This window comes from Prunus dulcis, chromosome 1 (assembly GCF_902201215.1).
Source record: "Prunus dulcis chromosome 1, ALMONDv2, whole genome shotgun sequence".
In the NCBI taxonomy this organism is placed as follows: Eukaryota; Viridiplantae; Streptophyta; class Magnoliopsida; order Rosales; family Rosaceae; genus Prunus; species Prunus dulcis.
Window position 1 is genome coordinate 12,828,071 of NC_047650.1, and position 55,181 is coordinate 12,883,251.

Here is a 55,181-nt window from a genome sequence, read left to right on the forward strand (position 1 = left end):
CGTAGAATTATTGGCTCTATGTATCTACGTTAATTTACTTGGTAGGTAGGCAGGCAGGTTGGTAGGAAAAGAACTTGACGGAAGAATCTTATTAGCCTTTAATAAATAAGTAGGCTTTCTAATTTCTACGTTTTTCCATTTTTGTTCTTAATTTTCTGCTAATGATTAATTACTGTTGTTCTTCATGCTCTCAAATTATTCCTTACAACTCAAATTAATCCTTACCTGTAATTGAAGTTCAGATCTGTCATTGTGTACTTGTTTGTTTGCCGAGAATGTCGACGAAAATGAACATTTGAAATCTTAGACAGAGAGGGGCGGAGAGATTTCAGGGGAGGAGGGAAAGGGGCTGGGGTTGGGGTTGGGGCGAGGTTTGAGTGGAGAAGAGGGGTTGCGCTGAGCTGAGAGATTTCGGGAGATCAATAGGGGCGCTGGGCGATGAGGAGTCGCTAGGCGATTGGCCGGGGCTATTGGCTGTTCAAGTTTTTTTTTTTTTAATTTTAATTTTTTTTTTGTTTTAACTGGGTTTTGTGCCAAACCCAACAAAAACAACCCCAGATTCAGATCTAGGTTGTGTGTACAGAGACTGGGGAGAAAAAGAGACGGGGTTGGAGGGAAAGAGGAAGAGACGGGGGCGACTGAGGTGTTTCCATATCAAGTTCACTTAATTCCAGTTTCCACTATACAAAACTCTCTCAGATGACTTGAATGTTTTGCCAGAGAGAGTAGAGGCATTTACTCGTTGGACTGTGTCTCGGCAATCTCGAAGTCGAAGTCGAAGTCGAAGAGATTTAGAATAATCTCGGTTTGGACTAGGAGGAGCAAGGTGGGGCAGCGAGGATGGGGGTTGGGGGAAGATGGTGGCTGCGGGGTGGGCATATGCTGGAGAGGAGAGGAGAGTTCTGGGTTGGGGTGGGTCGGGAGGGAGAGAGAGAGAGAGAGAGAGAGAGAGTTGTTTAGGTTTTTATTTTTTTTAAAACAAATATTTATTATTATTTATTATTTAGGTTTCTATCACGTGGACGTGATAGGAAAAAAGGATCCTACTTTTGACACGTTAGCATTTAACAAACTAACAGTTTGGCTAACAAGAGCAAATTGTAGGATTTCCGTGACGTTGAGTATGTACTAATAAATGTCTCTAAAATCGAGTATGAACTCGTAAATGATCATATAGGTTAGAGGATTTTATGTAGTTCGTCCTAATTATTATGTTGGTGTAAGGGCATAGTTTCGGCCTTGGCTTCAAATTGCACTCCAAACAATTTAGACCTCAAACTAGTAGTATAATCAAAATAAAGTATTCCATTTGGTGACCAAGTTGGTTTAAATGTTGTCCTTCATAAGCAATTAAACAAATCTCTTACATGTGTCAAATATTTCTTGTTTCCATGGAATAAATGAAGATTTAGGGTCATTAAGCTTTATTAGAGTAAACTAAATCTCCATAAGTTTATCAACTAGCCCTTAATTTGATGGTAGTTGTGATGAGTTTTATACCTGACTTTGGCTAGTTGAAGGGGGAGTGTAGTGAGTAAATTTTCCAACAAAATTGCATTGGGCCTCGAGGTTTTTGGTCAAGCTCCAACCCAACCCAACCCAAAAAACCTCCCCCCTTTTTAACTCTGAAATTTTCCACTCTCTTAAACCCTCTCTCTGGCACAGAGACAACACTAAAAAATGGCGACCACGTCTCGCTCACTGTACCGTACACTGCGCCTGCGGTCCTTCTCCACAAGTACGAAGCCGTCGCACCACAACAGCCACCAGCAGAATCACCAGTACACAGATCCCAATTCCTTCATCGGGTGCTGGCAGGCCCCCAAGGACCCCAAGGAGGCCGAGGCCAAGCTTGCGCAGCTCCGCAGAGACTACGCCAAGCAGGTGAAGGAGGTCCGCAAGGAGTACATCCAGGAGGTCGAGCTCATGAGGCTCGAGAAGCTTCGCAAGGACGAGGCTCGTAAAGAAGCCCTTAGGCTCCAAAATGAGGAGCGTAAGAGACTCAAGGCTGAGGCTGCTAAGGTCCGTGCCCAACAGCGTGAGGTTGCTGAGCAGGAGTTCCGCCAGACCCTGGTATGTGCCTTGGGTTCTTTCTCTCTCTTTATGTGGTTTTGATTTTTGTTGCGGTGTTTGGTTGATGGGAAAGTGTGGGAAATGGAAGGGGAAGTTTGTTGGGTCTGGAATTGATTTGAAACCTAGATTGTGGGTTTTGCTGTTTAAGGGTTATTTGGTTCGGTAGCTCTAGAAATGAGAGAATTTGAGTTGGTGAATTTTAAAGTGTGTGCTTTTTATTACTAAGAAGATATGGGAAAGGGAACATGAGTTTTTCTTTTTCTAGTTTGACATTGGTTTGAAACTTTATTATGTAACTTCAGGTTTCCTTCAAATTTAGCCTTCTTTTTCGTTTTGATTCTCTGTTTTGTGATTGTAGAAATGTGGGGGAAGGAAAGAAGTTGAGTTATGGGATCTTTTCGGTTTAGATTTTTGGTATCTGAAATAATTGGGAAGATCAAAGAGAAGAAAACTCAGAAAGGAGGTTTGAGTCAGAAAAATTTCGGTTTGTTGAATTCGGATCTAAAAAGTGGTAATGCAAATCGACAGCACATATTTTTTTAACCAAGGTTAGGACTTAGCACATACTCATATGTTAGCGTCTTTGTTATTGAAATGGTTTAAGGGAAGCCAAAATGAGTTGGATAATTTCAGTATCTTGCATTTCGCCTATTTTGGGAGAAGCACAATGCATTTTGGTGGGGGGAGAAGGCAGAATTTTTTTGGAATTGTAGTGTGCTGGCTGTGTTTTTGTTGCTGTGGATGGAAAAATATAAAAGGATTTTCGGAGATTATAGTGGGAAGGAGGTATTGTGGGGTAAAGTCAGATTCCGGACATCGAATTCTTTAGAGTTTTGGGACGTACCATTTTATTCCTTTTGCGGAATGGAGGGCTGTTCTTTAAATTTCAGTTTTCAGTGTATTGATGCAACACACGTATACTGTATGATAGTTATCAATTGGTGATTGTTTGTGTTGTTTTGCTGTTAGCGGACAACTTATCCACTCATGGTACCGTAATTTGTTTCAATTAGAAATATTCCCTCAGTAAAACCAAGTAAAAATTCAAACCTTACCGTAGTTAAGTTGACAAACTTGACATAAGAAGGCTTAATGCATGCGGAGCTGATAGATAGTAGTGATCTTAGATCACTCATCTGGATCTCCTCAGTGTTGCAATCCTAAGGGGTAGGGTACCCCAATCTCCTTTGCCCTTACATGCATTCTTCTTGTTTAACCATGATTGAAATTCTGGTTTGGAATCTTTTTAGAATGTTGTCTGTGTTAGTTATCATTCCTTTATCAACTGAAACGTAAATGTTCATAATCATTGATTTCATGAACTAGAGCAATATAGTTGTTAGTGGTGTCTACATTATACCGTGCTAGCATGAATAATGAGGATTAACAAACTTTTAATGAACAATATCAATTGCCAGAGGTTCCATTGATCATCTAAAGAAAATACACCCATAGTGTTGTGGGGTGGAGTTGTAGTTTTTTTTTTTTGGGGGTACAAGGTGTCATAATTTTTAAGTTCTTAGGCGGGCTCTAGGATTAAAGTGCTCCTTTTAGAGTGCACTTGGGGTTCAAGCTTTTCTAACTAATTCTCTCCTCTTGTAGTCAAGATCTCACTGTCTATCTTAAAATAGAAAGTGTATCAGTTGTGGATGCAAGTTCCTTTCACCTGGTTTTTGTAATAACATCGGGGATTTGTGCTTACTTTAAGTGTGCAAATATTTGAATATCTGATGTAAACTATAATGAGAATTGAGTTGATGGTCATTCTCATATGTGACAATTCAATTCATCTATGTCCAGGAAAGAGATAATTTTTTTTTTTTAATTAATAATTTTTCTTTTCATACAGCTTATGTGTTTCTTTCACTTGCATGTCTTACATGTTTTGATTTGTCTAAATGCACAGTTAAAAGAAAGAGCAGAGAAACTTGAGAATTGGAAGATGAAGGAAAAAATGAGAGAAGAGAAGAAAAAAGAGAAGAATGAACTGTTGCGACGTCAGAGTTCCTTGTGGATCAATGAACCAGAACTGGAAAAGAAGATTTTAGAAGCCATCGTTGATACTACACCCCTTTGAGTCCATTTTATTTCCAAATTGTCTAGTGGTGGTATCTTACAGTTTCACTGTATAGACAAGATAATCAGGACTTAGTATGTTTTGTACCCAATCTTTATGTTTTCTATTTTCTTTTCATCATCCACTAATTTCCCAACCACATTCCTTTTCCTTCTTCATATTTTAATAAGATCTGTATACTTTCTAATCAGGGCATAGTATATTTTGTACCCAGTGCTGTATGTTTAAAATTTTGGAGGGCAACTGCCATGGTGATGTCATTGACAAATTTGCTAGCAAATATGGTAACGCAGTTATTTTGCCTTGCCTTACCTTCCATGGAATCCTCCTAAATCTAGTGAAAACTTTGATTAAGTCAAAGTTTAGAGACTCTTGATTCTAGGAACTTGGCATCGGCAGGATTTAGGTGCGAATGCAAATCGAAAAGTGCAATGAACTGGGTTGGAACTTGGAACACCATTTCGAGTTCAGATTTCAGAATGGATATTAAGCAAAAACAAATTGAATGAGGGCGCATCTTTAACATCGAGCCAATTTACCTGCTGATGAGGTTTGAAGCCTTAGCCCTTGAACGCCGTGTAAATGATCTTATGTACTGGTTTGCTCTAAAGTTGCTTCTCATTTCCATCTCTAATCCCTCTTTTACTTAAATTGAAAAATAAAAGTAAAAACAATACCCAATATTTGAAGAAAAAATGAACACAAAATATCAATATGTTTAAAGGTAAACTTCCTCCTCCGACCTTAAATTGTTTTAAACCTGCTCTGAATTGTGTAAGCACTAGCAGTTCACAATATATTCAAATTTAGGGTTAATCATTTTATTAGTTCCTGAACTTTGACCTGATTTGCATTTGAGTACCTCAATTTTCAAAATAGTTCTCGTAGTCCTTTAACTTTAGTTTTGTTTGGACAAATGGTCTTGCCGTCAATTTTGTTAACTTTTTCTGTTAAATACAAGGGCAAAATGGTATTTTTATATTAAAACAAAAAAATATGAATAAAAAATCGTATCTTTAAAATAACAATAAAATCAAATCAAATCAAAAACCAAATAAATTTTAAAAAAAAAGTTTTGGGGGAGTAAAAATCGGGATAGAGGGAGAGAGTTCAAAAAAAAAAAATTTAATTCATATTTTAATTAATTTTGATACAAAAATACCATTTTGCCCCTGCATTTAATAGAAAAATTAACAAAATTGACGGCATGACCATTTTTCCAACGAAACTAAAGTTAAAGGACCACGGGAATCATTTTAAAAATTGAGGTACTCAAATACAAATCGGGTCTAAATTTAGATACTACTAAAACGATTAACCCTGCAGATTTATTTCAAATCCTAATTTTTTTAAATACATTTCCTTTTTTACGCAAGAGACGAGAGGATCAAAAGTAGTTTCTATCCATGAGCAAAAATTCTTTGGCAGGTTTTTCAAATGACCATTTTACAGCCAAAAAAGGATGAAGAAAAATACTCTTAATCCACAAACAATGGAAGCCATGAGCAAAAAATCTAAAATTTATTGTTCTTTTCTTTTCCTATTCAACCTCTAGAAATAATTAATTATCTTCTAATCTATCTAATTGACCCGCCACGAATAGAGGATACAGTGCAAACACCAGCTGATGTTGTAAGCGGAATATCTCTATAGCAGGCCACTAGGTCAGTGTTAGTGTGCAGATCTACTTGCAAGGTCTCCCACACCTTCTTCTTGGGGTTCAACACCTCATCAGGCTCACCCACAAACCCTGGAAATGTAACTCTCTCGCCAACTTGAGCAGCTTTTGGCGGATCAACCAATTCAACCTGAGAGTGCACCCAACATTGAAGATCTCTTATCAGTAATTACATTAGTGTCTAATTGTCCATGTTTATTCATGACTAGCTGAACCACTGCACACAGATAAACTTAGCACATGCTTGAGAAAGGTTCTGAGAATGAAAGTGTTCGCAATAGCGTCCCCAAAAGCTAAGATTTCAAGAAACATGAATTACAAAGGCATAATTCTTCCTAACTGTGACAAATCACAAACAGCAATAATTGCCACTCAAGTTTGATATTGCTAAATTTTTTTCCAACTGTCAAAACCACTACAGGACTTACGCAGAAACATACTATCACAATATTATCACATGATCTTATGCAGAATAAGGCCAACACTGATAATTTTTGAAAAGAGAAACGTTTATTGCACGAAACAAAGCAGAATTAACTCTTTTTACAGCAGCAATTTTACATAAAGCTGTGGCAAAAATATCCTCACAATATCCTAAATTCCTAATATCCTCACCTAAACCCTAATATCCTCAAAATATTCTTAATAAACAATGTTAGAGACCACAAGTTAAAATTAGTTATCATCAAATTCACAATAGTAGACTTTGTTTCACTCAAAGGGTCTGATTAGCAAGAACACACAAGATGCAAACACTAATTAAAGGTACATGGGGCTGCTTACCGTGGTGTGGTCACTGTTCGAAGCAGCAAGAACCATTGCTTGTGATTTAATACCCCGCATGGTTGCTGGCTTCAGATTGCAAAGAACACAGACCTTCCGGTTCTGCCACAGAATAATTAATATGAAAAAACTAATGGATTAGAAGGTGGTCCCAAAAAGTTATGGAAATAATTCGAATTTTATTATTAAAAAAATCTGTAGATGCAAACACAAACCTGCATTTCTTCAATAGGTATATACTTGACAAGGCCACTCACGACTGTTCTAGTCTGTCCTTCACCAACATCAATCTCTTCTACATAAAGCGAATCAGCATCAGGATGCTTCTGAGCTTTAGTAATGAGGCCAACACGAATATCAAGTCTAGAAATGGAAATCTCTGCTTCAGCTGCAGATTTCGTGGCCTGTTGCTTTTTCTTTCCACTGTTGTCTGTTACAAAAATGGCTTATTAGAATAGATATACTTATGTAGTAACACTAACGACTAATAAATGGTATAGGATTCTTTTCAAGTATAAGTGCCCACAAAACATGAGCTTAGCTTATGAGGTAAACCCACATTTTAGGAGAACCTATGTATTTTTTTGGTTACCAGGAGAAGCTGTTTTTATGTAAAAATGAAGAAGTATGGGAAGTATTACTTATTAGTTAACTTTGCTAATGCTACGAGCTTGTGGGCCAAACTAACTAGATATAAGGACATTCTAACCTGAAACTTTCATTTTCTTGAGTTGTGCAGCCACCTTTACTGCTTCAGCTTCTTCCCTCTCCTTCCTATCCGCTTGACTTCCAGCAAACTTCTTCCTCAAGGATTCCACTTCTTCATCTTTCTGTATGCACGTGTAAACTTTCACTAAATGAGAATCTACAAACAGGAAAGTGATGCAGCAATGATATCATGGCAAACTAGAGAGGCCAGCATTGAAAACCAAAAACAAACCAAAAACAAATTTTAAGTGCAGCCTACAAACTTATCCCAGAGACTAGCTTAATTTTCTAGCCATTCACTTAGAGATGCTAATAAACAAAGTATATAGACAAGACTACTATTTTAGTGCTTTAGGATCTTCCACCTATGCAATAGATAAGTTGTACACAGTCAGATGTAAGTTGTATAGGAATTACTATTCACCACTGAGTCACTATGACAGATATATATATATATATATTTTTGGCTTCTAGCTGCAGCATCAGTGATGGTTGGTTGCTTCCGTTGATCCAGTTTTCTAGGCAACTTGAATTACATTATAGGACTTGCTTCATCATCAAGTATTACAAGGCAATATTTCCCTGTGAAGTTCTTGTAAAGCAAATGCACCATACAATCCTGGTGATATTGAATAATTGAGGTGCTGTTTGTTCAAGAGCTACTTGAAGTTCCCCATACCCCATGCCCTTCTCTTATATTTTCTCTCGATAACCTTTTGTTTGCTGATAACATCAGGACTTTTCTCCACTATTTTGCTGCAATTCTCACCCAGTGTTTCTTCTATTTCTTGTTTAGGGTTCCTCTCTCGTAAACACTATGCCATGACATACTGTGGCCACTTTGGCGATTCATATTCCCTTCATGCAGAATAATTGGAAATTACAAGTGTTCCATCACTTTAAATCCTATACGATCAGGTTGTTTCTTCCCACTCATCACTCATCAGTGTCAATACATCTATTCTGCGAATAATAACAAGAGTAACAAGAAACAAATAACGGTAAAAGACAGAGAAAGCAGAGACATACCAATTCCTTGAACAACGGCTCTGGTTTCCCGATCTTGTGACCAATAGGTACAATCTCCCAAGGCCGTCTTGCGCTAGCAATATCTCCTTTATCATCATAAAGCAATATGTGCGTCTCAGGAGGCAAATCAAGCTGCTTAAAAACCTTGAATGCAGTTAAAGGAAAAAAATCTCAGCATGGATGATTATAGTAATATCACGTTATCACAAAAATATTTCAGAGTAACACAATCATCTGTGAAGAGAATTTATTACTTCAAGAGAAAATGATGGCATAAAGGGTTCCAACAAACAAGCAAGAAGATGCACTAGTCCGACTGAAGTTCTCATAACAACAGCACAACGAGGTTGGTCCTCCTTGTAAAGCTTCCAGAACTGGCTTTCCTGCATGGTAATGTAGATGGTGCAACTTAGCAGAAGTTGAATAATTGGTTTTGCATCCATTTACAAGCAATACACTTAAGGAAAGAACATATCCATAAACAAGTGTCTCAAACAGAGATCATGCTTACTTGCAGATATGCGTTCCCTTCACTAGAAATGCTCATTGCTGTTTTGAGTCCTTGCTTTAGTTTAACCTACACAAAATGCAGATAGGAATGTTATGCCAATGCAAGAGAAATGTGAAAAAGGAGGTGAGGGGGAGAAGCTTCCAATCATTTGCAACAAACTGTCATCTAAATATTAATCACCTTCTCCATTGATTCTATATATTGCTCCACATATTTACCAACTTTTTCAGCTAGTTTCTCTGTCAAAGGATCTGATTCTGCACTTGGAGCATCTGGAATAATGGAGCCATACCCTTGACCTGTACATGAAATTTATGAGTTTATTTGCTGCAAAAGTATCACATATACCATGCTTATTTTCTAAACCAGAAAACATGCATAAAAAAAAGGTAAGGATACAATGAAAATAGAGCCACCTACTGATACAATTTAATTGTCATCCAACTACCTCTGTGATATTACATGTGTAATTGGTCTACATAGGAATGTATATACAACCTTGATATCGCAATGTTGCATTATCAAGAAATTGTGTCTACTGTATCAAGAATTTTTAACACAAGCTTTGTCTCAAGAAAAAATATGAAACCAAGAGCAGTTTTTTTTCTTTCTTTTGTATTCAGGGAAAGGAGAGGGCGAGAGTTGAACTCCAGACATGAGTATGCACGTAAGTGCTTTACCACTGGAGTTATCACCACCAACAAAAGCATAAACGAACAAAGAGACCAAGAATTAACAATATAATAGTTCCTTAAATAACTTCCTCATGCTATTTATTTGTAAAAGACAAATCAGCTGACTGGTCAATACTTTCAGAAACAAAAGGCTGACAGACCTGAAGGTTTGGCAACAAAACTCAAAACTCGATTTATGAAATTGCCCAGATTATTCAGCAATTCGCTGTTCAGTTTTGCTTGCAAGTCAGCCCATGTAAATAATGTGTCTGATACCTGTTTCACCAAAAATCAAGTCAAATCAAACGAGTAAACAAAGATACAGAGAGAGACGGATATGCATTACAAACTATCACAAACTCAAAAGGGAAGAAGGGAATCATCAAATTTACCTCAGGCCTGTTAGTTAGCAAGTAATATCTCCATACTTCCACAGGAATGTTTGTATCTTTTGCATTATTTCCAAAAACCCCTATGCCTTTGCTCTTAGAAAACTTTCCTGTAAAAACCATCAAAACTTAGATCACCTAGTACATAATGCACAAAGGTGAAAACCTTGAGCTTCTGTTAATTAATGGCCATAACATCCAAATTTAAATCATGCATAGTTAATGGTCATAACTTGATTGTGGCTAAATCATTTCTAGATAGTCAACCAACCTGCTTCGTAGTTTAAGTACTCAGTAACACTAATAGTCTTCATCAAAGTCCAATTTTCACCAGTTCCAAGAAGTGTGGACGGAAACATGACCTAAAAGATAAATAAGTACACAGTTAAAATGAATTCTTTTTTCTATTCTGAACTAAGATAGGGCTACTTAGTAAATGCAACCACTCTACTGTACTCATTTGTGAGATGTATTTAGAATAGGACACTTACTGTATGGAATGGCACATTATCCTTGCCCATAAACTGATACAACTCCACATTCTCAGGATTCTTCCACCATTGCTCCCAATCATCGGTGTAACATTTAGTAATTGAGACATATCCAATAGGAGCATCAAACCACACATAGAAAACCTACCAATGGCAGAGTTAAATTATTTTAGCAAACTTCGAAAATCATTAACAAATATTAGTAGAAATAGCATAATTTCAATTACATGCACTAACCTTGTCCTTGAAGTTATCATGTGGGACCGGAACCCCCCACTTTAGATCCCTGGTAATACATCGTTGTTTAAGCCCTTCTTTGAGCCATGCATTTGTTGCTTGAATGGCATTCTGGCTCCAGGACCCAGCCACTGATGTTCTATTTATGTAGTCCTCCAATTTATCCTTGAGCGAAGGGAGTTCCAAAAACAAGTGGTTTGTATCACGAATTCTTGGAGTTGTCTTACAAACCTGCTTGTAATTGACAAAAATGAGAAATATATTGCCATTAAATATTGCATGTTTCCATCCATTAAATGTTGCATGTTTCCATCCATCAAATAAGGAATTCGGGACTCATTTTCATTTTGGAAACCTTACACACAGAAATTTCATGCTTTTCTTTCAATTGAGTTTACATGTACATAACATTCATACACACATGGGAATTTATACTAAAAAAAGATATGAAAGAAAATCTGTACCTTGCATTTAGGATCTTTTAGTTCTGTCGGATTCAAAAGCTTTCCACAGTTCTCACATTGATCTCCTCGTGCAGAACCATAGTCACAGCCTTGAGTTGGGCATGTCCCCTCCACGAGCCTATCGGCTAAGAACCGCTTGCATGTGTCACAGTAAAGCTGAATTACAGTACTAAGTCAAGTTAAAATACATAACAGAAACACATTTTAGAAACACAATTCAATCGCAATGCATGAACATAAACACGCAAGCATAGAATCACTAACTAAACCAAGAAATTAGGAAGCAATGGGCACAATTACAAGGCAGTGAATGTACCTGCTGCATTGTGTTCTCTGAAAGCCAACCGTTCTCCAACAGCTTCTTGAAAATCTCTTGGCATACTTCCGTTTGCTGTGGTGTTGATGTGCGCCCAAATTTCTCAAAGCTTATATTAAACCACTCATAAACCTCCCTATGAATGGCATGATATCTACAACCACAACAATTTGAAATAAATTTCAACAAATCAAACACAACAAATAGAACTGAAATCTACCAAATTATATAAATTTTGTTGGAAATCTTACTTGTCACAGATCTCTTGGGGGCTACACTTCTCTTCCATAGCTTTGGTCTCTGTGGCTGTCCCATACTCATCAGTTCCGCATATGTACACGGTATTATACCCCCGAAGGCGGCAGTAGCGTGCAAAGACATCGGCACTCAACACACCTGGTGAACGAAACAGAAAAAGATAGAAATTTCAAGATTCTGTTTGGTTCCTGAGAAAATTAGAAGGAAAACAGAATTAAGGAAACGATAAATACAGCCGATAATGTTGCCGAGGTGGGGGACGTTATTGACATAAGGCAAGGCGCTGGTGATGAGGATGTTTCGCTTGCCAGGGATGGGTAGTTTGGGGGCCTTCTGGTCCTCCTTGAAGGTCATTGTGAGGTCTCCCATGTCCAGCTCTCTCGTACAGTGGCTGAGCTAGAAGAAACAGGAGCTTAAAAATCTACAACTCAGAAATATAACAAAAGTTCCTCTCTTTCTAATATTTTGTTATGTTTCCTTAGTCTTGAAAATAAAACAGAGCATATTACATTCATTATATATTCCCCTCACTGACCAAACATGTATCCCTATATTTTAAGGAATAATCAAACGGGAAACACATTGTTGACCAAAAACAAAAAGAGGAAACCACATTGACCAACAAAAAAAGTGAAACACGGGCTTTGGAGAGTGCTTGTATAAAAAACACTTATCTTCCTAGTCGCTTGTTGTAGGACATTGAATTTTTTTTTTCTTTTTTTGGGATAATTACATTTTTGGTCACTGAGTATAGGCCCGAATTTACATTTGGTCAGCGAAATTTTAATTTTCCGATTTTCATCATTGTAGTTGCAGTCGTTGACCAATCAAGTCAAATCCATTAATTCTATCAGTTAAGTCTAAAAAATAAATTAAAAATTAAAAAAAGTAATTTTTTTTGGACTACGTTTTTGTTCTGGTTCCTTAGACGGTGACGGCAAATCCAGCGCAGCATCACACCTTCCTCCCATCACCGACCTCTACCCAGCCACCTTATCCCAGCCAACCACCACCGCCACCACAGCAGCCCAGTCACAAAATTCAAAAGACTTCTCAACCCACCCAAATTCAAAGAGAAAAAACCCAATAATAATGTAATTGAATGTTTCTATCTACTGGACCAGACAAGTGGTTGAGGGGGGAGGATGAAGGTGGGTTGTGATGTGGAGGGGGAAGGTGGGCATCATCTAAGTTTGTATAAAATTCTAGGTTTTATCGAATTCCATTGGAATAGACATATTAGATGGAGATAGAGATGGGAATTTCAGATTGAGTCAAAGAACACGAACCAGGCGTTGGAGTCGTCGTCGAAGATCATCACGTGGCGACCGCCTCCCTCTACATCCATATATTTACGACCGTCGAATTGGAGCGGAATTGATACAGAACACAGAGAGGAGATGGGGGTGTAGGTGTTTCTGGGGTTTTTTTTTTTTTGGTTGGACGAATGCGGTTTTTTTTTTTTTTGTTGTTGTTGGACGAATGCTGGTTTTTTTTTCCTTTTCCTTTTCTCATTTTAATTTTTTTTTAAACTTAACTGACGGAATTAATGAATTTGACTTGATTTGCTAATGACTGTAACGAAATTCAGAAAATTGAAATTTCGGTGGCCAAATTTAAATAGCTTAATTGCTACAATACACCTTGAAATATTGATCAAATCTCACTTTATTTCCTTAAAGTTAAAGTGACCCACTTTGCTTCTTGACCAGAATTTGACGTTCTACAGTGCCATCTACCTTCAATTCCATTCAAAAGTCCATTAAGTTTACTGACGTGGCATGAGTGTTCTAATAATTTTGTGCATCTAGATTTTTTATTCACAAATTTGAGTGAATAAAGTGGCAAAGTGGAGCCCACCTCCATGTGATGGGGAAAATGGGCTAGAGGGGCACGGGTCGGGGAAAAGGGGAATGTGTATGGGGGCTGGGGTTTTGTGGGAGTGAGGTAGAAAAAACTAGAGGGAGGGAGTGATGGGTCTAGGCACGGAGGGGTGGGTTGCAGGTGGGGGGTTACAAGGACAGAGAAGGAAGGGATGGATTTGGTGCGACTGGGGAAGAAGGGATGGGTAGGATTTTTTTTTCTTCCTAAAAACTATTCTATTTTCCATTTTATGTTTGTACTTTAATTTTTTGAAGTAATTAAAAAACCTATGTGCACAAAATTACTAAAATACTCATGCCACGTTATCAAACTTAATGTAATTTTGGATTGAGTTAACGGTAGGGGCAATGTGCAACATCAAACCGTGGTCAATGAGGCAAAGTGGGTTATTTTAACTTGAAGAGGATAAAGTGAGAATTGACCAATGTTTCAGGGTGCACTGTAGCAATTAAACCAATTTAAATTCGGGCCTAACTCTAATGATCAAAAATGTAATTACCCCTTTTTTAATAATAAAAAATCAATTCTTTCATGACCCACTAGCCAATTGCTTTGTATTTTTTTTTAATTTTTTATATTAGTAATTCAATTTAAATTTAAGAAAGAATGCCTCTAATTGTGTCTCATGAAAATTAGATCATGTTCTTGTTTTGTTTTTTATTTTGATTGTTTAAAAAAAAGTGTTGTTAATTTACCCTCATTTAGTGAATATGTTCATTTCTTAATATTTTCTTTAACTAAGGGCATTTTCTTTTTAGTATTTTGAATGTTGGATCCCGAGCTTCTACATTTAGGTCACGTGCTTTACCCACATTTTGTTAAATTTAAGCCTTATAAGCTATCTAACCATTTAACGCATGACCCAAGCATCAATTTTTAAGTGATTTTTTTTTTTTTTTGGGGGGCAAAACTAACGGCGTTAATTTTTATGCATAAAATTTTAAAAAAATATAAATCCTCGTTGGGCCAGGTTTCCATTGAGTCCACTACCCTAAAGGGGGAAGATTTCAGGAAAAATCGAGAGCAAGTACAGAGATCCCGGAATTTTATAAATCTCCGATCATAAACAGGCCTGGGATGGTATTGTTATCCCCATCCCCAAACAGGCCCGATAAGTAGTTTTAAATATAATATAACAATGCATGATTATAATATAATATAATATATATTTAATTTTGTGAAATCGAATTGAGATTATTTTGAGTCAATGAGTTGAATTTTATAATTTAACTGAATGTAATTGAGTTTAATGATAATTTAAGGTGAAAGAAAGTATTATAATATAAGATTTTTTTAAAATAATAAAAAATTGAAAATTTGAGGCGGGTTTGGGAGGTAGCCTCTCGACAGAGATGGGAATGATATTGCCATATTCGGTCTATTACCACCCCTATTTACACATGGCATAATAAAAGACAATGCATCAATAGTAGCAAGAATTAATGGTGCAGCAGATTTATACAACACAAGTAAAAAAAAGTCAAAAAGAGGAATGGTGCTACTTATATTGAAAAGTGTAGGCTCCATTAATTAGTTCTATAACACTTTGGGAGTATGTGAGAAAATTCTCTCATTTTTTCTAATTTTGGGGAAAAAATTTGAGTTTGCCAATGAAGTTTAGGCCAGTGGAAAAAAAACCCTTGACTTATAGATTAATGGTCTCATGTTCGAGCCCTATGGCACCATGAAACCTTGACAGTGTGTGTGCGAAAACTGCCCTCCCCCATATCGCTTTTTATAATTTTTTTTTTTTAAAAAAAAGAAGTTTTGGACTACGTACACATAAAACTCAGCTTTCAAAGTGGGGCTCCAAATGCTTACAACTGCATGTAGGCTGTCTTGGTAGGTCTAGTCAAGTTTTCAGTCCGACTCGACCACTATCACCCAACTCTTTTCACAATCTAGAATTTTGGCCCGTTTCTATACATGCGTTGGGGCGGGATTTTGAATCCAAAACTCAAACTACCGGTTTGGGTAAGCAGCGTTGGACATGGTCCAAGAGGATAACAAACCAATCTAATTTATCTCAAAACAACCATTATTAGTCTATTTTAATTCAACCTAGTGCGTATTCTTTCTTTTTTGGTTGTTGTCAAAGTTAGAAAAGGAAAAGGGAGAAACTCACATACACACATGTACCAATGGGACTTGAACTCATGATCGCTTGTGAGTACACCAAAAGCCTGAGTCAATCCAATTAACACCTTATTAATAACCTCTTGCATACTCAAAATAGGAGAATATGCAAGGAAAATAAAGCCACAAGGATTACATATATAAAAAAAAGAAGATATTATTTCTATATGACAATATTCAAAGCTACATAGTAAACAAATGTGAGTGAGAGACTAGAATATGAGTGAATCCAAGCCAAACAGATTTAACAAACTGCAATTTTCAATTTTCAATTATGAAGGAAAGTGCATGGCAAGTATCAAGTCAGTTTATTTAACCTTTTTGTTTGTTTGGTTGTTTATTTATTTATTTATTATTTCTAGATTGTTTAAAACTAGTGCTCATAACACTTTGCTTAGGTCCTCAATTTACTAATCGTTCCTTGCGTAGGTCCTCAATCACCTACTCTGTCTTTAACTAATTAACAATTCTTAATCCATTTGAATTCGGACACAAAAAAGGATTAAACAACGACGGCATTACTTACCACGCACCCGTCCTGCCTAATCCAAATTGTTAAATGCAAATTGCAATATATAAGTCATGTACGTGTGAATGGGATTAATATTTCCTCAATTATTATTAGGGGCTCTATTATTATGTAGTGTGAGAGCAAGTCCAGCAGTGTGAGCTGGACTTGGGCTGGGGGGGGGGGTTGGGGTTTGGGAAAATAAATGGACTTCCAGCAGTGTGAGGCAGCCCGGGCAAGCGGTGGGGGCCATGAGACTGGACAGGCCCGAAGGCGATTTCAGTCCTAGCTTGGGCCCGAGGGCGGTGACGTCATGGCTGACGCCAGCCTGACGTCAGCCCTCCAGATTTCAAAATTTTTTTACCGTTGGCTCGTGCCACGTGGCAGCCTCTGGTCTCTAAGATTTTTTTTTTTCTTCAATCCAACGACAGTCAATTTTGCTGCAATAAAAAATTGAAAAAAAATCGAATTTTTTTTAAAAAAATACACAAAAATTACTGAATTTTTTTTGTATAAATACCAACCAATACTCTTCATTTTTAACACCAAATCCTCTTATATTTTCTTCTCCTTCTACTATTGGTCACTTTCTCCTCAATATTTATTCACTTTCTATTCAATATTTATTCACTTTCAAGTTGTATTTTTGTCTACCATATTATGGGTTCTTCTAATGAAAATGGAGGGGCATGGAGCATGATGGAAGATGTTAGCTTGTGTGAGGCTTGGGTCCAAGTTAGTCATTGTCCCGTAACGGGCAATGAGATTAACTTTTCTCATGTGTGGAAAAAAATTCATCAAGCATTTTGTGAAAGGGCAATTGGTTCTACACGTACAGAAATGACATTATCTAGTAGGTGAAAAGTTCTTAATAAAGAGTTGGCGAAATGGAGAAATGCCTTAGCAAAAGCGATGGACAACCATCGAAGCGAAGAAAACCTGAGCAGTGAGGTAAATTATTTGTTATTTTCCTTCTATTAATTTCTCTGTCATATTAATTTTTATTTAAATGTTTCTTGCAATTTATATATTTTGTTAATATGTCTCTAGTTTTTTTTCTTATACATGTTGCATTTTTTTTAAAATTTATTTAATTTGCATTAGTTTTTTTTTACATGTTGCATTGCCAATATTTTATAAAGTTTCTTGCATTTCCATTTTTTTATTTTATAGATTATGCAAGCACAAATGTGGTTTGGTGCTACTGGGCAAGGGAAAAAAAGTTTCAACCATACCCATTGTTGGGAGGTGGTGAAGACTTGTAAGAGATTCCAAATTATTCAAACCGGTCCGACGGTAGTCTTGAACGAGACTCCACTTCATGAGACGCAGGCATCGGATTCACCTATGGATTCCCCGATGAGTCAAGACTCACCCATTGAAAAGGAGCCAAGGCCTATTGGGAGGAAGGCGGCGAAGGAGAAGAGAGGGAGTAATTCTAGCAAGAATGCATCTAAATTTTTGGAGGAACTTTCAAAGCACCAAGCCATGAGAATTGAAATAGACTTGAAACAACAAGAGCACGATATGGCTATTCAAGTAGAATATGCAAAAGAAAGGGAGTATGTGACAGGACCCGACCCAATTTCCGCTTTGGAATCCGAGTCGAATCCTGTGCGTGTCCGACATCTGGCGAATGTCGAGCACAAAAGACCTTTTTACCCTTCTCGTCTTAAATTCTTTTCAGATTTTTCTTAGACTTCTGCCGAAATTTCGGCAGAATCTCCCCTGTATTTTGACCAATCCCAAAATTTTTCACCTGTTAAACAATCAATAAATTCATACCAACTGCCAGAATATCTCAAGCAACCAATTTCAACTCTAGTTTCTCAGTTTCATCTAGATATCAGAGCATTTTTCTAAATTTTTCAGGGTTTCAAGAGTTTTCTACGAAACTCTACGTTACGTGGTGACGCGGAAACTTTGAATGGCCCGGTGGTGGATCCCGTGCACTTCTACGGCCTGGGGGCATAAAACAAGTTGAAAAATGTGAGTGGACATAAATAAGGTTCTTTAGAAACAACTTTATAACCATAATAACCCCCATTGCAAAAATAGTTAAATAAAACTGAATACGTACTCTCCATTTAAAGCATACTAAACTCAAGGCATTCTATATAAATCATATTCAAGCTCGAAAAGTTTCACACAAAAGCACTGAAATCAAAGCTTGCATAAAACATTGAAATCAAACTTGTATAAAAGCTCTGTACTCAAACCTTGCATAACTGAACAAATATATAAAGGTATCAATGCTTGAAAAAATCAGAGAAGCTGATATAAAATAACTGAAAATCATAATTAAATAAAGAAAACTCAAAATCCTTTGAAAATACCACCTATTTGTACCCCTGTCATATCCGTCAATTCCCCTGGCAGGTCTCGGGTCCCACGCAGTCTACCCGAGCCGCAAACTGGCGAAATCAGGGGACTATAATCAGCCTGTCCCGCCGGCAGATTCCTCGATGACACCAAGTTAGCTCGAGTCGCTCTGGCAAGATGCAGGGGACCGTAATCAACCTGATCCGCAATCCTGGCAGGTCTCGGGAACACAGAGTCAGCCGAGCCGCAAATCCTGGCAGGTCTCGGGACACCAAGTCTGCCGAGCCGCAAATCCTGGCACTCACGGTCCGAGCGTCCCCGTAACTCGTGAGGCAAAGTCAAGTGCACTGACTAACTGAAATCGGACTGGATGTCCGTAGACATCGGTCCAACTCTGGGTAATCACCAAATTGTTCACCCGTTTTCGCGTTTAACTCCTGTGATGGAAGGGCGAAGTTCCCCACTGGCTTGGAGACCATGTGCTGGTCAACAAGTCAGCTTTCTTTGGTGTGCGAGCGTGCCACTGCTAGCAACGTGAATTCTAGCAGACTTCTTTTTAGAATAGATAACTTGCGCCCCAAGTTACTGACTTCTAAAACAAACGATTGTGAATTTGGGTGAGGAATATCTCCCAAGTAAGTTCTTTTCTTGCCTCAGACTGGTGAGGACTTTCACAATTTATCTTAGTATCAAATGGCTATTCTGGCCAAAGATGTTTAATAGAAGTGGGGCTGTTTCAGGCAGAACTGCCTTTTACAAACCAATAACTATACATATCGACTCTAGGGAGGTTAAAAGATGGCCGGAACTCCGTTTCTGCTTGGATGGAAGGTTCCAATTTGGGCTGGACTGGCCACGTCTGGGTCGGTACGTACTGCTTTGTGACTTCAAATGCCAGGTTGATCTACAAATCGATACCAAAGTTAGATTTTGGCAGAGCTTTATGTTTACTTCACGTTTCGTGAGGCCTTTTGAGTGGGCAGAACTGCAGCTTCCTCAGTTTGAAAGGGACAGAAGTGGCTATGCTTGATGGTCTGATGAGCTGGGGATTGCACTACGAGAGTTGTTCTGCTTGGGCAGGACTCTCCATGAATTTGCTGAGGTCTCCACGTCTGTGAAAACTCAAAACTCTGCTCGTCTTGGCTTTTGCTGAACCAAATTTGTAACGAGAGATCTCGTTTTAGAAGACTTGTTCTCTAAGTCTGAACTTTGGGATTATGATCTAAAGCTGGTTTTTCTCGGGATCCAAGTGAGCTTTTGGCTGTTTTCTTGTTGTTGTTTTCTTTGATTGATGAATTGAGTGTCATTTTCTCTCTTGCCTACTTCTGTTTTTATAAGAGGCCTTCTCTTGGAGGTGGTTTTAAATTTTAATAATGGGCGGCAAAAAGATCTCCAAAAATGTAAAACAGGAAAGATTTTATCAATTATGGCAGATAGGCTCCCAGTAGTCACCCCCTAGAGCAGTCCTTTCCCTGGTTTCCTGGGCGGCAGCTTTTTTTGTTTCAACCAACGCCACCGTTTGTGTGGGCTTTTTATGGCGGTTTGGTTTTCTTCTGTATTTCCTGAACAATTCCCTGTTTCCCGTTCTAACTGAGAAAGCGTGACCCGTGAATTCCTTGGAAGATGGTGTATTGCTTTGGAGCAAAATCTGTTGAATACAGATAGGGTTCTGATCTTCTGTTGGCAGTGTTTCAGAGACGTCTCTTCCCATATAAAAACTTTGGTTGAAAATGTTGACTTTTCAAAGCTGAGGTGGATGTGTTTTTAATCCCTTGGTTTTGAATCCAACAGGGATTTATGGGCTGAGCCCAAATGAAAATTTCCATGTTTGGTTTTACTTGGGCTGGGGACTTTGTTTTTGACATCCTGGCGTAAAACCCAACCTGTCTGGATCCTAATTTTGTTATCCCCAAGCTTTTGGGCTGAGCGGATAATTTCATCATGGGCCTGTCTTTTGATTTTTGGCGTGGCAAATTTAGGACCAAACAATGCCCCCTAAGTCTGAATCGTTTCAGGAACTGAAACGGTTTTCAGACTTAATGTTTTTGCCATCAATTTGCGCGCCAGTCGTCTGCCACGTCCATCTATCACGAACTAGAGTTCGTGGGAAAAACGGCTAGTTATTAGCTAGTTACTAGCTAATAATCATCAGGTGCCGTCCCATCTTCCTCTTCCCACGTTTTCGAACTTTTCTTTAAAACGAAGTTCAAATCCACCGCTTCTGAAAAAAACCTGACCCTTTTTGATTTTGTTCTTCCCTGAGCTTTTCTTCGGGCTTTCCATCGTTTCCTTCGAACCCTCTTTTTCTTTCATCCTCTCTCTGCTTCTTTCCTTGAATCAGAAATGTCTTCCCCAAGGTCCCGTGCTCAGTCTTCTTCAGCTTCAATTCCTCCCGATTATATTACTGGGAGCGGGATTGATGCTCATGCGATAGAAGTCAGGAGCAAGCTTCAGTCTTTCGCCCAAAAGAATCTGGACGAAAACGTTCTTCATTTGTTCGAGAATACCCTGGTGTTAGGCCCTCACTGGTTTGGCCCTGTTCCGGCTGAGGTGGAAGAATTGCTAAAAAAGGATGCTGAAGCTCCTTTGTGTTTTGAGAGTACTTCTGCCCTGGCTTCTTATTCTTGGGTTAGCAAGAATTTGAGCCGATCTTTTCCGTCCAGCGAGGTGAGGAACAGTCCAGTCAAATGGGCAGACTGGATTGACAGACTTCTCCCGAGATATGGGGGTTACTGGAGGAGAGCAGGAGTTTATGATGCCATTCTCCTGTCCAAGCAGTCGATCAACAGAGATGAAAACTTGCTTGCCGCTGCTTTGTGTTTCTGGAATTCTGCCAGCAATACATTTGACTTCCGTGTGGGTCCTATGGCGCCAACCCTGCTGGATATGGCTCAGATTTTTGGGTTCAGGCCCCATGGCAGGCCTGTTGATGCTGTTAGAGATTATCACAGGCGAAAAAACCAAGAGAAAGTGGCCATTCCCTTCACTATCTCTCCAGCTACGATCAACCAGAACTGCTCTTTCTCCAATTATCTGAAGAGATTCAGTGCTGAGAAGGACAAGGACCAGCAACACATGTTGTTCCTTTTGTATTGGCTGAATCGATTCGTCTTCCCCAATCGGTCTTCGGCAGTTCTGCTTGAGTACAGACATCTGGCAGAAGCGCTTCACAATCACACTGATGTGGGGCTTGGGCCAACAGTTCTGGCCCACCTTTTCAAGAATCTGCATACTGCCACTCTGGAGAATCAACTGAACCTGTCGGCCCCTGGCGCATTCTGGATGATCCAGATCTGGCTGCAGGTTTATTTCCCCGAGTTAAGGTTTCCAGACATAGTTCTGCCTGAAGACCAAGTTCTGGCCCTTCCCCTGATGTCGGCAGAAGTGCCTAAGCACTCTCTTGAGGAGTATTTGATGCTCTTCAAGCATTGTACCAAAAGGTCGGCTGCTCAGTGGCAAGTGGTGATCAGAAGGACCTATTCCTGGTTCCAGACTGGATTTCGGCTTTTCGAGAAGGAGCCAGAAGACGAGGCTGCCAGAATAGATTTCAGGAAGAAATTTTTGAGCATTACTCTGCCTAGAGATCTGCCCCATGGTGGGGGCAAACCTCCAAACTATCACATGGGGGCAGAAGTCTACCATCCTAATTTCTGTGCAAGACAGCTTGGCTGTCCTCAGCTTATTCCGCTGAAATCATATCGGAGTTGTAACCGGGCCTCTTCTTGGAGGGATGCAGACGATCTGGAGGTGCACAAGGATGCTCGGTGTGCAGTGAATAAGATCAACAATAGCACGGATGCCCTCTATCTCTCGTGGGAACCAAATTCCTGCAGTTCCGCCGATTTTGACGCCTGGTGGCAAGCCAGATTCCAAAGTCTGCCAGCTTCTGTCACTGCTCTCAAGGTGATTTTTGACGGTTGGGAGAACTGGCACACTTTTGCGGATGGGGATGCTAAAGCGCACATGATCCAGACCATCAAAGACATCAATGCACAGATCATAGAAGGTAGACATCTAATTCTGTCTGCGATTTGTTCTGTCTTGGTGGTCGATTTCTAACATATGTTCTGCCTGTTTTTAGATCCTTCCCTGACAACCAACGTGGGTGGACAGTCTATTCAGGCTGGAGAAGTGATTGGTAAGCCTTTCTTTTTAATTTTCTGCTGTCTTTTCCTGTTGGATTGGTTTCTAATCTGTAACTCCTTGGTGCAGTCTCTTCTGTTACTGCCGCTGGGGATTTGGAGCTTCCTTCTGCTGATGAAGAAGATGATGTTCAGGCAATACAAACCTCTGCCGAGGCTGTTCTCTCTGGTAGAAGAAAAAGAAAAGGGCTGCTCCCTCTCTGGACAACACCGCGCGGCCTGGTATTTCAGGTAAGTTTGGAATGTTCCAGCTGTTCTCTTTAGATTTGTTTTGTTTTGCCTTTTCCTAATCTTTTCCTTTTGTTCTGTCCAGCTGGGAGTCCTTCTCCTCCTCCTACTAAGTTGAAAAAACTTAAAAAGAGGAGTGAAGTGGAATACTTTGCCACAGAGGAAACCGCAGCAGTCCCGGCCACCACTTCTGCGAGAAGCTTTTGAGGAGGTGGAGCAGGAAAAAGAACTGCAAGAGCTGGAGGAGGTACCTCAAGAAAAAGTGGCAATGGTGGAAAAAGAGGTGAGTTTTATTTTGTCATTGGTACCTGTTCCCCTTTTGCTTCATTCCTTCTGTTCTGACCCTTGTTTCTGTAGGATGAAATCCCTGCTGAGGTGATTGCAGAGAGTATTGCCTTAGCGCAGAAGTAACAAAAGGGTCCGCGTGCTGAGCTGACTAGCTCAGGACTGGCTCTTTTTGAGGATGCTGAGGCAGAGCACTCTACTGCCGCTCCAGAGGCTGAGGATCAGGTGGAGCGGTCTGTATCAGACCCTGTGGATCAGGCAGAATTAACCGTTGTGGTTCCGGAGGCTGAGGTGGGAACAACTGCAGCTGCTCCCGTGGTTGTGGTAATTTTCCTCCTCAACTGTTCATGTTTTCCTGCTGTTCTGTCTGTTCTTGCTTTTTAACAGTTGCAGTCTTCCCAGGTGGAAGTGCCTAAAGCCGCTGGTGCCCTGGCCGCGATATCCAGCCCCCTGAAGCCTCCCATTGTCGCTGTAAGTTTTCATAACTTTTAAGCCCCTTATTTTCCACTTTCTGCCTGGTCTTGACTTGTGCTCTCTTCTGCAGATGCCTATTCATTCCTTTCCCGGATCATCTGCCACGGCTTCTTTTGCTGACCCAGAATTGGAAGAGTTTGAAGCCATGGATCTAGATGCTCAATTGGATAGGCTGGAGAAACTTAGCTCTCCTCCAAGCAAGGCAAAATCTAGAGCAGTGCAGGAGGCCATGAAGAGGTTGAAAATCTGGCAGTTCACTGAGCTGGAGTTTGATGAAGATAAAGGGGCTCTGGATCAGCTGATGAAGGACCTGGACCTGCTGCATAGACAGAACATGGCTCCGAAGCCTATTCTTGAGGTGGGCCTAAGCCTGGCCAGAGATGTGCTTAATTTGCATGATCGCTATGAAGATCTTAGGCCCACGTTCAAGACTTCTGAGTTCTGCAAGGCCACACATGAAGCCAATCTGGCTGATTTTGCTAGGCAGAAAGCAGAACTGGACCAGATGGTGGCTGGATACAAAGAAGACCGGGCTACTGCGGACAAGTTGGAGAAGCAGATTGAAGAGCTCCAAAAACAGCTGGCAGAGTGTAGGGAGGTGCAGAACAGACTTGGGGTTGGACGGAGTTCTAAGACCAAAGCCACCTTCCTTGTGCAGAGCATGGTTGCAGCTTCCAGGCCAGCTTTGGAAATTGCAGAAGCCTCGATTCACCAAGGAGTGCTGCTCCAGAAAGAACTCTCTGTCAAGAAGGCGAATCTGCAGGAAACCCTCAGAAAGTTAGGGTTTTAGTCTTTTCAAATTTTTGTTTCTTTGTTTGTTTGGACGACTTTGCCGCTATGGTGGCTATTTTTTTTTTTTATAAAGTTTATTCTGCTTGCCTTTTAAATAGCATCTTACTACTTTCATTTACCCTTGATGTAATAAACAAATCATAACATTGAAAGTAAAAACGAAACAACTTTAAAGCAAAAATGGATTTATAAAATAGAAAAAGTCAGCCTTGTTCTTTTTCTGTCCCGGGGTCTGTCTGTACAGCTTGTGAATCCCACATGGTTGGGTAGAATTTCTTTAACCATTTGCCATTGATTGGGGCATTGTGAATAACTCCATCTCTGTCCTGCAACCTATATGCCCCCATTCCAAGGATCTGGTTAATCACAAAAGGACCTTCCCACGTAGGTGACCATTTTCCATATCCAGCTATGTGTGCTCCAAGGGGCAGAATTGCCTTCCAGACTATTTCTCCCTCTTCAAAACTCTTGTCTCTGACTCTTTTGTTGTATGCCCTTGACACAGCCTGTTTTCCTGCTAAGAGTTTGTTGAGGGTGTCAATCCTACTTGCATCCAATTCTTCTAATTCAAGTAACATGGCTTGAGAGTAGTCTTCTCCTGTGAGACCGTGCTGGTGAGCAATTCTAAGAGACTGGACTGCTATCTCCATGGGAAGAATTGCATCATGGCCGTAGGTCAGAGCATAGGGGGTCATGCCAGTTGCTTCTCTTTTTGAAGTTCTGTATGCCCACAAAGTCTCTGATAACTTTTCATGCCACTGCTTTGGATTTTTCTCCAGCATCTTCCTGATGATATTGATAATCACCTTGTTACTTGATTCTGCCTGTCCATTAGCTTGAGCATAATAAGGGGTAGATTGAAGCAGTTTGAACTTGAATGTTTCTGCCATATCTAGCATATCCCTAGATATGAAAGAAGAACCCCTATCAGTTGTGATTGATTCTGGAATGCCGAATCTTTGTATGATCTGTTCTTCTATAAAGGTGATGATCTCTTGAGAAGTTGTGGTTTTGATTGGCTTGGCCTCTACCCATTTGGTGAAATAGTCTGTGGCAACAATAATAAAACAATGCTGCTGGCTGCTGGCTGGATAGATTTTGCCAATGAGATCCATTGCCCATCCCCTAAAAGGCCATGGTTTTACCACTGGATTCATGGGAACAGAAGGAGCTTGCTGGATTGGGCCGTGCCTTTGACAAGCTTCACATCCCTTGGAATAGTTGATGCAATCCTTCAACATGGTTGGCCAGAAGTAGCCATACCTTCTAATTAACCAGCACATCTTTCTTCCTCCTTGGTGAGCCCCGCAGATCCCCTCATGGGTTTCTCCCATGACTTTCATATATTCTGTCTTTCCGAGGCACCTTAATAGCACCTCATCCTTACTTTTTCGGACCAAATCTTCATTCCACATGAGGTAGTTTGTAGCCATGATTCTGACTCTTTTCTCAGAGGGCAGAGGGGGATATTGTAAGTAAGTCATGATAGGCTCCCTCCAATCGTCTTTAGTGATTAAGGCAGAATTGACTTCTATCTCCATTCCTCTAGTCAGAACTGATGGTAGACTTTTCCTTCCTATCTTGATGATCCTCTGGACGCAGTCTTCGGGCATTTGTATGCCTGATGCCACCTGAGCCAGTTCATTGGCTGCAAAGTTCTCTTCCCTTGGGATGTGTTCCCAAGTAGCTTCTCTAAATTCTGTCAACAGATTTCTAGCTGCTACTAGATATACAGCCAGGGAAGGATTCAGACACTTGTATTCTCCAGCAATTTGTTTTAAGACAAGCATTGAATCTCCCAAGATCTCCACGGACTGGATTCCTAATTCTACCAACATCTCAAGCCCTATAATCAAAGCTTCGTACTCAGCCCTGTTGTTGGTGCACTGGAAATCTAACTGGAAGGAATAGCAATGTCTGATCCCCAATGGTTCCTCTAGAACAACCCCAGCTCCTGAAGCCTTATCTGTCTTTGATCCATCAAAATATAGTTTCCAAGGTGTAAGATGAATCGAATAGATTGGATTGTTAAGGCAAACATGAGCCCTAGTTAGTAGATTTGCATTTGCTATGTCCAAAGAGTCCATGTTTTCAATTTCCTCTCCTGGGTGATCTGCTAGGAAGTCTGCCACAGCTTGCCCTTTGACAGCTTTCTGGGGGACATACCTGAGGGTGAATTCTGTCAAAGCCAAAGTCCATTTCCCAATTCTGCCCCTCAGCATTGGTCTTGTCAACATATATTTGATTAAGTCTGTCTTGGCGATGATGTAGATAGTGTGTGGCAGCATATAGTGTCTGAGTTTTACAGCAGTAAAATACAAGGCCAGACAAAGCCTTTCTATCGCGGAATACCTTCTTTCCACTTCTGTTAATGTTCTGCTTAGATAGTAGACTGCTTGCTCCTTTCCTTCTTTGTTATCTTGGACTAGCAGACTTCCAATGGACACTTCTGATGCAGATACATAGAGCTTGAGTGGTCTGCCTCTCTTTGGTGGGGACAGAACTGGTGGATTTGAGAGGTAATCTTTTATTTCCTGGAAAGCCTGTTGGTGCTGTTCTTCCCACTTGAATGTTTGTTCCTGCTTTAGTCTTAACAGGGAAGAAAAGGGCTGAATCTTTCCTGCAGAATTAGATATGAATCTCCTTAGAAAATTGATTTTTCCTAGGAGACTCTGAAGTTCCTTTTTGTTCCGAGGTGGTAGGGCTTCCATGATGGACTTTGCTTTATTCTTGTCAACCTCTATGCCTCTCTGGTGAACCAAGAATCCTAAGAAATTTCCTGCCTGGACTCCAAAAACACATTTTTTGGGGTTCATTTTTAGCTCGTGCTGCCTCATTCTTAGGAATGCCTTCCTTAGACTTGATATGTGGTTTCCTTCCTCGGGGGACTTAATCACCACATCATCTATGTACACTTCTAAAGAATGTCCTATCATATCATGAAAAATGGAATTCATTGCCCTTTGATAGGTAGCACCCGCATTCCTTAATCCGAAAGGCATTACAGTATATTCGAAAGCACCTATATGCCCTGGGCACATGAAGGCTGTCTTGTGGATGTCTTGTTCTGCCATCATGATCTGGTTATAACCTGCATTGCCATCCATGAAAGATAGCATCTGGTTATGAGCAGCTCCGTCTATTAGCATGTCTGCCATTGGCATAGGATATTCGTCCTTGGGAGATGCTTCATTCAGATTTCTGTAATCCACACAGATTCTAACTGCCCCTGTTTTTCTTTTGAGAACAGGTACAATATTTGCTAACCAATCGGCATAGATGGCTGGCCTGATGAATCCTGCCTTGAGCAGCCTTTCTATCTCTTCTTTGACCTTTAGTTCTGTGTCCATAGACATTCTTCTTCTGGCCTGTTTAACTGGAAGGTAGCCATCTTTGATTGGCAGTTTGTGCTCTACTAACTGCCTGTCTAGTCCTGGCATCTCGTGATAATGCCAGGCAAAACAATCTTTGAACTCCTGCAAAAGTGCCATGAGTTCAGACTTGAGTGGTTCTTTTAAAAGTGTGCTGATGAAAGTAGGCCTTGGATCTTCTTCTGTCCCTAAGTTTATTTCTTGTAGAGGATCCTCCACTTCTGGCAGGGAGTCATCCAATGCTGCTGGTGCAAAATCTAATACTTCCTCCTGTAAAACTTCCTCTTCTTGTTCCTTTGCACTTTCGTGCGTGAATTCTGCCATATTGGTGGCTGGATTCTGTATGAAAAACTTCCTTTCTTCCCAGTATATCAACAATCTTTTTGTGATGGATCGGATTGTTGCAGCTCGATCCTTGTCCAGTTGATTGGGACTAATCATCAGAGTTCTCAGCATAGAAAGGTCTATTCCAGTCCTCCAGAGAATTGGCTAGACCTTCTTCAATGAGCCTTTGGGCCGTGACACCATGGGGGCGGCCGTTCTGGTTGACTCCAAAGAAAGTGAAAGGACCGAGGTCGTCATGATAATACCTTGCTTCAAGACACATGGCAGAGGGTAGGAATGGCCGTGGATCGGCCTCTACAATCTCCATGTGGCCTTCTTCATTCCATAGTGCTAACTGCTGGTGGAGGGTGGAAGGAACACAAAGGCTCTGGTGAATCCAATCCCTGCCAAGTAGTGCATTGTAAGTGGTGGAAGTGGTATCTATCACAAAGAATGCTATTTTCAATTCTTTGCTTCCAACTATGACATCCACGTCTAAGATGCCATGGATTTTTGTAATGCCCCCAGCGAAGTTGGTGACGGTCAAACGTGTTGGAATCAAATCCTTCTCTGTTCTGCCCATCTTGCTCAGCATTCTGTGGGGCAATAGATTAATGGCCGCACCTCCATCTATCATGATCTTGGAAATAGGAATACCTCCGAGGTTTGCCGTTATAAACAAAGGCCTGAGGTGATTTGCCATTTCTCGGGTTGGTTTGGAGAAACAAAACTGCTCCGCAGCTGGGTTATTGGCAGTTCCGCCTGTTCTGGGGTTGTCTGCCTGTTGTTCTGGTGTCTCTTTTGTTTCTGCCAGCCTGCATTCAAAGCTTTCCTGAGAGAAAACATCTCCTTCCAAAGTGCTTTCTTGTCCCTCGACGGCCCTGAATTTCTCTGGTAGGATGAATACCATGTTAACTCCCAAGTCACTCTGTAGTAGGTCCTCTAACTCTGCGCCAAAAGCTTCTGTTTCTGCATCCAACTCTTCCTCAAATTCCATCAGTTCTTCCCCGTATTCTCCCGTCCAGTCATCTTGTTCTTCAGTTCCGAGGGGTTCATTCTGATCTTCTGCAAATGTTCCGTAGTCCAATTGTTCCTCTTCATATTCCTCCGTGTACTCGTCTCCCCCTTGTTGCGGGGTAGACTCGGATTTCTCTAGTGCCTGTATGATGTTGGGATGACTGTCGGATGACGAGGCTGAATGGATAGGAGATCTGGCTGAAGGTTTTGTTTCCAGTAATTTTCTTGAGTGACAAGCTTTCTGTTCTGTCTGGGGACGTGCTTCGGGATTCTTTCCTTTCCTGGCAGAACTGGTCTCCGGATGTACCTGCCTATTATTCTGGCTCTTAAGATATGTGCAGTATTGCCTCTGGATTCTTCTTCTCTGAGTTCTGGTTAACTCCAGAGTTGGTCTACCGCTTTTTCCTACGGAGTACCATCTGCCCTCTATGATCGTTGCCAAGGGCTTTTCGTTTCCGGGTGTCTTGATTGATATTTCCTTCCTGGGCTGCTCCGTTCTCCTTTCGCTGGTTTGTGTAGGCCTAAAACAGTTCTTCTGTCTTGTTTTGTCTCGGGATGAGGTTCCAATCCTATCGAAGACACTAGGTGTGGGCTGATTTTGCCTGTCTAGAACCACTTCTAGCTCCGTTTCACATTTGCACCTGCTGCAGAGCACTACCCCAGCCGATATGGTGGCTCTTGGTCTCTGACTGGTTTCCCTTATGATTCTTCTGCTTCTGCTGCAACTAGCATCTGTCATTGGCTGAGTTTCCCTCTGTTCTGGCCAATTCAAGTTGACCATATTGACTTGTGGTTGAGGGAAAGGATCTGTCGTGACCGATGGAGGTTTTTCTGCCAGTTTCAACCTTCCTGCCGTTATTCCTTCTTGTATCACGTCCCTAAAAACGACACAACTATTGGTAGAATGGTTCCAAGAGTTGTGCCACCTGCAGTACTGCCTGCCCTTGAGTTCTTCCGGCTTGGGTATTCTGTGAGGCGTTTCTATCGCCTTCTGTAGCAGCATTTCATCGAACAAAGCATCAACCTTGGTTAAATCAAAAGAGTAAACCTTGTTTTGCATTGGCTTGTTGGGAACGAATCCTCCTGTGAATGGTGGGGGCTTTTGGTCTTTAGGTGGCTTTGTAAGGGCTTTGCAACTAATGGGATGTTTTAGTTTTGCCATTTCTGCCACTGAAACCTCTTTCTCTTCTGACTCTTCTGTATCTTCCTGTGATTCCAACCCAATCAGGTGGACTGAAGAAGAAGGGGTTTTGTAATAAGTACCTTTAGAGGAGTTCCTTCTCTGCTGTTCTTCTCTGAGTAACTCCTCATATTTGGATGCCTTATCAGCCAGTTCTGCCGAGTCCCCGAACAATATTCCGTCGAACCTCTTCCTGAGAGAGATTTTAAGGGCAGCTTGGGCCATCTGGATGAAATATCTTGAAGTCTTGGGGATTTGGCACTTCATTTTGAGCTTTCTGAACCTGGTTATGAAGTCTTGGGCAGGTTCATCTTCGCTTTGCTTGAGGGCAGCCAGGTCACTGATGGTGACTTCTGGCTGGATCCTGTAATAATAGTCATGGAAGACATTTTCCATATGTTCCCAAGTTTGCACAGAATTGGCTGGTAGGCTGGTATACCAGGTGAAAGCCTGTCCAGAGAGAGAATTGCTGAAAAGTCTTAATTTCAACAGAGGGTTGTTCTCAATAGCTAAGCATTGGACGGAGAACCTGCCTATATGTTCAACTGAGGAGGCATGTGCTGGTCAACAAGTCAGCTTTCTTTAGTGTGCGAGCGTGCCACTGCTAGCAACGTAAATCCTAGCAGACTTCTTTTTAGAAAAGATAACTTGCGCCCCAAGTTACTGACTTTTAAAAACAAACGATTGTGAATTTGGGTGAGGAATATCTCCCAAGTAAGTTCTTTTCTTGCCTCAGACTGGTGAGGACTTTCACAATTTATCTCAGTATCAAATGGCTATTCTGGCCAGAAATATTTGATAGAAGTTGGGCTGTCTCAGGCAGAACTGCCTTTTACAAGATAATAAATATGCATGCTGACTCTAGAAAGGTCAAAAGATGGCCGGAACTCCATTTCTGCTTGGATGGAAGGTTCCAATTTGGGCTGGACTGGACGCGTCTGGGTCGGTCCGTACTACTTTGTGACTTCAAATGCTCGGCTGACCTGCAAATCGATACCAAAGTTGGATTTTGGCAGAGATTTATGTTTACTTCACGCTTCGTGAGGCCTTTTGAATGAGCAGAACTGCAGCTTCCCCAGTTTGAAAGGAACAGAAGTGGCTATTCTCGATGGTCTGATAAGCTAGGGTTTGCACTACGAGAGTTGTTCTGCTTGGGCAGGACTCTTCATGAGTTCGCTGAGGTCTCCACGTCTGTGAAAACTCAAACTCTGCTTGTCTTGGCTTTTGCTGAACCAAATTTGTAACGATAGATCTCGTTTTAGAAGACTTATTCTCTAAGTCTGGACTTTGGGATTCTGATCCAAAGCTGGTTTTTCTTGGGATCCAAGTGAGCTTTTGGCTGTTTTCTTGTTGTTGTTTTTTTTTGATTGATCAATTGAGTGTGTTTTTCTCTCTTGCCTACTTCTGTTTTTATAAGAGACCTTCTCTTGGAGGTGGTTTTAAATTTTAATAATGGGCGGCAAAAAGATCTCCAAAAAATGTAAAACAGGAAAGATTTTATCAATTATGGCAGATAGGCTCCCAGTAGTCACCTCCTAGAGCAGTCCTTTCCCTGGTTTCCTGGGCGGCAGCTTTTTTTGTTTCAACCAACGCCACCGTTTGTGTGGGCTTTTTATGGCGGTTTGGTTTTCTTCTATATTTCCTGAACAATTCCCTGTTTCCCGTTCTAACTGAGAAAGCGTGACCCGTGAATTCCTTGGAAGATGGTGTATTGCTTTGGAGCAAAATCTGTTGAATACAGATAGGGTTCTGATCTTCTGTTGGCAGTGTCTCAGAGACGTCTCTTCCCATATAAAAACTTTGGTTGAAAATGTTGACTTTTCAAAGCTGAGGTGGATGTGTTTTTAGTCCCTTGGTTTTGAATCCGACAGGGATTTATGGGCTGAGCCCAAATGAAAATTTCCATGTTTGGTTTTACTTGGGCTGGGGATTTTATTTTTTTGACATCCTGGCGTAAAGCCCAACCTGTCTGGATTCTAATTTTGTTATCCCCAAGCTTTTGGGCTGAGCGGATAATTTCATCATGGGCCTGTCTTCTGATTTTTGGCGTGCCAAATTTAGGCCCAAACACAACTAATATGTTTTATTTTTTGTATAACAGAATAAAACCAAAGTCAATAAGCGCAATAGGAAGAAGAAGACTCTTCTCCATCATTCGGGTTCCAAGCCCTTCTCCTATAGGATGGATGCACTGCAGCAGGTAATAATAAAATAATTTTTATTTCATTTTTAATATTTCATTTTCTTAATTTATTTTTTCGTTCTAATATTTTTCTTCTCTTGTTCAATTTAGGGGGCGTCCAAATTCCCAGAGATCGACGTCTTTGGCAACGTTTATGTTCGACTTGGGAATGAGTTGGCCGAGTCCCTTCATGTAAGTATCATTTAATTTTAATTCTTATGTTACGCATTCAAGTTTAAAGGTTATTATATGAATGTTTTAATTTATATTTTATGTTATGCTAAACAGACGACGATGGTGGAGAGGAGCCAGTTGGTTCTTCAGGAGTCCGCCTCCCAACTTCCTCCCGATACTCCGATTGAGTCTGTGGATCCTCCACAGAATGCTGGGTTTCAGATCTTGACGGAGACATTGGATCAGACTCTAGGGAGGAGACTGGGGACATATTGTCGAGGGATGGGGAATGCCAGGCGGAGGGAACCCAGACCCCGTTCATCAGCGCAGTCAAACAGTCAGGTCACTGCTTTGACAGCACAGGTGGCCACTCTTCAGAGTCAGATGTCGGTCATTCTGCAGTCCCTCGCACAGTCCGGCATTCCAGTCCCGCATTTTGATGCGCCGACCTCCGAGCCCGTCCATCCCGAGCATCCCCACCAGACGACGGCCCCTGTAGACCCCCAGACCTCTGAACCGCATGTGCCAGACGACAATGTAGATTTTGGAACATTATTTGATTAGTTTTTTTATTTTCATAATTATTTTTTAAATATTTCTCTTGCAGCATACATTTATTTTATTTTATATAATAAATCTGTTCTTTACAATTCATTTTTTTTATTGGAATTTCATTTTATTACCCCAAAAAAAAAAAAACCAAATTTATTTTTTTATAAAATAAAAAAAAGTAATATTAAAATTAAATAATATTTATATATATTAATTTTGAGCGACGAAATCTTTCTCGTCGCGCAAATTTACATATTACGAAATACAAATGATTAAGTTTTTAAATACATATAATTTATTCTTGCGCGACAAACATTTTTGTCGCACAAAAAGGATAAGCGTGACAACAGTTTTTCGTCGCGCAAAATGTATAGACACGAATTGCGCGACGAAGAACTCTTGGTGCCGCAAATGTCTACGAGACGTATTGCGCGACGAATATTATCCACCGTGCATTGTTGTGGCGACGAACTGTTGTGTCATCTCTGAACCTTTTGTGTAACGAAGGGTAACCGTCGCACAATTTTGAGCAACGAGTGAAACAATTGGTCGCGCAAAGTCTTTCTTCACGCTCTTTGGGCCACAGATTGTGCACGACGAATTTTCTGTCGCGCTTGAGTTTGTGCGACTAAATGTAACTCCGCGCGACGAAATTGTCTTCGTCGCGCAAATCGTAAATTGTAGTAGTGTTAGATCATAGGGTGCACCCAGTTAATTCTAGAATTCGTTTGACCACACTCTATTATTATTAACAGTTTTCTATCAAAACAAACCCAACCTTAAGGTCCTTAACTATTGGCTTGCAACCATATATAATTACTGTGGTGACCTTCTCGAATCATCAATTTTTATTCATTTAAGTTGTTGATCAACTGTTGCAGGCAAGTTATTCTCCTGAACTCGAGTCCCATCAAGAACGGGTCAAGGGGGTGAGTAATTGTCTCAATTCCACATGTAAACAAACAAAGGCCTCACAAAACTCTCCAAAATATACGCATTCTTTGCTTCTTTTCCCTTTATAAGAAGAAGAAAGCCCTGTCTAATTCATCATCAGCAATACATAGAATAGAACCAACACAAGCAAACTCAAAATCAACAATGTCGACAAAGTCTAGCACTACTGTCCTTGCCTTTGCCTTTTGTTTCTTGTCCCTCCTCAGTTTCGCTTACTCCAACACCACCGACGACAAAATCTACCTCACCGGCCTGGTCTACTGTGACAACTGCCAATTGAAGTCTATGACCGAGATCAGTAAGATGATTCCAGGTACATAACGTTAATAAGTAGGTAACAAACTACCTAAATGTGGATTATAAGATTTGAATATGAGATTAATGCATGCATGCATGCACATTGCCCATTGATCAGGTGCAAGGGTGCGATTGGAGTGTAGGGAGGGGGGGAACATAAAATCCAGACGAGAGGGCGAAACCAACCCTCTTGGAATGTACGTGTTTGTGTTGGAAAAATCTAAGGAGCCTTTGGATGATTGTCAAGTGACAGTGTTACACAGCCCTGACCCTGAATGCAAGATTTCCCATGAGGTCGACCCTAACAACAAATCGAAAACTGCGCCGGTGGCCACCCGGAAGCTCAACCTATTAGAAGGAGACAGCGTCGTTTTCATCGGACCAAGCCACCGCGTTTCCTACCCTCTTGGTTTGGTCGTTGAGAAAGCTCGTCCTGAGTGCGAGCAGTTCGCCAAAGCACGCAAGCATTTTCAGAACTAATTTAAGGAATTGAAGACGAAATGAAGGCGAAAACCGTCTGATATTAAATCAATTTTCAATTTCAGTGAATTTTTCTTTTTGATTGCAAAGATAGATAAATTTTGGTTTAAGAAATCAACAGTTATGATTATGATATATGCTCGGTTATGATTCGTGAATTCACAACTAGTATAAACAGGGAAGTGTAATTAGAAGTGCACTCAAGTATTATATCCGTGAAGATATTGCCATGTCGATTAATCTAGTCTTTTTAATTTTTACTTTATTAATTCTTAATTAAGATTCAATTTAGGACCTATTTAAGGAGAAGAAAAATATGATTTAAAATCTATCTTATAACCTAATAATCTCCTAATCAAAATACTAAACTTTTAACATGTCACCTATCAATTTTGCCCTTAATTATACTAAGCTTAAATTCCATGGTCCATACTAGTTTGATTTTTATTTTTTATTTTAATGTGAAAATTTGGTCTTTTCTTTAAAATAATGTGCTAGATAGCGTGAAAGTAGCAAATAAATAATGATGTGTTCAAATTGGATTTGACACACATCACAACCCATATCATCATTAAGGCCCCAAAAAATTGAATCATTTTGTGCCTGGTTAATACGTTAAGTAGTTTATGAAGTGATTAAGATCGAAGGGGATCCATGACTTGTAATGGATCACTTGTTCATTTCCTTGAAAAAAATAATTAAATAAATAAACTCACAATACCGACTCCATTCGTAATTCCATCAATTACTCGTCTATCAAAAAAATGAGTTAGTTCAGCTAATCTTCTTATACTGTTAGTAAAGGATAATGTGAAATTAGCAAAAAAATAATGATTAACGGCCCAAAACATTGAATTATTGTGTGCCTAAGTTAGAAAATCTTCGAAGGCACGTAGAAAGACAGGTCCCCCATCTAGTATACTATGAGGAAAAGGACGGCTCACAACAAGTTTATGTCTATAAAATCCCAGATGCTCATTGAATGTCTTGTGCCCATCCAAGATTAAATATATTTCCATAGAATACGTACCAATTGTGCTTATTTACTTTTTACCATGGCTCTCACAAATCAAGGCCAATACGTCTGCTTAGCTTTTCTTTTCATTTTGGCCATTTGCTCCTCTCAAGCATCGTCTCGCCAAATTTATGATAGAAAACCATGTTGGCGAGACATGAAGACTGGATGGCTCAATTTGGGCCAGTTTTTTTATAAGGATGCTGAGGAGAAAGAGAGGCGATTCGTGATATTATCAAGGCCAACTAGGAGTTCATTGACGCTTTTAACAAACACATGGGTCAGAACTACTTCACTCTAAGCTTAAATGAATTTGCAGACCTAACCAATGAGGAGTTTCAGGAAATTCGTAATGGTTACATGAAACGATCCTCCAAATTGATCATGTCCAATTCCACGAAAGCTACAAGTTTTAGATATTGAAATGTCACTGATGTGCTACCTTCAGTGGATTGGAGAGAAAAGGGTGCAGTGACGCCTATCAAGGACCAAGGCAAATGTGGTAAGTATTAAACAAGTTGTTAAATGATGACGCATTCACTGTTTCACAACATAACATGTTATTGAATGATGAGGCATGTTATTTCAATTTTATAGGATGTTGTTGGGTGTTCTCAGCAGTGGCAGCGACAGAAGGGGTTAACCAGCTCAAAACCGGAAACTTAATCTCACTATGAGAGCAAGAGCTTGTGGATTGTGACACTACAGGTCAAGATCATGGCTGTGAAGGTGGTCTAATGGATGACGCTTTCCAATTCATCCAACGCAAGGAAGGCTGACAACTGAAGCTAATTACCCCTACCAGGGTGTAAATGGAACTAGTTGCAACACTCAGAAGGCTGCATCCCAAACAGTGTCCATAAACGGGTACGAGAATGTGCCTAAAAACAACAAAAATGCTATGTTGCAAGCCGTCGCTAACCAACCAATTTCGGTTGCCATTGACACAAGTGGCTGTACATTCCAGTTTTATTCAAGTGGTGTGTTCACTGGAACATGTGGTATAAACTTAGATCATGGTGCGGGACTAGTAGTGATGGGACTAAATACTGGCTGGGGAGGAATTCTTGGGGCACGGTTGGGGGAGAGTGGATATGTGACGATGCAAAGGGGCATTCCTGCCAAGGAAGGACTCTGTGGCATTGCTATTGAAGCTTCTTATCCAACCGCATGATTAATTAAAATACATATATGTCTGTAAACACAAATTTCCTGCGACAAATGAACAAGAACACATGTACAAAATAATATTTGTATTAATGAAATTTAGGGTTTGATATAAAGGTCGTAGAGACTTGATCTTGATCAAACGGGTAGCACAAGGCTTGTTTGGTGTTTGGATTTTTCTAGGGTGGAGGAACCGGCACGTATTTGTTGTGCTTGGTGGCTCTTCCAAAGTGAATTGAAGAATGCAGAGAGTTTTCTGTTTCTTCTGAATGCTTCGTCTGTCTAGGCCCCTTTCTTTCGTCTTGAGGCCTCCTATTTATAGGTCCTTACAGGATGCTTGACCTAAATAGCTTTCCTTTTTTAGGACCCTGCTTTGTGGAATTCTGATTTGATTTAAAATCAATTCCAATAATTTGGCAATTTAACCAAATTATCTTTGATTGATTGACTTGATTAATATTTGATTTAAATCAAAGTCGATCACAAAAGATTCTTTCCTTTAATTTTGTCTTCACTTTGAACCGTTTGATGCACTTCGTCGGATGTCAACACGTGTCACTTCTGACAACTAATCCAAATTTGATGAGTCGTTCGCCACATGAGCAAATTATGGGCCCCACAATTTAATCAACCAAACTCTAATTATTTTCTTACTTAGTGGAATTTAATTCACCAAAATTTCCCATGTGTACAATGTCATAATATAGTGTGGTGTATAAAATATGTATAACTGAATAATATAGAAAGACGCTAGCTATGAGCTGCTATCCTTCACTTTGAAATCCATGCCTCAAAACATAAAGACAATTAACCCATGACGTGGATTTGCTCTTAAACTCTCACGCAATTAATTAGCAGCTCTAGCTATGAGGTTGACATGTTTTCAATACCACTGCAAGGTTAAATCAAGTTAGATTAAGGGAGCATATTTTTGCTCATCATCATTCAATACTTGATACGTGTCTATTAGTATAACCATGATTCCATAAATATATAAAGCAAAAAATTAACTATGGTTATGCCAATGAACACGTGCCAAGTGTTAAGATGGGTGGTGAGAGTACACATTTGGTTAAAGTAGTGAGCATAAATATTTCCTTAAGTAATCAAATGATCATGTCACTTATCCTGGAAACACATGATTAACAATATATGTAACATCAATTTACAACTTAATTATACTTTTTCTTAAAGGGCCATTTCGGATTGGACATTTTTGGAGAAATTAATTTCTGAGGCAAGTAAGTGGCAGCAGAAGAAGACCGGAAAATTTAGGTGCCAGCAGAAGAGAAAAACTCTCTCACGTACCTGGTTTATGGAAGCTAGCTGTAACAGGAGAGCTAGACATAATTTGAAAAAGTCTAGGATATGTAACTAGAGCTTACAAGGTGGTGTTGTTGATTGGCTACAACTTCAAATACAAACCGTTGAGCTAGCTTGCTGTGCACAGTACATAAAGATTATTTAGGACTAGCTAGGCTCATCATAATTAACATGTTGCTATACAATTAAGGGGAATTGTAGACAACAATAAGAGGAAGAGAAATACATAGAAATTGTTCTATGAACTTGTATCAACTTATTGTTATTATTTGAAAGGATTTTAAATTTTAAAACGTTTTATTTTCTGTTTTAATTTTTGGCTAGTTTCTTTTATTTATTATAGGAGTTACAAATTGTTTAATTTTCAGTTTTTATTTTCTATTCATTGCCACCAACTTTTATGTTTAAATGTGTTTGGAGGTTACGAGTTTTGGATGCCTATAAAAGGCCACTCCTCCTTCACATTTCAAATAGACTACAATCAGATTTCTCTATTTTCATACTTTCACATATTCCATACTTTCTATATTATTTTTGGGCAACGGTTCTGTGGCTTGGAGTTTTCTATCCGACTGTGAACGTGCTCATAGCGGATCTTAAGCCTGCGTATTGGGGTCGTATCTTGGAGTCTTGTAGACCGTCATTACCTGCACGTAGAGAGGCTACAAAGGTTTTAGGACAGCGTCTTTGACGTGCTTTCACTATACTAGGCTTGCTTTCTTAATCTCAACTTGTTTTATTTATTTGTTTTACTTGGCTCTTTATTTTACTTTACTGTTTAATATTTATTTTGTATATTATTTATATCTAAAAGTTTTGAATAAGAATTTTATAAAAAGGGAAAAACCACAATTTTTAGTAACACTTATCTTATTCATCTTTGATAAGAGTCTATTTATAGGCTTACAATAGAGGTATTTAACCCACAATTTATAGCTATTAATTACAATAATAAGGGCATAGGTTACAAAGCAATAAGGGGTGGAGGTAATGGGTGTTATGGTGGTCATCCACATTCCATAGATTTATAACACTCCCCCTTGGATGTCCACCATACAATGACATTGTTGCCTTATTAAAAACTTTACTTGGAAAACACAGTGGGACAAAACCGAAGAGAAGGGAAAAAGAGTGCAACTTTCTTCTGGATCATTGATATGGAGTTGGACATGCTTATGTTTCTTCGTTAAAACCTTGCTAGGAAAAACCTAGTGGAACAAAAACCTAGTCGAAGGGAAAAAGAGTACAACGCGCATATGTCCTATATGTAGTAGAATTGGGATGCTCCCCTTGATTGATATCTGCCCCTGATTTTCATTAACTTCTGGAACTTAGGCTTCAGGAAAAGCTTTGGTAAAAAGGTTCGCCAGATTATCTTGTGAACAAAATTGTTTGACTCTAATCTCTTGGCTTTTTCTGAAACTATATTACCCTTGATGAACCCTTCTTTCATTTGAGCAATGCAAGCACCATTGCCTTCGTGCATGATCGTTTATCATAGTATTCAACATGCTTTTCACTTTTCAAATGATTAAACTCTTTAGGAGCATCAACAAATTTTCTAATAGTTAGAATATGTTACAACAATATCAAATTTGAATTCAAAATACTCAAACTCTTAGTGTTAACTCTTAATTAAGAATATTGTGGTACTTTATATCCTTCAAGAGGTTGCTTCATCCGATATATCTCAAATATTTCATGAGCTTTGAGGATTTCCATGTACCATATACTCTTAATAAATATGCATTTAACACATGCTATAAGTTTCGCGTTAAAGTAACAACTGCACTTATAGAAATGTGGATGCATTTACGATGAGATGGGAGACTAAAACCACATGTCTCTCCCAGGAAACCTTATGTCATATTAGTGATCTTATTTCACTTCACAAACACCAATTCGTAACCTTCATACTAAATATTTGTAATTTGGTGTTTGAGTTATAGGTTCAATATCCAACCCTTCTTATTTAGTGATAAATGGAATTGCCTTTTCCATTTTTGGCCAATCACTTAACTTGTCGACATTCATGAAACGTGATTTAATATAATCATAGCCCTTGATGATTGTAGTAGCTACTAATAAACCAAATGTATCATCAATTTGTGATCCCACAATTCTCATGTGCATGCGCATGCATAATTTATAAGCATCTCATTGCTTTGGGGTACCAATGCCTATTCAGGGGCTTATGTTGTCATTTGTTAGACAAACATCTCTTTTACAATGAATTATTTAGAATATGTGGATCATAACCTCCTATAGAGCGTTATTTTTTATAGGGCTTGAATTTTTCAAATAATCTCCAGTTATGAGGAGTTAAGTCTTTAGAACCTATATTTCTGTCATGCTTCAGGCATGCATTATATATATAGTCACCATGTTAATGGATTGTGATATGAGAATATCAATCCATGTTAGCATATGTACAACTTTTATATGCATTATCTTGATGAGACAAAAGCGGATTGATTCAACACTATTTCACGACGTTCTTCAGGAACTGCCATTTCTCCCCCTAACGGCGGGAAAATTGTCTCAAAATTTAGGAAAATAAACTCACAATCATTATCAAATATGTGACCATTTTAGTAGGCACATTTAGTAAAACTGGTGAATTGATTCATAATTAAATGTTGTATAGGCTCACAAATATCCCCTTGAATTATGGCTCAAAGTCAATTTTTAACTGGGATGATCTTCTGACAGCTTTTATTTGTGAGCATTCTTTGTAATGATATTTGTTGGACAAGACAATATTTTGAGTCTTTAAACAATGTCCTTACAAATTTATAAAACTCTTATGTGTCATTGTGGAATATGGATTGCCAAGATAATCATACCACAACATAAAAGTTATCCGGTCAATGAACTTCTGGTTCATGATATTATAATCTTCAACTACTTTAATAGTTGTGTAATATTGGGGCCTCATGAACTTTTGGTTCATGACATCATAAATTTCCTACCCACAAAAGAAAGTAGGAAGTTTCTCCAATAGACACCTCTGACTGTCAATATTGGGGCTGTAATACAAAACATTATCATCGTAAAACGAAATTAACTAATAAACCAACATAAATAAAATAAAAAGAGTAAAGTGGTATAAATGAGGAATAAATTAAATAAATTAAAGACTATTAAATTCCAAGATAATCCAATATTAATGTGTATTCAATATGTAGATAAAACTACAGGTTTAAGAATTGGGTTTCCAACCAATTCAGGTTCATATAGGCACAAATAAGTAATGAACTTCAAGTTCATATATAGTATTAAGATCCACAAAAACTATGAACTTCAGGTTCATATCAATATATATTTGAAACTTCAAGTTCGAATACGTAGATATAAATAAATTGAATTAATAGTTGTGCTTTGAACTTCATACTCAAATCCATGTATATGCACTCGAAACTTCTGGTTCTGGTTTTTGACATATGTAGGCCTCATGGAATTCTGATTTTGATTAATACAAAATCGAGGAGTTTCATGTCCTTATGTGCTCTTTAAATTCGCGGAACTTCACGCCTTCAATTATTTGGAATCAAAGAACTTCAAGTTCTTATTCAATCAAAAGAACTCTAGGTCCTAATCTAGTTATATGATGAGGATCGAGGAACTTCGGGCCTTGATCTTTTGTATAATACAAACTCATCATAATAATTAAGATCATACTTAAAATTAAATAAACAAATAAAAAAAACATGGCATTATATTCATGTGTAATAAGAATAAGAATTTTTTTTTTTCTTAAACGAGCATGATGAAGTCTGATGGTGAGTACAAAGAAACTCTATACCATGTGATGACTCTAGCTCATATAAGAAGAAAGAAAATTCAAAGAAAGAAAACATACCAAGAGCAATAGAAATAACGGAAGCTTTATTTATACTAGCCCGTTTTATTTTTTATTTTATTTTAATCGACAAGTTTGCTGCATTCCAATACCTCTTCTTCTTTTTTTTCTCCTTTTTTTTTTCACAACTAAAAGCATTCCAAGGCAGCTTTAGTAATTATATTTGCAGGGGAAAGCTGGATAATATTTTCGGCTGTAACAGCAAACCAAACATTTTCGGGTGTCAAAAATTTTGCAACAAAACTGTTAGCTCCGTCAAATACCAAATCAATCGACAATTATCAGGCACCGGTATATATCAACAATTGGCTAGTAATAACTTTCCACGCACTCATTAACGACTAACAGTCATACACGCGCATGTAGCGACTCCTTCAACTGCAACTAGCAAAATCCTCATGTCCAAAGTGGAATGCTAATCGCCATGCTATTGGAACTTGGACTCAATACTAATAGTCTAACAGGCTGCATAGGCCACCCGTAATACACATGATGTAAATTGATGGTAAAGTTAATAGTAGTATAACAATAATTTAATGGAGTTAATCGTTTTCTTAATCTCTAAACTTAGACCCAATTTGCATTAAAGTCTCTGCGGCAGCCCAAACTCATTCGTTAAGCTGCTAGAATAAAAAGACTCCTACAGCCATCACCTTCATTACTCTGTCCTCCTAGTACCTAATTAGTTGCAACGAATATTTTTTTAATTTTTTAATTTTGTTGTTTAATTTGGGAATTTAGCTATGTTTGATTGTTGAAAAACGGAAGAAAGATTGGGAGGTGGCTTGCAAGGATGGATGTATGGGGAGGGTTATGGTGGGTTTATTTTTTAAATTTGTTTTTTGTTTGTTTTTATTATTATTGGGCGTTTTAGTTTTTAATTTTTAATTTTTTATAATATTTTATAGATTTTATTAATTTATTAATATTCTAGTGAAAATTGATAATTTTAACCCTTAAATTAAGGGCAATATTGAAGTAGTATAACAATAGGACCAATGCACCGAGTAATAAAGAGTTGGTGAACCATTTGAACGAATAATTTAGTTGAAAAATCAAAATACAACTTAGGTATAATTTTGAGGACCTTCGAGTTAAAAAAACTCTTTTCTTTTTATTCTAATTCAATACCTCTCAACATCTTAACCATGTTGCTGAAAACAAAAACGACGAACATCAGAGCACAAGTTCAAAAATAATATGCACCGTAAAACAGTAACGATTAATGGATGCGAGACCCTAAAACTGCCACTCAGCTACTTGAGTGCTCCGAATAACTTCGGCGCAACCTACACGCCATAAGGCAATGATCAACACATGAGTCTGAACAAAATTAATACAACATATATAAAGAATTAAAATGAAAACTTACACATTTGTCAACACAAGATATGTAATCAAAGTATTGGCCTGTACAATGCTTCTCGCCATTGTTATCAGCTTCAACCCTCTTAACACATGCCTACAATAAATAAAAAAGTTGAACAATCCCAGTACAAATACGAAATTACATTCATTCAAACCAAATGTGAACAATCTCAAGCATACATATAAATACCAAAACAAAGACCTCTAACAATCATATTATTCCATTTCTTTATTCTATTTTAAAAAATTAAAAATGAAAAGAAAAAAAGATTCAAATTTTAATTTTATTACTCAACAATTATGGCAGGAGGGACCGGGGTGCAAGAAAGTAGAAATAAAGACAATATGAAAGCCATATGTATCCACAACTTTTTAAGGTTGAACTATAACTGATGCTCAGCAGAAGTAGCTGCCTAATCATCTACTCTTTTGTAAGATTCAATCAGTTTATTAAATCTAGCCCAATTGTTCAAGTAGGGGAAATTTGATTGAGACCCAACAGTTTGCGATGTTAGGAGTCATTCTGCTGGTTTTAAACTGCTGCATTTAATAGATAACTGTAGTATTGGAAAAGGCATTATATTCATAGAGCTACATACAACAGAATAAGTACCTACAGTGTAAGATTTGTTTTCCATAGCAAGTCCAAATTTCAACAGATTCAAGTGCAAAAGATTTTGATTGAGACTTCATAGTCTATGCAACACTTCCTCCAAAATAAACAAAAATAAAAAATTCCAGTAAGTATATGTTCTATAATTTTTCCCTGTTCTTAGCCTATAATATCCAAAACCTACAACAAAAACCTACAACAATGGTCAAGTGGGAAATCTTGGAGTAAACCAAGAAAGTAAAGGTAGAGGTAGAGCCGAATCTTGATGTTGTCTAGGCAAGCGTCCAATACTAAGAGTAGTAGTTATGAACCTTGTAAGCCAACCCAACAATCCCATTAAAATATGTCAAAAGAGCTTGCTTAATCACTTTAGTATGACATCCTGAATCCTGATATTCTGATACTCTTATTTTGGCTATAACCTTTGTACAATTACTCTCTATAACGTTCTGCACGGCATACCTAACTAAATAACTTGATATTACTAAATTTCACATTTGATGATATATATGATTTCCAAATTACTTCCTCTTATGGAAAAACATACAGAACGCATTCTAACTTGTTGGACCATGCAAAAATATATAGTTCCAACTTCCAAGATTTCATAGGAGAAGTAATTTTGGGAGCTTTTCTAGGTTGTAATTCCCTTTACCTCTATAGCAGGGAGCATGGATATGGATAAAACACACAGGTACAACAAAGACCAATAAGTTGATACGACTATCTCTCTAGTAATTTGATTTTAAAAAATATCTGATCCAATTGTAAGTTCATATTAACAGCATCTAAAATTAACCTAGGAAATAAATTTCATTACTTGATATTCAATCAGAGGCTTCACACATTTAGGCTGGCAAGACTCCTCAAGATACTTCTTCTGATCAACGAGTTCTTCATCCGCCCTTAGTAGATAAAATGAAAAGATCGGTGAGAGAAAAAGAAAAGCTTTAGGTTTCAATCCAAAGAGAAAGAGAAAATCAATAGAAAATTTGGTGTTTTGATCCCTTGATACACAATGTTCGTGTCGACATTTCAATTTCTTTATGCCTAACATTCATGTGAAAAAGAAAAATGGAAAACCCACAAAGATTAATAACCCAGAGATACTCACATAGAAATGAATCAAAAAGCTCTCCAATTTCCTGCATCGAAATATAAATAAATAAAATCGATAAAAAAACATTGAAAGTTTAGTTCGATTTTTGGGGGCGAAAAAGAAGAAGAAGGGTACCTTCTGATTCGAAGAGAAAGATCAGCTCCTGAGTTGCAGAAGAGAGAGAGAGAGAGAGAGAGAGAGAGAGAGAGAGGGTGGAAATGGGGAACTTGGAAGCTTGGAACAACTACGATTATGATGGTGGACCGGATCTGAGATTGTGGAGCTGTTGAATGGGTCTCTCAAGACAGATCAAGTATAGACAAAATCATTTTCTTTTGGGCTTGGGTCCAGACATACACGACGATTTACCAATCATGCTCAAACACAACATTTGTTATTTTATCATTATATTTATTTTATTTTATTTATTTATTTATTTTTTAAACTTCTAGACGTCACAAAATGATGATGTTTATTGTGGAACTGTGAGACTGTCCTTAATAGTTTTAGCTTCTACAAATTGTTTTATTTATTAAAGTTAATGAAATAATAAGGCATCGTTTGATTTACGGAACGCATTTGAGGGAAAATTATTTCTCATGTCATTTCCTAAAGAATGAGAAATGAAAGATTCATTTTCCACGTTTGATAATGTTAGGAAAATAATCGAAAGATATAGTTTATTTCCTTTTTCATGTTTGTTTTGAGTATGAATGAAAAATAAAATTCTAACAATTTTTCAATTATAGTCATATTAAATCAAATTAAAAAAATACATTTAATGATATATTGTAATTTTAAATTGTTAATGAAGACAAAATTGTCATGAAAAATATGTATCTAATGTTGGCTCATTTTTCAAACTTTCCCATGAGGAAGAAAAACAAAACCTAGGAGGATCCACTTTCCCCACTATATTCTTGGTGGCCTGTTAATTTCAATAACTCGTCAAATGTGAAGAATTTCATACAAGTAAATAACACAATACTCAAAAGGAAAAAGAATTTCATTACAACCACCAAAAAATTACAACTCTGTTGCATTTGATTCCCTTAATCAAAACATTGCCCCTCATTTCTGCTTTGTTGTCTACTTTCCCAGGCCTTGAAGCAGCTTCATAATTCAAAGCTGAACTCTTCTCTGCCCTTACTAAGGAAGACCAAGCTTCCCCGGGTTGCTGCTCGTGGACCGAACACATGATGAAATAAATTTTCCTCTCAGCCATCTTGAGCTTACTCCTCATTTCAACTCTTCTCAACTTTCATGATTTCTCGGGTTTCACATCCCTTTCCCCAGCTTGAACCATCCTCTGCAGATCACAAACCCTTCTTCTCGACTTTCATGATTTCTCGGAATTCACTTCCCTCTCCCCAGGCTTATTACATCATCTACGAGACCATGTCCAAATTGCAAGTCACCGATCCATCTAAAAGTCGGAGAGCAGATCTGCTCCAGGCAATAAGACAGAGCTTCCAGGACAGCCCCTGGTTACCCACTTGACCCATTTCAGAGGACACATTGCACCACGATGGCTTGACCCTATGGCATCTGATTTCCAATTTCCATAGTAAAGACAGGAGTGTGAAACAGCCAAGGGCAGTGATGGCTTTGTGGAGCTAAGATTGCTCACTGGAGGCAGTGCGGAGTCAGGCCCAAGTGGTCCTTCCTTGCTTAAAGATATTGTTCTGGCAGAAGGCTTCAACCACCACCGCATCAACCTCCCCTTATCGGGCACCATCATCAAAGAGAACCTTATAGAATCGCTTTCTTTCTTCTGGGTCAAACAATCCTCCTCTATCTCCCTGATCATCAGGGTTAGACATCTCAGAGCTCCTGTCCTTGCCTTCATTTGGTCTACCCAAAACCATGCCTTTCTTTTTCTTCTTTTCTAGATTTACCGAATGGCGCCTGCGGTTATATTCATGAAGCCCCTCCTGCATAAGTTCTCCAAATTTCTCCTTCACAACAACAAGTGGATCCTTATCTACCAGTCCTTGCCCATTATAACCTTCTCTAAGAAGGACAGTATAGATCTGATACTTATTAGAGACATAGAATATGCCAGGGTGCTTGAGTAGCAAAACGTTCAATTTCTCTGGCAAAAAAAATTCTCTCTTAAAATGTCCCAGCTTTGCAATTGATGCTTTCTTCCATAGAGTCAATGACAACAACTCATGCACCAAACCCACCGTCCTCTTCTCCATCTCCTTTGATCCCTCCACTAAGCCTTTGGAGTCCAAGTAGGGTGAAATATAAGGAGTCGCATTAAATTCATGAAACCTTTCCCATGACTTGACCCAAGTTGAAGGCAATGAGCATGTGAAACATGGCTCAGTTCCTTGCTTGTGAGCTGAAGCTTCAATAGCAGAAACCGCTAAATCTGGATTCCAAGACACAAGCTCAATCTCCATCGAACTCCGTCGCCCACTATAATTAACAATCTGAAACATATCAGAATATTTTGGCACAAGTCTAATCAAATAGTCATCTGGAAAACCTAAGTTCCGCTTTAGTTCATTAAGCTTGACAACATTTAGTCTTTTATTGGAGCTCATCATAAGTAACTTTGTTAATCTCTCAACAAACACATATTCCTGCATGTCTTTAACAGATTCTTCCTCTTCCACCAAACCCATCATTCGTTTTGTTAGCTGGCAGTAGTACCCATCACCCTGCAAATAGACTTGAAAGCAGCATGGGTACTTTTTGAGCCAATTGAGAGCCTTTCCTTGGAGATCAAGGGTCTTGAACTTCTTCTGAATGAATCTCACTGTTGCTACTTGATCAGGGCACCTCAGGATGATGTTTTTTATTTGATTATTCACTATCCATCGGCGATTCTTAGACAGCGCTGATTCAAGATATGGATCCTTCTTCATTGACCACAGAGAAAAGTTCCGAACGAAGTATTGAACAAGTCTTGGGTTCCGAAAGTGCATTATAACAACCATTTTTCTCTTCTATATGTAACTTCAACATCTAAGAAACAAACTAAAGAAAAATGTAGAAAAATTAATACATGTCCCAAGCACACAAAGTGATGTGAACAATCTCAAGTATACATATAAATACCAAAACAAAGACCTCTAACAATCATATTATTCCATTTCTTTTTTCATTTTTAAAAAATGAAAACCGAATGGAAGAAAATATTCAAATTTTAATTTTATTACTCAACAATTATGGCAGGAGGGAACGGCGGTGCAAAAAAGAAGAAATAAAGACAATATGAAAGCCATATGTATCCACAACTTTTAAGGTTGAACTATAACTGATGCTCAGCAGAAGTAGCTGCCTAATCATCTACTCTTTTGTAAGAGAAATCTAGCCCACTAGTTCATGTAGGAGAAATTCGATTGTGACCCAACCGTTTGCCATGTTAGGAGTCATTCTGCTGGTTTTAAACTGCTGCATTTAATCGATGTAGTATTGGAAATGGCATTATATTCATAGAGCCACATACAACAGAATAAGTACCTACAGTGTAAGATTTGTTTTCCATAGCAAGTCCAAATTTCAACATATTCAAGTGCAATAGATTTTGATTGAGACTTCATAGTCTATGTAACACTTCCTCCAAAATAAATAATAATAAAAAATTCCAGTAAATATATGTTCCATAATTTTTCCCTGTTCTTAGCCTATAATATCCAAAACCTACAACAATGGTTAAGTGGGAAATCTTGGAGTAAACCAAGAAAGTAAAGGTAGAGGTAGAGCCGAATCTTGATGTTGTCTGGGCTTCTTCCGACCCATCAAGGTTTCGACTAATTATACAATCTTTTGGAACAATTGAAACGAAGCCCCTCCAAAATCCTAAATTTCAAAATCAATAAACACAATCAAGAAAAAAAGATACAGAAATGTATTTGTTTATGTATGTTTCAGAAGCTAAAGAATTAGATCTAAATTTATAAAATCAGAAAGCAGTAACCGCAAGAATCATTTCAGAAAAGTGGGAAAGAATCTGATCATATTTATAAGAAAAAACACACACATATATCATACACATATATGTATATTATATATTGGAGAAAGAGAGCTCACTTGAGGCGGTGAGGAGAAAGCACAAGCAATAGAACCTAGGGGTTGCAGAAGAAAATGACTGTTTGAATGGATTGGAATTACAGGGAAGAAGACTGAGCGAGCTTCAGAGAGAGAGAGAGAGCAACAATAACAAATGTTTTCTCTTTTAAAGTTTCTAGGGTTGGGTTGGGTAGGCTTGGATTTCTTGGAGAGGAAAGGCGGTTCTGGGCTCTCGTATAATTTTCCAGGACCTTGGGCCTTTGTCCAAAAATATTTTTAAGAAAATAATGGTTTTGGCAGACAATTTTTACGTTACCACTCGGAATTTTTTACCTTCATACACAAACTTTACACTCTTGTCGTAAAGAGAACCGAAGTCGTGGCATACCACAAATTATTTAAAAATAATAAAATGAATTTATTAACATGTATTGTATAAAAAATATATAAAAAATTTGTCAGAGTATAAATATTTTTATGTTAGTGTATAATAGGCTTTAGAAATAACGGAAGCTTTATTTATACTAGCCCGTTTTTTTTTTTTTTTTTATAATTTTAATCGACAAGTTTGCTGCATTCCAATACCGCTTCTTTTTTTCTCCTTTTTTTTTTTTTTTTTTTCACAACTAAAAGCATTCCAAGGCAGCTTTAGTAATTATATATGCAGGGGAAAGCTGGATAATATTTTCGGCTGTAACAGCAAATAAAACATTTTCAGGTGTCAAAAATTTTGCAACAAAACTGTTAGCTCCGTCAAATACCAAATCAATCACCGGTATATATCAATAATTGGTTAGCAATAGCCTTCCACGCACTCTTATTTTGGCTATAACCTTTGTACAGTTACTCTCTATAACGTTCTGCACGGCATACCCAACTTCATAACTTGATATTACAAAATTTCACATTTGATGATATATATGATTACCAAATTACTTCCTCTTATGGAAAAACATATAGAACGCATTCTAACTTGTTGGACCATGCAAATATATGGTTCCAACTTCCAAGATTTCATAGGAGAATTAATTTTGCGAGCTTTTCTAGGTTGTAATTCCCTTTACCTCTCTAGTAGGGAGCATGGATAAGGATAAAAGACACAGGTACAACAAAGACCAATAAGTTGATACGACTCTCTCTCTAGTAATTAGATGTAAAAAATATATATATATCTGATCCAATTGTAAGTTCATATTAACAGCATCTAAAATTAACCTAGGAAATAAATTTCATTACCTGATATTCAATCAGAGGCTTCACACATTTGGGCTGGCAAGACTCCTCAAGATACTTCTTCTGATCAATGAGTTCTTTGTTTACACCAGAATGAACCGAGCAGACCCAGCATCAAAGCGACTAGCACTAAGGCAGCCACGCCTTCTCCCCTGCCGAAGGAAGACACACTTCCGAGGAGCCAGACACCTGCCGAAACTCCCAGCTGCCAAACCTAATCTCCAGGACACGTGTCGCCACCACGACGACTTGTACAAAGTCCCACATTGGAACTTTGTGCAAAGCTCCTACTTTCACCTCCCTATAAATAGGGAACAATACCCAAGTAAAAAGGGTAACTATTCTCCTACTTTTATTGTTACTCTGCCAGAATTACTACCTGTAAATGACTTAGGCATCGGAGAGCCTTCGGCCGGCACCACACCGGTGTCCGAAGCTTAACGATTGCTTCTACCACTTTGTCTTCTGCAGGTCTCCCACCAACCTATTTAACCAAAGGCTTCAGCCCTCTTCCCTGCTGAAGACCCCGCATACCTAATCACTAAATTGGACTCAATATTGGCCGGGCCATTTTGAGCATCAACAGTTTGGCGCCGTCTATGGGAAGTCGACACTTGAATCCCCTCTTTCTCTATCAGCCCAGCTGGCTCCTTCACCCATCAGGCCCCGTCGCCTCTTCTTCACCCCACACTCTGCTATGCTGACCGAGGATAGCCGCGATACCCAGCACCATACCCCCCGCGAGGGTACTTCCCGAAGGAAATCTCCGGGAGATGCCACTCTCCAAGCAGAAGTGGAGCGCCTCCGCGACAATATTACTAAGATGTCGGAGAAATACGTGCATCTTCATTGTCGGAATGCTGAGCTAGAGCACGACTATCGTGCTCTAAAGCGGAACCAAGAGAGGACTCGAGCCTAGGATGCCCAACAAGACCTCACCCAGAACGTTGGGCATACTCAGCCGAACCAGCCAGCACATTCCAGCCACAGCGCCCCGGCCAAATAAAAGACCACCTTCATCTGGAGCTAACCTAGTCACGACTCCTTTGCGTTCCCCCACCGAAGGACCGGCCCCATGAGCCAGTCAGGATCTACCAAGATTGCAGGGATCGCATCTCGGACCGTCAGCCAGGACCGATCCCTATCCCTGTCAACCTCGAGGACCCACGGGTGACACACCTAGGCCCTTCTCCAGGCCCCGTCCGCGTACCCGACGGAGAAGGTGTCGGGGACTCGGATAGTTGGGAATTCTATAATCCAACTTACCACACTGAGACGCTGGAAGATTGGGAACATTCCCCAGCCCCTGTTTGCCCCGTCCCCAGGCCTTTGGCACCTGAAACTCTTCCTCATGCCGACCTGGCCATGAGGCTTCTCTTTGAAAAGGTCCGGCGCCTGGAGAGCGAACAACATCGCAGCCATCAACTCCTCTGGGCAAAACCACGACCGGGGCCCTTTACTGAACGTATCCTCCACTACCACCAGGAGAAAGATATCCAACCACTCCGCATCGCTTTCTACACTGGCACGGAGGACCCTCTCACCCACATCCACTCCTTCCAGTCTGCCCTTGGGTGCAAAGGCCTCACTGATGAAGGCATGTGCCTCCTCTTCCCTTCCACCCTCAGCAGCGCGCGCCCTGAATTGGTTCTATAGACTCCACCCCCGCACCATCAACTCATTCGATAGTCTCAAGCAGACGTTCCTGGATCATTTTATGATCCAGACTGATCGCCTATACTCTGCCGACGACTTATATATGCTTCGGCAGGCTGAGGACGAACCCCTTCGGGAATATGCAGCTCGGTTCAGTCACGAATACTCCCGCTGCCCGGATACTAACGACCGCGCTGCCTTCGGTGCTTTTAAGAGCGGCCTCCGCGAGTCCAACTTCCGCTACCTGGTTCATAGCAACAGTTGGAACACATATGCAGAGCTAATGAAACAGGCAGCGATCCATGCTAAGACTGAATACTTCAATTTCAAGCGTGGCCCAGCCAACCTGGCGCGCAACACTTTCGCCGATCCTCCACCTGCTTCAGCACCCGCTTCAGCCCCACCTCAGCACTCTACCCCTGCCCCGAGTACCCAGGGTACCCAACAACATAAATGAAAGGATAGCTACCAGCATCCCTTCAGCAATAACAAACGTGGCAAACATGACAACCACCACCACTCTAGCGGAGGCAACCCTCCTAAGATTGGTGATCGGGCCCCTCTTCCCTTCACACCCAGGCCCAGGTTCGAGGTTTTTACTACCCTCAACACCACATATGAGAACGTCCTGGTGCATGAAGCCTCTATCATCTCCAAGCCACCCCCTCGAAGACCATCCAACAAGCCTATGCCAAACACGGGGGTCTTCTGCCGCTTTCATCAATTTAGCGGCCATGACACCGAATCTTGTGTTGCGTTGCGCAACATAATTGAAGGGCTCATCCGTGAGGAGAAGATGGACAACTATGTGCGCAACATACCGCCCCTGCCTAACCCTCACCAACGACAGATCAACATGATCTCCACCATCAGTGGAGGTCCTATCCTGGCTGGCACCTCCAACAATTCCATCAAACATTATGTCCGCTCCACCTATGCGCATCAAGTCTTCAGCACCGAGAAGAGACGCTTACCGAAGAGCCAGAGGTCTGGCTGGGCCCCCATTACCTTCTGCGAGGAAGAGGAGCGTGGTGTTATCCTCCCCTATGATGATCCACTCATTATCCGTGCTGACATTTCTAACTTTGACGTTGGCGTATCCTGGTGGACACTGGCAGCTCGGTCAGTGTGATGTTCGCTGACGCCTTCAATGAACTCCAGGTCCCATCTCACCTACTCGACCAAAGCATCACACCCCTTGTGAGCTTCTCGGGTGATGTGGTCCAGCCAATTGGCAGCATTCATCTCCCTATATCAATTGGGGCCGCACCTCAGGGGACGACGATCACTACCCCCTTCCTTATCGTCGATTGCCCCACAGCCTACAACGTCATCCTCGGTCGCCCAGCCTTAGCCCAAATGAGGGCTTTTATTTCCACGCATATGCTGCTATTGAAGTTCCCTACACCTAATGGCCCAGGCAAGGTGCGCGGCGACCAACTCGGGGCCCGAAGCTGCTATGCTTCAGCAGTCAAATCCACCAATCGCCAACATAGGAGTGAAGCCCTTGCGGTAACCCAGGCTCCCGCCCCTCCCCAAGCTGGCACAGAACCACCTGAGGACCCAAGGGAGGAGTCCATCACACCACAGGCCGAACCTATGGAGGACCTGGAACTGGTTACCCTTCATGACGACATCCCGGATCGACAAATCCGGATCGGCACCTCCATCTCGCCAGAGCTTCGCTCTGACCTGGTCGCCTTCCTCCGCCTCAACTCCGAAGTCTTTGCATGGTCCTACAATGACATGCCTGGCATATCACCAGACATCACATCCCATAGGCTTAGCGTCAATCCTGCCGTCCGACCAGTCCTACAGAAGCGTCGCGCTTATGACCCCGAGCGCTATGAGGCCATGAGGGCGGAGGTGGATCAATTGAGCAGCACCTCGGACAGCCCCATCGGACACCTCCTGCCGATCGGCAAACACTCCAGCTGCTGCGCCGAAGACCACCAACCCAGCCTCGCCAAAGCAGCCTGCCGAAGGACAACCCAGCTTTTGCCGAAGCAGCCTTGCCGAAGGACAACCCAGCCTTGCCGCAGCAGCCTGCCGAAGGACCGACGCTGTCTCACCCCGACGTGAACCAGCCGCTCGGCCTTGCGACACCTACCGAATCTGCGCAACAACAACTCGAGCAACAAGTCGAAGCTTTCCTCCCGACAGCTTTCTCGAAGCCTACCTTAACTGCGAACTCAAACTTGCCGAACGGCAAGATAAGCAATCCCAAGCTTTTTTCTACTCCCAATCCCAACCCTACCGTAACTGCCGAATCTACTTGCCGAACGGCAAGACATAACAATTCCAAGTTTTTCTACTCCTCCCAATCCCAAACCCTAGGCCCAAACCCAATGTACAAGGTCATTGCTCAAGCCCAATATCACAATGAGCTATATTGCCAAAGGACCCAACTCCAAAACCCTACTAGTGCCAAGGGGAGCTAGACCCTTGCCGAACAGCAAGGGCCATGGAGGAAGTGTGGAGAGTCCAAAATTTTCAAAGGACCCGGCCCCTCGAAGGTCTAGCTCCCGAAACCAACAAAAAAACAAAAAAAAGAAAAGAAAAGGGGCTAGACCCCTGCCGAACGGCAAGGGCCATGGAGGAAGTGTGGAGAGTCCAAAATTTTCAACGAGCCTGGCCCCTCGAAGGCCTAGCTCCACACCAAAAAAAAAAAAACTAGACCCTTACCGAACGACAAGGGCCATGGAAGAAATGGAGATCTCCCGAAATTCTCCAAAGACCCGGCCTGCCGAAGGCCCAGCTCCCCAAAAAAAAAAAATGGCTAGACCCTTGTGGAACGGCAAGGGCCATGGAAGAAATGGAGATCCCTCG

The 55,181-nt window shown here is 40.0% G+C and overlaps 6 protein-coding genes and 2 pseudogenes across 7 annotated transcripts; 4 read left to right on the forward strand and 4 right to left on the reverse strand.

The window, feature by feature from the left end:
* The first annotated feature begins 958 nt into the window (after positions 1 to 958).
* Positions 959 to 4,371, forward strand: LOC117615687 (stress response protein NST1-like). Its single transcript, XM_034344819.1, has 2 exons — positions 959 to 2,073; positions 3,980 to 4,371. Exons 1-2 carry the CDS (start codon positions 1,681 to 1,683, stop codon positions 4,148 to 4,150), a joined length of 564 nt encoding a protein of 187 aa, XP_034200710.1. The 5' UTR covers positions 959 to 1,680; the 3' UTR covers positions 4,151 to 4,371.
* Positions 4,372 to 5,458: 1,087 nt separating this feature from the next.
* On the reverse strand, positions 5,459 to 13,119 carry LOC117615503 (probable methionine--tRNA ligase). Its single transcript, XM_034344598.1, has 18 exons — positions 12,978 to 13,119; positions 11,922 to 12,079; positions 11,682 to 11,826; positions 11,431 to 11,584; positions 11,115 to 11,270; positions 10,651 to 10,881; positions 10,414 to 10,557; positions 10,194 to 10,284; positions 9,926 to 10,032; positions 9,695 to 9,809; positions 9,040 to 9,158; positions 8,860 to 8,925; positions 8,603 to 8,731; positions 8,349 to 8,492; positions 7,321 to 7,441; positions 6,827 to 7,041; positions 6,612 to 6,713; positions 5,459 to 5,958 (listed from the first exon to the last, which is right to left on the reverse strand). Exons 1-18 carry the CDS (start codon positions 13,034 to 13,036, stop codon positions 5,728 to 5,730), a joined length of 2,487 nt encoding a protein of 828 aa, XP_034200489.1. The 5' UTR covers positions 13,037 to 13,119; the 3' UTR covers positions 5,459 to 5,727.
* An 11,543-nt stretch (positions 13,120 to 24,662) lies between these two features.
* LOC117614168 (uncharacterized protein K02A2.6-like) lies at positions 24,663 to 25,700 on the reverse strand. Its single transcript, XM_034342890.1, has one exon. It carries the CDS (start codon positions 25,698 to 25,700, stop codon positions 24,663 to 24,665), a length of 1,038 nt encoding a protein of 345 aa, XP_034198781.1.
* An 8,591-nt stretch (positions 25,701 to 34,291) lies between these two features.
* Positions 34,292 to 35,210, forward strand: LOC117615416 (olee1-like protein). The gene is made up of 2 exons (XM_034344495.1): positions 34,292 to 34,526; positions 34,629 to 35,210. Exons 1-2 carry the CDS (start codon positions 34,358 to 34,360, stop codon positions 34,988 to 34,990), a joined length of 531 nt encoding a protein of 176 aa, XP_034200386.1. The 5' UTR covers positions 34,292 to 34,357; the 3' UTR covers positions 34,991 to 35,210.
* Positions 35,211 to 36,281: 1,071 nt separating this feature from the next.
* LOC117614186 lies at positions 36,282 to 37,179 on the forward strand (annotated as a pseudogene).
* A 6,193-nt stretch (positions 37,180 to 43,372) lies between these two features.
* On the reverse strand, positions 43,373 to 45,698 carry LOC117615602 (cytochrome b-c1 complex subunit 6-like). The gene is made up of 5 exons (XM_034344709.1): positions 45,573 to 45,698; positions 45,453 to 45,483; positions 45,159 to 45,243; positions 43,730 to 43,819; positions 43,373 to 43,646 (listed from the first exon to the last, which is right to left on the reverse strand). Coding segments are annotated over exons 2-5 (210 nt in total). The 5' UTR covers positions 45,455 to 45,483; positions 45,573 to 45,698; the 3' UTR covers positions 43,373 to 43,613.
* A 684-nt stretch (positions 45,699 to 46,382) lies between these two features.
* On the reverse strand, positions 46,383 to 49,693 carry LOC117615601 (protein WHAT'S THIS FACTOR 1 homolog, chloroplastic). 2 transcript variants are annotated; one of them, XM_034344708.1, is made up of 2 exons: positions 49,485 to 49,693; positions 46,383 to 48,428 (listed from the first exon to the last, which is right to left on the reverse strand). In XM_034344708.1, the coding sequence occupies exon 2, from the start codon at positions 48,386 to 48,388 to the stop codon at positions 47,162 to 47,164; it is 1,227 nt and encodes a 408-aa protein (XP_034200599.1). In that variant the 5' UTR covers positions 48,389 to 48,428; positions 49,485 to 49,693; the 3' UTR covers positions 46,383 to 47,161. The 2 variants fall into 2 exon arrangements, 1 of the variants encoding a protein (XP_034200599.1); XR_004584035.1 differs by lacking the exon at positions 46,383 to 48,428 and adding an exon at positions 48,952 to 49,253.
* Positions 49,694 to 53,483: 3,790 nt separating this feature from the next.
* The window catches only part of LOC117614203, a 3,962-nt pseudogene continuing 2,264 nt past the window's right edge, over positions 53,484 to 55,181 (forward strand).

Coding starts and splice junctions, on each gene's coding strand:
- LOC117615687 (XM_034344819.1), top strand. CDS start 1,681: ATGGCGACCACGTCTCGCTCACTGTACCGTACACTGCGCCTGCGGTCC. Junction 2,074..3,979: donor AGGAGTTCCGCCAGACCCTG/GTATGTGCCTTG, acceptor CTAAATGCACAG/TTAAAAGAAAGAGCAGAGAA.
- LOC117615503 (XM_034344598.1), bottom strand. CDS start 13,036: ATGGATGTAGAGGGAGGCGGTCGCCACGTGATGATCTTCGACGACGAC. Junction 11,271..11,430: donor CAGAGAACACAATGCAGCAG/GTACATTCACTG, acceptor ACTGTAATTCAG/CTTTACTGTGACACATGCAA. Junction 8,732..8,859: donor AAGGGAACGCATATCTGCAA/GTAAGCATGATC, acceptor ATTACCATGCAG/GAAAGCCAGTTCTGGAAGCT.
- LOC117614168 (XM_034342890.1), bottom strand. CDS start 25,700: ATGTTGAAGGATTGCATCAACTATTCCAAGGGATGTGAAGCTTGTCAA.
- LOC117615416 (XM_034344495.1), top strand. CDS start 34,358: ATGTCGACAAAGTCTAGCACTACTGTCCTTGCCTTTGCCTTTTGTTTC. Junction 34,527..34,628: donor GATCAGTAAGATGATTCCAG/GTACATAACGTT, acceptor CCCATTGATCAG/GTGCAAGGGTGCGATTGGAG.
- LOC117615602 (XM_034344709.1), bottom strand. Junction 43,820..45,158: donor AGCCTCTGATTGAATATCAA/GTAATGAAATTT, acceptor TATTTATTGTAG/GCATGTGTTAAGAGGGTTGA. Junction 43,647..43,729: donor TATCTTGTGTTGACAAATGT/GTAAGTTTTCAT, acceptor TATGGCGTGTAG/GTTGCGCCGAAGTTATTCGG.
- LOC117615601 (XM_034344708.1), bottom strand. CDS start 48,388: ATGGTTGTTATAATGCACTTTCGGAACCCAAGACTTGTTCAATACTTC.